Below are 71,313 nucleotides of genomic sequence, written 5' to 3'. Positions count from 1 at the left end.
TTTATTCACAATAATATTTTGGAGTTGAAGTTGATCTCATGACCTCCTTGATCATAGAAAAATGTACCTACCAACTCTAATGACTAAGAGTACCTAGATTTCGTTGGTTTTGCCAAAGTTCTTTGAATAGCCTTCGAGGAGCTTAGCATAATGAAATAATTATTTTATAAAAAGAGAATGAAATAACGAAGCAAAAGATACCGTAAAACAATCGGTTGTCATAATTTTTATTTTTATTCATTCAACTAACGTATCTATAGTTGAAAATATGCTATTTCATTATTGCACCTAGTATGAACAAATACTTATCCTTAAGGGATACATCTACAAATATTTTCAATACTAGTATAGAGAACATCTTGGAACAATCCAATGACCTAACGGGAAAGTGCAATCCTAGTAAACTTGATAGCAAAGACATTGTATTCTAGAGATATGTTAAAGAGTTTATCTTCACTTTAAGTATAGAAAAAAAAAATCACTATCTTAAAAGAAGCTACACATATCTTCTAATATAATTTTTTTTAATTCCTCTCTACTTTACATTTTTCCCCAACAATATGTGCTAAATACCCTCAGGCAATTTCCACACTTTGAACCCACGGACTGAGAAAAAAGGGAGTGAATTTGTGAGTATGAATGAAAGTAAGATGATTATATTACAATAAGGCTATAATCCAAATGACATATAAAGCATCCTTTTAATTCTTGAACTATTCTCCCCTCTCTAATGGGAAGCAAAGTACTTTGGTTCAAATGTAATGAATACATAGAAATGTTACATATATATATATATATATATATATATATATATATATATATATATATATGCACATAGAAAAACATACCCTAATAGATCAAGATTCATAGTTAGTTTCCAAACAACTTCTGCTGCACTATTCACTTGCATGCATACTAATTCTACTTGTCTTAAACTCCCTTTGACTAAACACAAGTTGCACATTGCAAATACCTCTACCTAGGTTTTCTTTTCTTTTCTTTTCTTCTCTTTTGTACCCTCTTGATGAGGTTAGGGTTTGGTTCCGGATAAGGATCCTAGTTGGGTCAAAGTCTTCTTGCTAGAAGATATTATGAAATTAGCGCGTGATGTTACTTTGATTTGTTTTTAAGATTTAAGCTCACTTCGAGCTTCGAGTGAGGTAGAAAATAGCTGATTTAAACTCAGCTCGCTCTGATACCAAGTCAACTCAACGATTAACTTAGAAGACCAGTTCAAAATAATCAAGGCATAATTTTATTGTTGTTATTAGAAAGCGATCTTCAATCCATTAATTTGTTGACCTTTTGGAATGGATAATTCAAAGTGCTATTAGTTGGTGAGTAAATGTGAAACACACACTGCTCTTAACTTAACTGATACGTTGATTTAGACTCAAATGCGACGTGCTATCTACGTTAGAAGTAAGACAAAGACGAAATAATGAGTCAATAATCATACGAATAATATGCACGACTGGGCTCTTCTGAGGAGAAATTTGCAATTTACGCCCTATATTTTCTATATCTTCGTAAATTTACGATTCACACCCTATCTTTTTCAAGTATATAACAACCTTCAGTGGAACGGAGTGTTTGAATCACATACCTTAACGTCGAGAGCGAGAGAGGAGAGTTCGCTGCGAAATCTCTGGGGCATTTCGGGAACCCTTTCTTTCTCTTGGCTTCGACAAGTGTTAGGGTTTCGAATTCGAATGGGAGGCGAAGACGACCTCTCGAGGGCGATCGACGAGCTCTGCGCCGCGCTCCTCTCCCTCCTCCGAAGCCCTAACCTCGCGATCCCGCGCGATGGCTCCTCTCTCAGAAGAAGTAAGCAGCGGCGGCGGCCGTCGCCGGCGGCGGTGACGTGGATGCTCCTCGGGGCTTCGCTGACGCTGGCAATTGGGGGGTCGGTGTTGCTTCTGATTGGGATCGCATTTGCGCCATTGGTGCTAGGGATGCTGATAGCTATCTATTTGATTGGGATTGTTTCGAATTTATTCGATTTGGGGAAGGCTTTCTTTTTCCCGGCTTACAAGGTGAGATTTGGAATTAATTCACCTCTAAATGTTCAATTCTCTCATGCAATTTTGCATTTATACCTTATATTTTGAGAAAATTATATTTTACACCTTGCATTTAAAAAAATTTAGGATTAATTACACGTACGTCCTCACAACTATACTCAATTTTCCCGAATTACTTCTAAATTATTTTTAATTACAATGTTCTCCCTAATTAAGGATTTAAGTAAAATACCCCTATTATTAACTTTTGAGGAAGAATATAATTTTTCCGTTCTATTTTATATTGTGTTTAGGCTTCCTTAGCTTAGAAATTTTATAATTTTTTTTATTATTTACATAAACTCTTAAACTAATATATATATATCGACTAAAAAAAGTAATTATATGAACTCGTTTAGTTAAGAATTTTATTAAGTCAAAAAATTTATCTGTGATAAAAAAAAAATTAGGAGTTATACTTGGAAAACGATAATAGTCCAAAATATGATTAACCCATTATAGATTCAATTACTGTTTTATTATAAATTAATTATAGGTACTTTCCTACTAAGTGGCAACTGGAATAAATCTCATGTACTTATTCTTCTTACAGGGCAATTCTGATCCAAATTTCCAACATAAATCCACAGCAAAGCTAGCAACTTAGAGGCGAATATAAATGTTCCCCTGGTATGAAAAGAGGCTTAACCAGAGTTGATGGCTTTTATATCAAAGAACTCTCTTAGCTTTTCCTTTTATATCTTTTCTATTTTACTTGTTATACTAATAAATATTACACTGATCATAGATTAGAAGTAAGAGCTAATTTTTCTAGATGCATATGTAGTAATCCTCTAAGAAAACAAGTCACAAATAGATTAAACTAGAAACCTGCATGCATGTAAACTTACAAGATATTCTCACCAAATCTAAGTTAACTTTTTAAGACATAGACCCCTGAATTAAAGTTCGAAGTGTTTATTATTAATAAAGGCCACAGGAGCATATAATGAGAAAATTTCTTATAAATATGTATGATATATAACATGAAATATAAAGCTCCAAGGATGTGGACTATATGAACTATTTTGATTTTGAGGGAGTACATGCAACTGGCAAAATGGTGGTATTATACAAAGAGCAATGATTTGATACTATCCAATTGGTTATTAAAAATAATTTTTATCTATTGATAAATTAAAGGATATATAAGATATTTTACGTATATGACTAGATTAATTGATAAAAAATTAAAATTTAAATATTTTTTATTGTCCATTCTTATAACAGTTTTCTTAATAATAAGAGGGTCAATTCTTAACAATTTATTATTTTTATTTTTACTTTTTATAAAAAATAAATAATTAAAAAAGATAAATAAAATATAACTAATTTATCTTTATAATTTAGAAAAGTGACCGATCATTGATCTCAATCGTTTTATTAGGAGAGAAAAATTAATAGTTCTTATTAAATTATTCACCTAATATTAAAATAATTAAAACAAAGGAAAAGGAAAAGGAAACCACAAAGAAGAAAATAAAAATAAAAATAAAACATCCGGCCCTCAAAATAAAATACTCGCTCACAAATTCGCAACCACCATGGTCCATGAGCCATCTTAGCCAGTATTGATGTGAACTCCGATAGCAACGAGGAAGACGGTGATGAGGGCAAAGTAGAGAATGGCGTGAACGAGTATGGAGATCCAGTTCGTCTCCATGCTGCCAAACTCCACTATCCTCGACCTCCCCGGAATCTGGAATAGTAATCCCGGCGTCAGCAACAAGAATAGCACCACCGCTATCACCACCGGCCCCCAATCCGCCATCTCTCTCTCTCTCTCTCTAGAATAAAATGCCGGATGGATAGTGGAGTGGAAACCAAAGAATGTGGAGTTAAATTGGGAGAAAGAAGAAGGTGACAGAGGAGATCCGCCTCAAAGGAGGACGCAGGAATTTGATACGTTGCAATATTTGGCAACTGACGATTGGATAACAGATACGATTGCTGGAAATTGGTGGAGTGGGGTGGCAGAAGCAGAGGAGTCCACTGACATCTGCATTGTGGAAGGAAGATTCCAGAAGGATGTTCGCTTGCACAGCAGGCGTGGTGCGACGTCGCGAGTTGCTGAAACGTGGCGGCCGGAGAGGGGATAGTGAGCTTGGGATTCGGATCTTATCTTTGGAGGTGAAAATTTTCGAGAGAATTGGGTTTTGGTCAAACTTACCAAAATCTCACTAGATTAATATATTTATAACAAGCTGAGTTATGAAATTGATTAGATGTAAAAATAGATAAAATAATATTTAGTTATTGAACTAGATTAGGAGTTTTTGAACTCAAAGCAAATGATAGTCTACCTCTATGTGTTTAGGCTCGGCATAAAACACAGGATTTAGATGCGGTGGAGATAATGGTGGTAAATGAAGCTCACATAAAAGCATTTGAAGCCAATATAACTCTGCCACCACCATAGCTAATGCACCATACTCTGTTATAACTATTTGTTTCTTAGCACACTAAGATATTAGGCAAGGATCAAGAAACACACTATATCTAGTTATAGAACACCTATCATTACAATCACTGATCAAATTCAAGTTGAAATAGATTTGTAGATTAAGAGAACCATGAGAGAAGTAACGACCACGATTGAGCGTAGAATACGTTTAGCTGATTGCAGGTGATATGATGTTGGAGAATGAAGATGTTGACAAAGTTAATTGATCACTAAGTATGCAATCTCTGGATGAGTAAGAGTGCAGTATTAAATAGCTCCAACAAGTTGTCTATACTCAGTTACATCATGCAATGGTGTACCATATCAGTTACAACACATGGAGCTGGATATGGCTTAACACTAATCATGCTTGCACGATGAAGAATATCAATAATATACTGTCTCAAATGAAGGTTATGTTCATCTCGAGTAACTTCAATGTTAAGAAAGTAACTAAGCATGCCGAGATCCTTTAGTGCAAATTCTAAGCCTAGATGAACGATGAGGAACAAAATGGCATTAGGGTCTGATCTAATAATGAGTAAGTCATCCACGTAAATAAGAATAAAAGTGTGAAAACCATCTCTGTGAAAAGTAAAGAGTTAAGTGTCTACTTTGGACCCTTAACCAAGATCAATTAAGCCGGTAGAAAGGCGAAGGAACCAAGCCCTAAGTGCTTGTTTTCGGCCATATAAAGTTTCCTTATGGCAGCTATATAATGGATCAAAGAAGCTCTACCTCGACGGTTGCTTGATATAAACCTCCTCAAATAGCCAAATAGCGTCCCGTGTAGGAAGCATTGGAGATGTTAGGTTGTTTAGTAGTCTAGCCAATTGAAGAATTCTATATCAAGCACCACCCAAATAGTAGCCGGTTTAATCACCAAACTAAATATCTCCAAGAAGTCTAATCCACTCACTTGCTCGTATCCTTTTGCTACAAGTCTTGCTTTAAAGCAATCAATATTGCCATTTGACTTTTGTTTAATCTTAAACACACGAATCTTGATAACATTGTGATCAATATGTCTAGAAACTCTTACTACCTTGTTGTAAACCTTGAAGTTGTCTCTGAAGTTGATTGATACACAAAGATGTTAGGGAAGCAAATTGATTAGCAAGAGCTCGCTAAACTTGTTAAGACTTATAAAGTTCATAAACAATTGACAGAACTTTTTCATGAAGGGTAGAATTAAGCCGACTCAAAAAGAATTGGTCCTTTTGCTAGAGGCAAAACACAAAATTCACTTTAGTGATTGACTTTCGCTTTGAAGTTGACAAATATGTTAGTTTTTATTTTTAAAAACATTAACATAAAAATATTTATGCATAGAATAAATCTACTTTTGTATTTTGAAAAAATGAATAAATATTATTTAATATAAATAATAATAAAAAATTTAGAAACTCTAGCATATTACGCACACCAAAGCGTAGCTGCCCTAAAGAAAAGTGGCGTTCTCTATGCAGGATTACCCGTCTCTCTTTCCTCTAAGTTACAATTGCATCGTTGGATAACATAATTCTTCAAGGCTTCTCTGTGAGAACCTCACTCCTCTAATTGAATAAATAATATATATAAAAAATTGAAAGATCTTCAAGGCTTTTTTGTGAGAACCGCACTCCTCCAATTCGAATAAATAATATATATAAAAAATTGAAAGATCTTCAAGGCTTTTTTGTGAGAACCGCACTCCTCCAATTCGAATAAATAATATATAAAAGAAAAATTGAAAGATAAAAGTAGCCAAAATTTTCTATTTAACTTGAAGTTTATGTTGTTATTTTATGAACTTGTAACCTCCAAATAAATTCAACCCATCAATCAATTTAAAATCACCATTATGAGCCAAAATGATCTAAATAGCCAAAATAATCTGGATCAATTTGATGTGAGACAGTTTGATGTAAGAAACTGATAGATTGCTTATCATCTAGAGTTGCAACAGAACCTGATTAGGAGATAAGTTTAGTTAACAAGAGGGAGGCAATTCAAAAAGGCGGGACTTTTTCTCTTAACATCCAAATATATATATATACACATAGCATCTCTAGATATAAAAGTTTTTAAACCTCATTAAACTTTAGTCGACATACGAAACTATCAAATCTAAACTTTAAGCCTTTATGCATTGTCGAGCTATTACTCCAACGTTCTACTGAGCTGCCATTGATCCAAGCCATCAAACTATTAAATAATAATATTAAATTCAACCCTACAACACGTATAAGAGATATCTACAAATTTTACCAAAGTTGGTTGATAGGTCTCACACGTGAATTTATTTTATCATTCAATAGCTTGAACGCTAAAACATGGGTTAGATAAAGGTCGACCCTCTCTTGATATAAAGATATTTAAACTCTACTAAATTTTTAGCCAATATATAAAATCATTCAATCTAAACTCTAAGCGTTGTGTCGCCGAGCCATTGCTCTAAACTTACCGCACCACTGAGTCATTAAACTTAACCAAAGTTAAAGCCTCCAAATCAAGCTAACCAATAACAACTAATTTTTTTTTATCCACAATAAATTTCCTTGGAGTTGAAAGTCACAATTTTAAATCCAGCTCATAATTCTCTCATGCGATTTTTAATTATTGAAAATGGCCTGTTGGGTCGTTTGGGTTTCGGACCTTTAAAATTATAGTGAATTTTTCACTATTTTCAATTTGCTCCTAATACTTTTTACACTTCTAATTCATTTTGGAACTTCTATAGCTGCATTCTGAAATCAAATCACTGTTCTCGTTCAGCGATTTACAATATGAAGTATCTTGATTCGAAACTGACGATATGATGGTATTATACCAAAAGAAGTACACTATTATACTAAAACAAGTAGAAATAAAGGAAACCACAAAGAAGAGTAAAATAAAATAAGATGAAGAACAAACCCAAAATAAATACTCGCCCACAAATTAGCAACCATCGTGAGCCAATCTCAGCCAGTATAGATGTGAACTCCGATGGCGACGAGGAAGATGGTGATGAGGCCAAAGTAGAGAACGGCATGAACGAGTATGGAGATCCCGCTTGTCTGCATGCTGCCAAACTCCACTATCCTCGACCTCCCCGGAAGCTGGAATAGTAATCCCGGCGTCAACAATACGAACAGCACCACCGCTATCACCACCGGTCCCCAATCCGCCATCTCTCCTCCTCCTCTCTCTCTCTCTCTCGCTCTCTCTCTCTAGAATAAAAGGCCGGATGGATAGTGGAGTGCGAACCAAGATTGGGAATAAAATTAGAGGAAGAAGGCTGTGAGGGTGACGGAGGAGATCTGCTTCAAAGGAGGGTGCGGGAATTTAATACAGTGGAGTATTTGGCACTTGATGATTGGATGAAAGACGTGGTTGTTGGAAATTGCTGGATTTGGGGATGTAGAAAGGTTCGCTATGGCATCTGCATAGCCGAAGGACGGTTCGGGAAAGATGCTCGCTTGCACCGCAAACGCAGCGCAACGTGGCGAGGTCGTGCCACGTGGCGGGCGGAGAGGGAAGTGGGGTCGGGATTTGGACTCCTAGGCAATTCAAAAAAGGGCGGTCTCTCTCACGTGGATAGTGCTTTTTTTAATATGCTTCACGTGATAGTGCTCGTCTTTTATTGGTGCGTTTGAATTGATGTTTTCAAGGTCACGATCGCCTGGAATAACGAATGTGTGGAATTAATACATATGGTTGCTTGGATGGTTTTGATTGGTTCGTAAAAGTCCTGTTCAAGAAATGTGAGAATTCCGGGATGCCTTGGGTAGCTTGACTGTTTTAGTTTACTGTGATCTAATTGTACACAGTACACATCAACCAACTCAATATGATACCTTAAACAATTATTGTAAAAAAATATATTTGGTGGTTTAGTGTCTTGTTGGCTTAGATCAACGGCTTTACTCGGTTGATGGCTTGACGGTACGGTTGGCTTGGAGGTCTTAGCGGTGTTTAGTTCGAAAAAATTGTTCGACAACACATATGACTTGAAGCCTAGATTAGACAATTTACTATATTGGCTAAAAAAAGTGATCTAATTTGTACGCCAACAAACTCTATGTATCATTTCCAATGAGCAAAGAGATTGTGGTATCTATTCCAACCCGAAATAATTATTGTGAAAGAATTATTTTTTTGGCTTAGAGAAGCAGCTCGACAGCGCGACGGTTTGGAGTAGTTCTCTACGGCGTTTAGTTCAGAGTAATGATTTGACGACGCATATGGCTTAAAGCTTAGACTCAGTAGCTTACTATATTGGCTAAAACTTAGTGAGGGCTAAGTGTCTCTGTATCTAGAGAGGGTTTAACTCTTTGTCCTGCCCATATCTAGCCTTCGGGCTCTTGAATAATAAAAATGAAGTGATCTAATTTGTACCATCAACTAACTCTTGTAAAGTTGGTAATACCTCCCCCTATGACCAAGCAGGTTGTACGACTGATTTTAATCTTAAATAATTATTGTGAAGAAAATTGTTTGATGATTTGGTGGCTTGACTCAATAGCTTGCCTCAGTTTGTTTAGCAGCTCAATAATGCGGTGGCTTGGAGGAGCAGTTTAGCAGCGCAATGACTTAGAGCGATATCTCAACGGCGTTTAATTCGGAGCAATAGCTTAATAATGCACACAATTTGAAGCCTAGACTATGTGACTTAGTATGTTGGCTAAAGCTTAATGGGGTTTAAGTGCCTTTGTATCTAAGAAAGATTAGCTGTTTTGTCCAACTCGTATCTAGCCTCCAAGCTCTTAAATAATAAAAAAAATGATCTAACTTGTACCTAGGTCAATATTTAAATATATGATTTTCTTTACATAATTACTACTACAAATGTTTAAAATATTATAACTAGGGAAAAATTACATTACCTATGGTTAGGCCTAAATTCACTTCATCCCCTAAAGTTTTATTTGTGTCACTTTACCTCCTATAGTTTTATTCAAATTGAAACTTATTTTCTTCATTATATGATCAATCTACAAGTCAAATTTAAAGATACTCTTTATAGACAAAATTATAAATAATTAGATAAACTTTCTAATGCATCTAAAATAATATTAATTAGATTTCAGATGAACGACCTCATGATGCTACAGACTAAGAGAACCTATTTTCAATGCAATGAAACGCCTAATGTCATTTCCCAACTCGACTTAGGTTAATTTAATGGTTTTGTTTAGTTTTGCATTAGCTTCTATATATATGTGGAGAACAATCTAATTTAAGGTATCAAAGATTATTAGATTTGCATCTTCTCTTCTTCTCTCTATCTCTCTCAAACCATCCCTCCCTCTCAATCTCTTAAACCCTAGCCGTCGAGCCCACCAAGTTGGCCGCCCTCTCCTATTGTTGTAACTCTAGTCCTATAGGGCTGGTCATTTTCTCCCTCTTCTTCCATTCTAAAATCTTACCTATCCTTCATCACCATCTGCACCCTCACCGTTATCAACAATTTCACCATCCTTCCACATTATAACCCTACCTTAACTAGAGGTATGTCATAAATGCATTTTATTCTCTTCTAGTTTGGACAAAAATTAATTCTTCTAAGCATCATGACTAAATTGTAAAAATTATGATAGCTTAGTGATATAAATTGGTCTAATTTTAAGATAAAAATACACAAATATTGTTAACTTTGGATGAAAATTTAAAGGTCGCAACATAGTTAAGATGTAGGAAAGCATAGTGATAAAAAAAGCATAGTGATAAAAAACAAAGCTCATGAAGATAAAGTAATTTTGTCTAAAGCATAAGAGATAACATATATATTTGACGTTTAGTATTACAAGAACATTACATATATAATAAACACACACGTATAAATTTATATATATTTGGCTCCTCTCGTTTCTTGAAGTTTTTCTCCACCGGCGATGGCCTTTCTCGTCTCCCCTCTTACTTACAATGAGTAAGTGAAGGGAGGGAAGGTGCTTCTCTCTTCATTCGTGAGGCATTTTCTTCTCTTCCTACTCTATCGCCCTCCTCTTCCCCTCTCCATGCCATCCATACCAGCTACCCTCTATTCTTGTGCTTAGGTAGATCGCCTTATATCATATTTCCTTTGTGTATCAAGTTGTAACCGAATATTGATAATTATTGTAATTATCAATCTATAAACTTGCCCTCTAAAAAAAAATTATCTGTCACCGTTTTAGCCTAGTGATTGTGTTCTATCGACTCATACGAGAGTTCATAAATTCAATTCCTTACATATGCATTTAAAATGATATTAATAGATTTTTTATTGAAATATTGTGTGCATATAGTTTGATTCTTCTTAACCTATTTCTCGGGAGGATTGACCCATGATCTACCAAAAAGAAACAAATCGAAATAAAATCTTAGGCCTATGACAAACATATAAGAACATTAGTTCAATCAAAGAAAAGAAAGAAGGAATAATTAAATCTTTTAGCACTTTGACAAAAAAGCTAATCTTGCTTTTTTAACATTCTTCAAGAGATTAATTGGTCTAATATAACTTTTGTAAAGTTCCATATGATCCAACTCTCTAACAGAAAGGAAAAGAAAAAAGAATATTGTGTGGTTAGTGACAAAGTGGATTTATGTAAAAGCATAGGTACTCCCCATTAACTCAAAAGCTATTTCCCCCACTTCCCTCTTGGCACTTTTCCTTTCCACTCCTTTCTTGCTCATTAAGGATGACCTCCTTTGCTTAAATAGAGGATATGGATTCCTATAAACTACTTTGTAAGAATTTCTTACATTTAAGGCCTTGCATATTTTCATCATTTGTAGTCAATTAGGGATCCTCTATTCTACTATTGTAAGTAAACATAGAAAATTAATGTGAACAATGGATAATTACTCTTAGACTTTTCGAACTATCACTGTTTTTCTGTAATTAGAATTAGAGGGGTATTTTAATCTTTTTACTTTACTCGTTTATGGCGTCGAATGAATGAGATATTTTTAATAGTTCAGGAGAATAAAAAATAAAGAATATATGCCATTGACGTGTGTGTACTCAAATAGCAGGAATTTCCTCAAACCTAGTGGATCCTACAACTTTGATAGAATAACACACCATGTTTCCTATCTATATAGAGTAGCAGTGGAACATATGCAACTTCTCCACCTCCTAGAGCTAAGTAAGATTTAAAGAGATCCAGAGATGTCTACTGACTGGGGGCCGGTGATCATCGCCGTCGTCCTCTTCATCCTTCTCTCGCCCGGCCTCTTGTTCCAGCTACCGGCGAGGGCGAGGGTTATCGAGTTTGGCAACATGTTCACCAGTGGAATATCAATCCTAGTTCATAGTATCATCTTCTTTGCAATCCTAACCATCCTTGTGGTTGCGATCGGCGTGCATATTCGTGCTGGATGATCAAAAGTTAGGATGGTCATCATCTCATCTCAAGTGCTATATTTTTAAAATTGTAAGAAGATGCATTCATTTTGAATTCTGGGCTCATGAAAGTTGCATACTAGCCTATGTTTTATATATCTTTGTGGATGATGAATATGGAAGTAATGTTATATATATGTCTCCAGTTCATATGTGCATGAAACTGAGTATATAGGTTTAACTTGAAATTATATTAATTCTTCTTTGCTCATTCATATATTAGGTTTCTTTTCTTCTTTTCTTTTCAATGCTAGCTAAAAGAAAAGGAGAAATTTATGGGGCATCACAAATAATAATCCTAACTTGGATTGCAAAAGGTTGGATTCCTCTGTAATGGATTTAAATCGAATATTAGGGAAAAATATTCCTACAAAGAAATGGATTTAGAAAAAAAAAAAATTTCTTCCTCTCTTTAGCATCTCTCATCTTATTTTTTTCTCCTACCAATACAACTTTTAGGTATCAAAGATCTCGCCGGAGAGTACCACCACCAAGTGGCCAATGATAAACACCCTCAACTCCACCTCATATTCTTCTCCGGCGAAGTCCCCGCTCTCTAGCGAGATTTTCCGGTAAAGTTATTATTACTTACAAGTTGATGTGTGAGGTGAGGAGATAATAGATGGAAAAATAAAGCGGTAAGGTAGGAAAGGAATGAGGAAAAGAGATTAGGCAGTGTTGAGAAAGAAGACGATGAGATGAAGTATAAGAAATAATGTGGCATTTGACTTGACTTACACTAATTACTTAATTAGAGGTAAAAATATTATTTTGCACCTGTAGTTAAGTTAACTAAGCGTATATAATTACTTTAGCTAAAGAATATTTGAGGAATTGAACCTAAAAGATAGGATCAAATGATAAATTGCTGTAATGCATAGTGTATATTTTTGATAATTTTCCCATTAAATCATTTTGAGATATTTACAAATTTTCCATAAAGTTCTCAACAAGGAGAGCAATGTCTTTCCAGACCACCAGCATTGCCCTCCCATTAGCACTATATCTTCAAAAATGTTAGATTCCTATATTTTCAAAAATGTTAGCTTACCCAAAATTTTCCTATTTGGGAGTTGATCATATATATATATATATATATATATATATATATATATATAATAGTATTTTAATCTTGTAATAATTAGTAAAAAAAATATGGTACAATAGATACACCATCTAATTTCTAAGATGATAGATCTTTATAATAATCATTAATTTGAAAGCATGTATGGCATACTATGGCAATATGATTAATATAATATGTGAGATGATATTATATATATATATAGACTAAAATAAACGTATAAATATTATATAGCATAGTTAGTTAAAGAAGCTTCAATCCTATCCTACACTATTTATTTGCTATTTTTTCTGCAAAGACTTTTAGGCTATATTCACTTTAAGAGTGAAATAGATGTAACAATTCTAATTTTTAATACTAGAAAAAGAGAGCTAATACTAGTATAAGCTATTTTAGTATTTAGTTCAGTATTAATATAACGAGTAATAATTATATTTGATGTGACATAAAATTGATATGAAAGTATCAGAAATTAATGATAGTTTAAACCAAACGACGAAAATACTCTTAAGTCGGTGGGAAACAATATTTCAAAATTTTCTCCGCATTATGCGGGTATGCGAGGTTATAACCCCACACTGTACGGGTATACACGAGGTTATAACCCTACACTTAGGTGTGCGGAGTAATACCCTGCACTACTGGGGTGTACGAGTATGCGGGGCTGCATTTGGAGAGGAGAGAGAGAATATAGCGACTGTAACTGATATGACTAGTAATTATGTACTGTCTAATAATAATCTTTGGTTGTTAATAAATAATTTTTAGAAAGTTATATAGAATAAGATAAGAGATAATATAAAATTAATATACTATAATAAGGTAAGATGTTGTTTAGTTACTGCACTATAATAAGAAGACTTATTCTAGAATAAGAACGGATATGTAATTCCCTTGTTTTTATTTTTAGGTGTATCTATCAAGTGAATATAAATAGATACTTGAAGAGCACAATTATGGAAAGAATGAATAAAAAAACTGAACATGAGATGTATAATATGTCCTATGATATTTAATTTGAATAAAATTATGTAAGTTTTCTTGTACGAGTGGTTATGTCTTTTTCTATAATTGAGGCAAAGAGATTTTTTATGATCGCAATTGCTTGTAATAGAATCTTTGGTGGCATAAGCTATTGATAGATGTTTGATGAGCTACTACATCTTTGTCAATTGATCCTCATCTCCAATGTCTTAGCCAGAGAGGTTCGATCTTTGTCGTGAAGAACAATATGGTTATTACTCCTCATCAAATTGAGCTGCTTATGGAGGTTCGATTTGACTCTTAGTCTCACAAGTTAGAGTTGAGTCGAAACATGTTGAGTCTGTATTAAACTAAGAGCAACTCGTTCTCTAACGAAGTGGTAGTCAATTTCATTATGCTTACTCTGCGGTGTAAAACGAGGTTGCAAGACAGATGTAACACAATTAGGTTATCACATAGGAACTTTTATGCAATTGAACTATAAGATCACATAGTAGAGATGCAAGCCGTGTGAGTTCAACTGTAGTATATGTAAGACTTCGATATTCTCCTTCCATACTTAGGCTTTGAGATTGTAGATTGCTTCTTTGAACACCATGAAGTATAATTTCTTTGCAGGAATGTGCAAAAGCCTGTTTGCACATCTCCTGGTGTCAAGGCAGCCCTACCCAAATAGGCATTAGATAAAGAGAGGATGAGGAATAGAGTTAGATGCCAAGTTTTCTTTGCATCATTGAAAGTAATCGTTGTTGTAGATCTCTTTGCTTTACGAGTCATTGGAGAATGGCAAGCTTGTAATGTTCGATGAACTAGAACATCTTTGTCGAACGATCAATCATTGCCCCCAATGTCTTTGGTAGAGATTCGTGAAGAATAATATAGTTATTACTGACATCTATATTGTTTGATAATTGGAAAAATGCTAGCCCTCAAGATCAGATACAACGAGCTTAAACTATATGTATATAACAACATAAATTAAAAATCTATTAAATATCAACTTCAATATTTGTCGATTAATGTGGTGTTAGTAGTACTTAAAAGAATAGTTTTTTTTTCATTTCTTTAAATAACTAAGAGTAGTATTTAAATAATTAAATGGGCTCATGTTATATGAGTATTCCAAGTTTCAAAATTCAGTGACACTGGTCTAATTAATTAATTGAGATAGCATTAAATTCCCCAGGAACTGTGTAGAAATTATGTTATCTAGTCTTCTCAACTAAAAATCTAATTTTTTTAATCCATTATTTGTATTTTTTGATTATCTTCAAATTTATTAACTTCTTTATTTTATGCACAGATAAATAATTATTAGAATTTTAGTTATCTCATTTACTCACCTCTTTGGATCCTTTTTAGCAACATGAGAGCCCTGGAACACCTACTAGAGATTAGAATTGCATTGGATTAATGGTTTTTATTAGAATTTTTGCATTTTTACTTCATATTCACATTATAAGCAAATAATCGAATCACGTAAATTTTATCTCTCTTTTTTCTTCTTATCTTTTGCTTAACTTCTCGATTCTGTCGATAATATCAATTTATTATTATTATTATTATTATTTGTCTCTGTAGCGTGACATATTGATTTTATCAACGGCATTTAGAACTAAAATTTTAAAAAAATATTAGCAAAGAGAGGAATATTTTATTATAAATAAACTTGATTTTCTAAAATTATCATATCATATATTAGATATAGGAAAGAATACTTTCGAAAAATCTAATGAAATTATTCTACAGTTGAGAGGTTTTTCCATATAATAAAGCCTAGGAAAATTTGCATTTAACACCCTGCTGTTTAACATATTTCCATTTTACACCCTTTATTTTTAATATTTGCAAATGAAGCCCTATATTTTATCAAATATATATAGAAAATACCTTATTGTTATATTTGTAACTAAACTTAATTAAAAACCCTAGATTAAGTCAATTCTTATCCTACTCCAAGCTATACTTAACCTTATCCAAGCTAATTTGCTCTCTTTATCTTATTTTTAAGGAAAATAATGATAATCTCGTGCCCTAAAATAAAAACAACTTTCTCCAACATAGGAAGTTTTCAGTATGTATATGATAAAAGTAGGGTTTAATTTGTAAATATTAGATGGAGTAAACTGCAAATAAAATAAAAGGCGGGTGTTAAATGCAAATTTTTGTAAAAAAAAACTCCTCCCAAGAATAAAAAAAAACCATCACCACACACACATAGAACGAGATAATTCATAATAAAATCACATAGTAATTACAAAGGGAACAAACAAATTAAAAAGAAAATAAAAGAAATCTTTTGCATATCACCACCAAAATTTCTCTTTATTTATATATATATATATATATTTGTATCTCATCTTTAGATATATATTCAAAAGAAACCTTCTCCTTTCGACTTATAAAGAATATCAAAACATGCAACCAAAAAAGAAAAGGAGAGAAGAATGAGATATTAGTACATTAACTGCAGGTTCTTTCTGCAAATATACCTGAAAGAGAAGAAGTCAATTATAGATACGTAAAAAGGAGAAGGTCAACTGCAACAATGTTCAAATCTAGACAGTGACATGCAAAAGATTTTAAAAAAAAAAAAGAAGCTAAAATGAAATTAAACTAAAGCATAACAATGAAGTAAAGAAAGACACCCAAGTTGGGAAATTTAATACTTGAGCTTGCAGATCGATCAGGATCCCAGATACATGTGAACTCCAATAGCTATGAGGAAGATGGCAATGACAGCAAAGAAGATTACTGCATGCAATAGTATGGATATGGCACTAGTCTGGAAGTTGCCAAACTCCACAAGCCTACACTTCCCTGGGATTTGGAATAGTAATCCAGGAGAAAGAAGGATAAAGAGAACCACTGATATGAACACTGGAGCCCAATCTGACATCCTTGACAACTTCTTCTTCTTCTTCTTCTTCTTCTTCTTCTTCTTCTTCTTGGTGCTTTCTTTCTCTCTAACTCTTCCTCAACTCTTCTATCTATAGAAGTAGAACTATCTGCAGCTCTAGGTGTTACTTAGAGGAGAGGAGAGGAGAGGAGAGGATGCTCTGCAGTCCTGAATGCAGGAATGTTGTCTTGCAGTTGGGTACTTGGCGATTCATGATTAGCTGCCATGCCAGTTAAAGATTCTTCTGGATTTTACCTTCCATGGGTCAGGGTTGTAGAAAGAAGAAGGGGAACATTGGAAGTGATATTTAGGTAGCATAGATGTGATTATGAGATGGAAAGAGAAATTATTAACGTGGAAAAGTTGTCACATCGTTCTGTTTGTAAATGGTTGGCAGAAAGATTCAGGCAATTCCTCTGAAAGGATAAAAAGTGTCATTATCAATTACTTATTGAAATTGGAAGGATTATTCCAACTAAAATAATAGTTTTTATTTTTTGGTCTTTTAATAACAATTTGGGAGAGGTGAGATCCAAAAGCCAGTCTTCATTTCCATGTCTCTTGCATTAAGCATTCACAGTCACAACCTTTTATTTCCTTATCCTACTCCTCTCCTATTGTCCTCTAAACAGAAGAGGACACAAGGAGAGAAAGTTGAGAGAGATGGTTGGTAGGAGTTGGGTCCATTGTCAATTGAGCAGTGATTGATTTCCTAATATGTTACTCTTTTTTTTCTTTTTCTTTTTGGTGTAATAGCATCATGGGTCACATCTATCATCCACCACATGATTAAAGATGAGTCATGAAGTCATTATATGATATGACCTCTCCATTACATGCATGGATGAACAGTGGTTGATGATGTTGCTACTTTTAATTGTTATGACTTTCTACCTTCCAATGTTCCCATGCTTAAATTATTATTGTCTTTTAAATTTGGTTAGATTCTATAGATTACGAAGCTAGTTCTCTCTAATTGTTAGACACTTGTGAGCTATTATTCTATATACATCTTGCACTTTGCGAGTTTTTATTACAATAAGATTCATAGCAGAGGTTTCAAAACTCTCACCTTTTGTCATCGATAATGGATTACTGTCTCGATTATATTAGATCCTTTGATTGAAAATGAAATTTTTATACCAGAATTGGTGGTAATGATAGGAGATGGATACAGGACTTCAATAATCTGATAGATGGAGAGCTAACTTTAAACTCATTACCTAGTCATATAATATTGTTTGAGGTTGCTTAATTTGTGGATGACAACCTCCTTTCCTTTTCCTCTTTTCCTCTTTTCCTCTTTGCATTGTGCAATTGTTCCTTTTCTTTTTCCTTTTGTCCTTTATTCTAGGAAGGAATCAAACATGGGTCAATTGATTTTTATTTTGTTTTTAAATTTTACAATGTCATTCATTAATTGTTTCACTTTGCAGGACTACCAAACTGTTTTTATTGTTTTGGAAATCTATAGTCTGTAGATAGTAAAGAAGGAATTCATACATACAATCATAATAATCCAATGCATGCATATTAATGTTGCTTTACTCATGTAGTATGGGAAGGTATTTCTACAGCTAGCATAATCCAACAAAGATAGACAATTAGGTATTACCAACAGCATGACATTGATGGTTTCATGATAACATTTGTGCTGATGTTGTTTTCTTCTTTACACTTCCACTAGTAATGATAATGGAAAGGTTTGCAATGTGTGGTTGGCCAAAATATTAATCTCTATACAGAATTAGGATGATCTACCTTAAGGGTCACCTTTTATTATGAGCAATGGACCTTTACAACTGCAAGAGATGTTTTAAACCATTAGAAAGAAAAAGAATCCTCCAGATCTAATATGGAACTGTAACACACTTCCATCTCTTCCTGTCTTGTAATCTTGTAAGAGGATTGTTAACAAGTTGGTTGTTGTTTTGTTTTTTTTTTTATAAAACAAGTTGATTACTGTTAGGTATAAACTTTTGTTGTATTCTGACAATATATTTTAAGAGGCATGGTATCAGACAAACAGTTGTAATCTGCCATTAATTGCACATGCAGAGTTAAGAGTGATGAACAGATATTTTAGGGGAAAGCAGTGGATGATAGAATTCAACAGTCCACAGCTTGATTCTTTGGATTATTATTGTATTTTTTTTTTCCTTCTTTGTGAGAATGTTGATTCATTGGGGGTAATTCTGCCTGATATTATGAATTAATGACTTATGTTACTATTTAAACCTTAAATTCCATCTTTATTTCAACTTGAGGTCGCTCTAAGAAATATAACAGGAATCTTGTATTCCCTTCAACTCGTCGAATGTTGGAAGAGGAAAGAATCTACTGGCAAAAATAGCTCGACTTTAGAAATAAAATCACTGGACTGCTAGCATACTACTTTTGGAGGTTTCTTTTTCCTGGACCACCATATGCCAGGGGCTTTCACATGCTGGAGATTTATGACTCTAGCTTCAGCTAATAAGACACAGTTTGGTGAGCCATCTCAATTGCCTCGTAGATTCTTATCCAAGGCCCTGTATCATTTCATCATGCCAATTGAGTCGCTGGATTACAACTCCATAGTCTAAAACCTAATTGATAGGGTAACATGTTGACGATCCCAGCAGTACGATTTATAGGCCTGCACTGTTAGAACAGTTGCAATGCTGTAGACATATCCTGTCAAGTGGTACAAGAGTTGCATCCCTTGAAAATTTTGAAATAGGAAGCAGATTGCTTTACCAAAACATCAAATGCCAATCAATGCAAACAAAACCCATAGACTGCAGATATCTGGTTAAGAGGTTATAACTCTACAGTCTAGTTGACATCAAAGAGCTTGTGCAGTCGAGTGAAATCGATCCACAGGCTTGATGTCTCCTTTCTGCCGAAATCAATTCAAGATTTACTGAAATCAATCACTTGGAATAAAGCAGAGCATTACACCTCCACAAAACATCGAGAGGATATATATTAGAAACAATCTGGGTTCCAACTCCCACGGGTCTCTAACAGAGGATTTACTGTGCTTTAGCAACCATTCCGGTCAACCAATACAGATATAGGACAACCAAAAAACGAAATAGCAACCATCAATCCATTATGAATCCCGACAGAGAAATAGTCCATCAACTGCCGTTATGATCATTACCTTCAAGCTGGCTTGACAGGCTCCTCAAGCATAATTAAGACGGAATATGTCGTTCAGCACGTAAAAGCTTCCCTGAGGTGTTGGCATCAAATGGAACATCTATGGCAAAACAATAAAAATGACTCATTTAGCAGTCATCATCATGTAAGTTCACAGATGACAAAAGAAAATACATCAATACATACCAAAAGCAATATGTTGTGTGTGTGTGTGTATTATATAAAGCAGCACAGTAACAAATTGTACTCCTTCATTTTCAACATGAGTACAAAGAAAGAGAACAGAAAAACGAGAATTGAAAGAGTAAAACCATCATTAGTCACTAACCGGTCGAGAGATAAAAATGTAACAATATTAAAGCCTTGTTGCCTCAAATGTTGATTTATCGATTGTTTAACAAGTGTATAGACATTGGTGGAAGTTATTGGAGGTCATGGTTCAATTAATACAAGGGAAACTTTTCTACAATCACAAAAGGCAAGGATCATATACATTAGCCAATGGCATACAGAAATGAAATAGGACAAAGAAAATCATGGCGCCGATTGTAATGGAAAGAAAGGAAAAAGGGAAGTGAAGAATAATTCTCTTTTGCTGAAAAATCAACCAAGAATTTTAACTCAAAATCAAACAGTTATAGACAAGAAAACAGACTATAATGGGTAAATATTACTAGCAAAGATAGGCCTCTCCTAGGGGGTGTTTGGTTAGGGAGAATGCTACTCAATAAATATTATGGGAGAAGTACAATTATGAGGGCGAAGGTTGTTGGAGAAATAGTTTGATATATTTTTCATATCCACTCTTCCAAATTAGAATAAATTGTAGACTAATACCTGAAAGTCCATTCTCTCCAAGCCTCTCCTAGGGGGTGTTTGGTTAGGGAGAATGCTACTCCATAAATATTATGGGAGAAGTACAATTATGAGAGCGAAGGTGGTTGGAGAAATAGTTTGATCTATTTTTCATATCCACTCTTCCAAATTAGAATAAATTGTAGACTAATACCTGAAAGTCCATTCTGTCCAAGCAAACACACACACACACACCCACCCCTACCTATTTTCAACTACAGGCAAAATGATAGCTTGAAGGAAGTACTACCATCATATAAACTAGTACTAAGATAAAAATCTTTAGTCATTAGTCAACAAGAAAAATCATAGATATCAAACAACAGAGGCATGTCCTATATCCCGGAGGAATCAAAAGAAAAAGATTTCAGAGGTCCATAATCCTTCAACATCCATCTCAAATTATCATTCTCTTCTGTCTAGGATAACAACAGTATGACTGCTGTAACATCTAAGAGTGATACTACTAAGTAAAGAAATCGATAGCAAGTATGTCAGGTGCACTTTAATTTGGATAACTTGTCTGTGATTTATGTACTGAGGCTTTGGTTAACTGCAGCGAAAGCAAAAATAATCCCTAAAGCAAACATGTAAAAATGTAAGTATTCATTCAGGCAAAGAAAACAAATATTACTAAAAAAAGGAAAATTGTGGTGAACGCAGTAGCAGAGGATGATATCAGCAAAAGAGAAGTTTCTGCATTTCATTGAAGATAAAGACTTGGTAGGTTGGAAGAAGTTGCAGATGATAAAGATAAACTTCAATATTGAGGAATAAAAGATGATTGAGGAAAAAAGAAAAGGAATTAAAACTGTGCAGAACACATGTACAGTCAAATAAAAAAGTGTGGAGTTGGGAGAATCAGTTAACAAACATATACTGACTTCATGTACTAGGCAAGGAACACCAGGGCACAAGGAAATATTGAGGAATAAAAGACGATTGAGGAAAAAAGAAAAGGAAATGAAACTGTGCAAAACAACACATGTAAAGTCAAATAAAAAAGTGCAGAGTTGGGAGAATCAAAGTAAACATACACACATATACTGACTTCATGTACTAGGCAAGGATCACCAGGGCACAAGGAAATATACACATATACTGATATTCAACAGAGAGCTAAGAAGAGAAAGACTAAGAGTGTTTGGTTATTGGGAAGTGAAAAAAAAAGTGACAACTCTCTGAGAGTCAAACAATTTATGATGTTAGGACGAAGAAAGTGGAGTGACAAGCAAGTTTTTCAATTTTCCTAAAATCACATAATTTCCTTCATTTTCACTCATTCCACCTCCCCTTCTAAAGGGAAAAATTACAAGCACTTCATCTTTTTATATATTGCATGCATCATTAATTACTATAATTACCCACTTTGACCAAACACTTATAATTTTTATCAAACACTAATAAGTCATAATTAGTTCTTATTAGAAGCGACTTTACTAGAAATTTGTACTATTTTTTCCCCTACTTTTTATCAACCAAATATCCTACTTGAGAGGGAGAACAATACATTTGGTGCCTAGAAAGGCTATGTAGCAATCACCATGTTGCTACACAGTCTCATTAGTTGTCACTCAAACTTTCCTAAAAATAATTTTGAGACAACATGAGGTTGAGATATTGCAGTTAACATCAGCCTATGAAGCACGGACACAGACACGACATGAACAAGGCAATACGACAAATCTTAAAAAAAAAGATACAAACACAACTAGGATACGCCAATAAATAAATAAATAAATAATATATATATATATATATACATATAAAATCAACCTATAATTAAAAATACATAAATTGCACTATATCATGGCCATCACTAACTTACAGTATTTAAATCAAATAAAACAAAAATATAAATTTTAAATTGGTGTCACTGCTCACTGCTGTATAAATTATTAAAAAAAGAACCCACCTACCTACTAATCAAAATAAAAACCCACCAACCCACTCCTCCTCTTTCCTCAACTCAACCAGAGAGAGACCTCGGTGGGAGTAAGAAGCATCGACATTGGGAGAGGAGCTTGTCGTCAAGGGAGGAGCTCGTCGTCGAGAAAGGAGAAGCTTGTTGGGAGCGTCGTTGAGGGAGGAGGAGATTTGAGCTAGGTTGCAATTTGGAATCTTTTTTTTGTTTTTAGGGTTTGCGTTTTGTGAGCGTGTCCATTTTTTAATTATCAAATACTTGGCGGCGTGTCGACGAAGTGTTCGTGTCCCCAGCGTGTCAAACACAACAATGGCACCCATTTTGCCATGTCCATGCTTTGGAGACATCACAGCTCTCACAATGTCCTATCTAGGTAGGTGACTAGACTTGACATAAAGCCACTCAAATATTAACCATTTCAAGTGGTTGTCACTACATGTTTGGACAAACAAATAATGTAAATGTAGATGCAAGGTTGTCAACTATTATTAGTATTAAAGAATTTACATATTAAGATTCAGAATGCAATGAGAGTAAAGCTTGCTCCTAGCATCCAAGAGGTCATGAGCTCATGTTTTAGAAACAGTCCCCTCACGGATGAGGGTTAGCCTGCATAAATTTTCCCTTAGTAGACCCTATGTGGATGGGAGCATCATGAACACACCCAATTTTTCAAATTTTAGAATGGCAAATAGATTAATTTTCACATGGTTGAGGAAATGAACAAATTTTAGATTATATACATCAGCTTATTGGCATACAAGCATAAAAAGGGTGTTTCAATGCATGAGGCTTCCGACTGTGCAAGGTATAGAGGGGAGAGACATACAAAACTGCTCTTATTTCTAACGAAATTGTTTACAAGACTTGGACCGATGTCCCCTTTGGATCTAAGGTGCAAACCTAAACATCTAAATAGCAAAGTAATAGCTGCTTAAGAAATTAATCAAATAATTAGCAATAGATTCTACAATTTTGCTTCAAGCGGTCAAGGCAACTGAAAACTACTAAAATTTAGGGCAAGACCAACACAAAATTTGAGCTGCATATCTAGAGGACCTATTATCTCCTATGAAGCACGGACACCTCTCCTAGTGGGAGGTGTCCGTGTCGGACATGGACACGCGTGGGACACGTGTCCGACACGAGTCTGAAGTATCCTTAATTAAAAAAACATAAAAAAAAGTATTGGACACGGCGGGACATGGGAGGGACACGACGGGGACATGGGGGGGGACACGGCGGGACTGATATCAATGTTAATAGGTCAAGTTTGGGTCCTTTTTATTAATCCAAATCCAAACTCAAAATTAATTTCCCCAAACCCCCACCCCTTGGAGGAAATCTCTCACTCTATCAACCCTAAATCCTCACCTCGACGAGCGAGCGGTTGCAATAAACTTTTTCTTTAGATGTATCAATAATTATACACATTTTATTTATTTATTTATTTCGCCGTGTCGGTGTCCTATTTTTTCAAAATTTGCCGTGTCACCGTATCCGTATTGTGCCATATCCATGTCCCGTGTCTGTGTCCGTGCTTCATTGATTATCTCATATTTCATTAAAAATGTCGCTTCAAAATTTTGAGATTTATGTTCTCCATATATAGATATCCTATATTAGCTATAACATCAGATTCACCCACCCTTTTATGAATTATGACAATAGGTGAAACCAAATTTTGCATTTTATCACAACTAAGTGTGACTTCGAGTTCCTTACATTGATGTGGACCACCTAGGAATGCTAATTTAGGTAGTGAGCATCGAGTTTCTGTCCATGACTTTCATTAACATAAATAAGAAATGCAAATAGAATTTTCTTTTCCTAGGAACTTCAAAGTTTTTGTCATTTTCTTAGCTAATGTTCTATTTTTTCCTCTACAGATCTGATTCCTCACCAACATATTTTGTTCATTAAATATGTGTATATCACTAGTCCAAATCTCAGACCCAACAGGCTTATTTTGGTGAACAAAGGCTAGGACACATTAGGAAATGTGTCGCACATTCTCACTAGTCATGGAGAACCAAAACACATGACAGTTAATGATCTTATTAAGGCATCAAATTATAGGCCCATTTCAAAATTGTTATCTCATATCCTTCCTATCTTCTCATGAGTAGGATGTAGTGTTTTAAACTAGGAAGGAGCCATCATAGGAAAGGTGTGTCCTCAAGTCCTCCTAACAGACTATATAGGTTACACGTCACAGGATTCAACTGCTAGTGAAAATGGATAGGTGGTAAGTTTCGTATCCCAAAACACACTATTACTTGTGTACAACCTTAGTTAATTATGTACATGTCCAGAGCACATTCTAAGTAGATTATATGAGTCAAGTTGAAAGTCCTCTAAAAACAATTCAGCAGGTTTCTCAGAGAGTGGTTGACTGGACTATAGCAGTCAATTGAGACACCCAAAACTCACATAAACAATTTCCAAGTTGAGACAGCCCTTAAACTAGTAACACTATGCATGCAAATTTATTTCAAAGACAAGAGGAGCACCAACATGAAGCAACAAACAGTTCAAACCACAAAAGCAAGCATAAAAAGAAATTTAAGAAAAGGGCAAGATAGGAAATATATAATAGTGCTAAGCCACCAAAAAAAAATCTTACAATCTGCTTTCCATGGAAAAAAATAGATGTGATGTGCATCTAACTTATTTTTCTCCAACTCAATGGCCAAAAGTTCTTCCATACACATTTAAATGGCAACCATACAAGTGTTATATTGTCCCATCATATTTTATGTCACATAAGGCCACAGGGGGCTCTTAACCTATTTTATAGTAGGTAATTGTTTTCACAATTTTTCTTTCCTCAGCATATATAATCACCAAGTCTTTAGCCTCAAATATTTGAGGTCCTTGCCAGATTCTTAGCAAGTTAGGAAGAAAACTTCCAGTCGTTTTACAAAATGCAAATAAAAATACAGACATAATCTGTATTCCGACCTACTTATTTAACACTGTTGAACAATAACTTCAAATTCTCTCATGTCCCTAAACTGCAGTACAGTGAAGGAAAAAAACACCGTTAACAAAAAATATTACCAACTAACAGAACTAGCTAAATTGATAGATAACACAACGTTAACAAACACATCACAGAATTAATTTAATCCAAATATGATATTTGATTATATGTATTTATATTTCGTAGACCCTATTGCATTTTATCCCAATTAGTTCACAAGTAAACTACATAAATAAATCCTGTATTGTGCACGTTCAAGATAGCCTAACGCCCGCCAGCATAGATTGTCAAGGAAAGAATTTACAGTAAAACCATGAAAGCAGACCAAATGGATACTACATCATCCCTTACTTTCCTAGTGAGGGACCAAAACATCAGCTGTAAAGTAAGTCAACGATTCGAAAGAAAGGGTTATTAAACCAAAAAGTAGCAAATAAATTAATGAGTCGATCATACAATAAGTCACAGATTGGAAAGAAAGAAAATACACGAGAGAAAAATTGATTCAAACCACACGATCTTCCTCGAAAAATCACATCTTACAATGGGAAAACCCTAGATCAACCGGTCGATCAACAGCACAAGAAAGTACTCAATCTAGACTTACTTGTCTACCAAAGAAAGGAGCAACAAAAAGAATACTAGATCCACCATCCGATCAAGACGGAGATGAGACGGATCGTCCAAGAAAGTCAAAATATTCCAATCAGATCTTTAATTAGGTCAAAACCCAGATAACTTTAGTAAGAGATAGTTAATTCAACCACACAAAACCCTAGATCGACCAACGGATCAAGAGAGATCAGAAGAGGGAGTGGGATCGGGATCCGACCTGGCTAAACTTGAGGGGGTGGTGCTCCCCGGCGAGCGCGAGCGATCCACTGACGAAGACGAGCATGCCGCCCTGGGGACCGGAGGGCTGGCAATCGACGGTGGAAATGGAATGGAGGCACTGATCGAAGGGGAGTGAGGTCAACTTCCCCACGATCGCCTGCGGACCTTGAAGCTTCTGGCCCTCGAAGGTCAGCATCGATCCGTCCTGGTAGAGACCTGCGAGGCCGGCGCGGTTGGCGTCGAATGTGCGGTAGTAATGCTCGACGAACGCCTTCGCCACCGCGTCCGGATCCATTGCTCAAGGATCGAGTCGATCTATCTGGCGGTAATGGATCGGTGAAGAGGAGGAGAGAGAGGAGAGGAGAGCAGGAGAGAGGGGTATATATTGGAAAGGTAGTATAATACAACGAAGATCTGCGGCAGATGTTTGGGAACGTGGCTGGTGAACGGCGTGCACGCCACTCTATTTAGAATAATTCTGCGGAAATTATATTTGACACCCTAACTTTTCATGAATTTACGGTGCACTTCCTATCTCTCTTTTTTTTTATTAATTTTTTTTTTTTAGGAACTTCGAACAATCCTATAATTTAGCAAATATTAACAGTACAAATAGAGAAATATATTATATCATGTCCAAAGGGTGCAAAAAGATAGAGTATAAAAAATATAGCCCGAATGGTTATACAACCATTATGAACCTAAGTATGTTGATAGTTAGTGACCTAATAGATAATTTAAGTAATATTATAACAGTTTAATAGACAAAAAAGAGAAGACAAATCATAGCTAGTTTGATCGACTTAAGAGATAAGAGAAAAAGGAAAAATATTTTTTTTTTATTCTTTGCTCAAAATAACATATTACATCTCCTTCTATGCTAAATTCTAATCAAGCCAATTACTCAAAATAAATTGAACCAACAAAAAACTCAATAGTTTAATCTATATCGTCTAATCTAACTTCTCTAATCGTTCTTAGAGTTTGATAATTGTTCAAATGCATGATAGTATGATACGATTCGATCCATATTGGCTCCACACGTGATATTGGATTCATTGGGATGAGTCTATTTATCTAGTTGAGTTTGTTAAAAGCAATAAAACCACTTATGCCGAGGCGCATTCGAACGCAGGGACCGCGTTCGAATGAAGGGTGCAAACGCATGCATCATGTTCGCAAAAACAAAGAACGCAAATGGGGTTGTTCGAACGCGGCTATTTGAACGCCTGCACAACATTTGCATTGACAGAGAACGAAAAATCTGCGTTCAAACACATCGCGGCGAAAGTGTGGATTTTATTAGGATTTGTTAGGGTTGTTTGGAGTTGTTTAATTTAGTTGGGAAGTTCTTAGGATAAGTCTCTATACATATGTGGAGGAAACCCTAATAGGGTGATGATATTGGAATTGGTTTTGGCATTTATCTCCTCTTCTACTTGTCTCTAGCTATTGGCGCTCTCTCCCATCTCCCTTCTTCCTCTACCCAAGTCTTTGGTCGACCTCTTCCAACTTCTAACCACCATTTTCTATAATAACTTCTCCCTCTTCATACCAAGAACTAAACCTAGCATCTATCTAGCCATTGATGGGCTATCAAGCTACGATCTAATTGACCTTCGATCGTTGTTTGGTCTATATCTTGAGATCTAACTGTCTGAATTATGTGATCTTAGATTCATTGGAAAGCTCTCTCAAAAAACAACAACATATCCAAAATTCAGGAGGATCCATTGGTTAAATTGTTCGCATATCACTTTGGAATGTGCTTTATCGAGTCCAGAACCGTTGCGAATTAAATTAGGTTGATTCGTAACATAGTCCACTCGAACAAGATGATGAATTGAATGTCCCAACCATTTGAATAAGAGAAAACATATTTGAAAGTGAACATGTTGTGTATTCAAACACAGAGGCTAAACTCCGTGATGATGTATGTATTGCCCCCTTCCATTAGTTGCTAGGTGAACTTAAATGGAGTGACTATACCTCTATTCCTACCACTCCCCTCCCTTTAAAATTAAACTTTGAAATTAAACTTTGTCCTCAAAGTTCAAATATAGAAACCGCAACTTCAATTCATCAAAATTCTCCAACATAGTATCATCCAATGGCAATCATTCCTAATAGATCATTGCCTCCTGCTTCTTAAGTTAAAGCACATGAAACACCAGATGAATGTATGACCTCTCTTAAATATGTAGACAGTATGCCATCAGTCTCATCTCTACATTTGTCGGCTACACTCTACAGTGTTCAAATTGCCCAACGTGGATCCCATATGTTTGGTGCAGCTGTTAGGGATTCAATTGGAGTCATTTTTGCCGTCGTAGCCAAACATCCATTGCATATCCTGAAGGCACATCCCTAGATCTCTTTACAACCGGTGCTTCCTCTCTATCGTCTCATTAGTAATCAAATTTGACCACTCCCAAACTAGTAGCCGCTGCACCTCCAAGATAATATTAGAGTTTTTGTAATCCCAAAGATACATATCAACAAGAAAGCAATAATCTTGCAATGGGATCTTCCTGTCCCGATAAATCTCAATTCACTCCAGCTTATTTCTGTTAGCCACCAATATGAGTAGCAAGCTCTATTTGCGGTCATTCAAATGCTTATTAAAACTCACTGCTCCGGAAAAAACATTTGAGGCTGTCTGAACACTTGTTAAAGCCATTGCTCTCAAACTTTTGCATTCGAATGCCTCCACGTTCGGACATCAATTCAGTGCTACTCTCAGGTTTTTCTATTCGAATACCTCCAAAAACCATTCAAACGCCGATAATACTTTTGCTCTCTCTCAGCCAGGAGCACTCTAATGTCCCCAAAGACCGTTCAAACGCCAGAATGTCAGAACACTGAGATGCTACTAAAACAGACTTTAAACTTTCATTGCATTATTTAAGCACTTAAAACAATATTCCACTTTAATAGTTTTCAAAATTTGTTTTCTTTTCAGATAATCCTATTGCGAATTACTGTGTGAGACAACAATTTTTCATGACATTGAGTTAGCAAAAATTATAGATGTTTTGGAGTAAATTTAATGAGTAGTAGTTTGGTAAATATTATTTCCTGTAGCAGCAGTTTAGTCAAAAACTCAAAAGATACTCTGTCCATGGACATTTTATGTAAACATGACAGCATCACAAACTATTTTATCACTCAGGAGTAATAATATGCTTACGAGTTACAAACACTTCTACAAATTATTTGCAAGCTAAATTATGTGACAACTTATCAACATTTGATTGTTTGTCTCTTCATCTCACAACCATCTCCATCCACGCAATATGATGATAGTGAAGAGCTCGTAGGTAAACTACAACTCCAAACATAACTATAAATTGAGATGCCGAAAACTCATACAAATATAAACCTTGAGAAAAGACAGCGCAATGTAACCTCAGCAGGATCCAAACTCTAGCCAGTTTGCTTCATACTGAAAACTGTGCTCCATGGAGAAGGATGCACGAACCTCATGGAGATATCTACAATGGAAATATCAGCTCAAAATGCAGTTTAAGGAGCAAAATACTAAATCAGTCCTTGTGTTTGGTTTGTGATACTAGAATTAACCCCAGCAGTTTTGCTCATCATAAGATCCCTACAAACAGTTTGCGGAGAATGACACTTGTTGTAATTATGATTTCAAATCTGGAAACATAAAGGAGTAGACCTAAAAGTATTAGACCACAATGACTAATACAATATGTAGCAGTAAAATGGATTGCTATCATAAGAATGAAACCATAGGGAATAGTTTTCAAAATTGCAAACCATCTCTGTGACTTAAATGAAACCACAGTTGCGATTCTGAAAAAAAATTAATAACCATAGGGCAGAACTGACTATTGCTTTTCCTAATTTAAGTGGTTTGATAATTTGATGGGATAAAGACAGCATGCTGGTTAAGGACTCCAAAAACTTTTTGCCTAACACATTTGGCAGAATGCCAACCACAATTTCTAATACAAACAGTAGAAAGGTACAAGGGTGATCCTCATAAGATTTAGCTATATGTGAAGTTTGAGATTTCATTATAAGATTCTGAAAGAGTGTACAGACTGATTTAAATAAGGCAAAACTTGTGATTTCATAAGGAACAGGGGCTCTGCCACATTGATATGTCAGTGATCAGATTGCGGAGTTGATCAATAAGAAGTTTGACATGCCCGTTCTTGCTTGCAAGTTCCTGCCATCAAATTCCAAGGTCAGTTATCACACTATCAACTAACTGATATGAGTTGGCATGTACATTGCTCAATCATGTGCCCTCAACATGCTTACTGATCTATCTCAAAGACCGCAGCTCAAATAATTATTCAATATAAAACACAATAATATTTCATAAAGCAACAGTACCACCAGAAGTAAGAGATACAATTGCATGTCTCAAGCAAACGCAAAAAAAAAAAACACTAGGAGGAACTGCTAACTTTGTTAATATGATATCCAGAAACCTAATAATCATAATCACATATATAAAGGAACTCAGGGTACTCTAAGCCAAATAAGACATCATATATTCATATGAAGTCACTGGAAATATCAAATTGGTCATCTTTCAGTACACACAATTCAAAGATAACCTCCTGGACATGGTTTTGTGGAAGCTCCTCTAATTTCAGTTGCTCATCATTCATATACAGTTATAAACGTTACTGTGGCTACTAAGTTGTTCAGGAAGATTTATACATTCATCAATATTTGGCGATCAACTTATCATGAAGGTCACATTCAGTAAGTCAAGATAATGATTCCAAGATCACATTATATTTACTCTACTTGACAGGCTTATTTTCAGATAACTTCATTTTAATAGAAAGATACCATAATAACCACAAACATCAAACCTTGTAGAATGGTATTGACATCACATTGTAGGGGCTTATTCAAGCACATTATTAGAAATCATAACACTTAAGAAACGACTAAGAAACATCAAGCTTACACATACCTTTCTTAGAGAAGATGCATGTTCTTCCAATCTCTCAATTTCAGCTTGATCTGCTTTCTGTTCCAATGTGCTCCCATCCTATAACATCCAAAACATCAGACAATTTCAATTACAATCTAACCTTAAAAAAACCTAAAACAGATCCATCATAGATTCCATTATCATCAAAATGCAACTATGAGACAAACCTAATGTTCAAGTAAAAACGATCAGGGACCACTCCACCATGCATAGATAAATACAAGTAAGAACCATGCCAATTACTACTCACTGTATAGCAAATCATTAATTGTTTGCGAGAAAAACAAATTATGCTTCTAATTTAACACTTTGAAGAATCTCAGATTTTCTTTTTCAACCTTTTGATCTTAATCTTCTTATAGGGCCATCAGTTCAATGCTAAGTGGAAGCATATTCAGGATAAGCCCCCACTTACTAATAAATAGCAACTAAATGCTCCTCACTATCTCATAACAATAACAATAAGTCCCCATAAAAGGGGATTTATCATATAGGTGAAAACCCTAAACCCTATCAAAGAACACCTCTCAGAAGAGAATCTGCGTTTGAGTCTATCCATCAATAGTTAACACTTTGAATCTTATTCAAATGACATGACTATCAAGGCGCCCATAACGCGTGCCGCTGCCAGATCAAGAGAGGTGTTAGACCTAAGGAGGACCTTGGAAGACAACGATAAGATCATAAGAATCCCTACACAAGAGGGTGTCAGTTGTCTTTAAACGATTGAGTGCCACATTTCACATGCCATATCTCTCTAACTTCTATTTACTCTTAATTATTATTTAGATTACAATACTTGAATCATTTTCTCATCTAGAAGATTCGGATGCAATTGGTTTGGTTTACGATTATGTTAGTATATACACTACTTTATTTCTGATTTACTTACTCTATCGATTTTACCAACATTCGTCAATTCATGTGGTTGATATCACCAACAATTATCACCACCACTTGCCCGACATTCGTAAGCAAATGAGCTAGTAGTGAATACCAAATGAATACTCACAAGCCACAATTGCATGACAAGGCCTTCCTTTTCCATTATGGTTGTTTTTCTTGACCGTTTAGCAAAAAAGAACTTACAAATCTTTTGCAATAAACAAAGCCACACTAACTCACCCGAATAGAAAGATAACAAATTTACTAATTATTTCCCCCCATAACACTCATTACCAGCAAAATATCTAAACAAATAAGACCACGAATTCTTCCTCTCAGTAAACTAAACCAAAAAAAAGGAAAAATTGCGTTAAATTGTCCATCTTTACCTGGTTAGAGGCGGAAATGGCGGCGATGGAAGCACGCAGCGCGGCGACGGCGGACTTGTAGCGGTGGCGCGCCTCATCAAGAGCTCCGCCACTACCAATACCTCCAGCGCCGGCGCCCGCGCCGCCATCGGAGGGGTGAGATGAGGAATCCGAGGACGCGTCGCCACCGCCGGACGACAGGTGGACGGGGGCGCCGGCGGCGGTGGACCAGAGGGCGGGGTTGCAGAGCTCGTCGTTCATAGAGGATAGAATCTGAAACGCCGCATTGATCGTCTCCTCCAAGTGCCTCTGCCCTTCTACAGCTAGCTCCTGCCTGCTCTTCCCCGCCATCGGAGAACCCGAACCCTAATCTTAATTCTTATCTTTGCCCTCTAAAATAAGGGGACTTATCCCTGCATAAGGTGATAAAAGGGTCTCTAACAGGAGAATTATCGGACCCTGATAAGGAATAATCGAACAAGGGATCAGATAACTTTATGCTACTGGCATTTATGTAATTAAGACGAAAACTCAGCATCTTTCCCTGTCGTTGTTTATTCTAAAATTTGAAGTTATCTAATTGCCTTACAACGTCTTCACCTGCCTCTTCCTTCTCCACAACCCCATTTAGAATCCCACAATAACGCAAAGATTAATTGTCTTTTTTCCTCAAATCCGAGTGTTATTCGCACAATAAGGTAGAAATCTCCTGTGTTTTTCTAATAAAAATCTCCGAATTGATCCATTCCAGCCCTTTCGACCCTTAATTTTGGGGGCAAATGTTGTATTGCCTTGAGGCAGGGAAATCTCGTGAGTTTCTATGATTTCTATAGCTTTTTTACCGTTCTGAGGTAAGTAGGAAGGAAGGTTTGGGCTTCTTTGGTAGCCTCCTGTCTGTTGGATTCCTCGCCGGCAGCGATTTGTTCTCGTCTTTGATAGCATTTTGGTGGTGTGGGAGGAGTATGCTATGACTTCTGATGATTATCTAATGAGAGAGGCCTTCTCTTAAGTCGCCTTTAATTATTATTTTTTGGTTACTGTGATCTTGAAGCCAAATTTATCTAATGGCTTATTTGTGTTCTTGTAGAAGGCAGTAGTTTGCTCGTGAATTTACGAGTTTTTCAATTTGTTTCTTTAATTCCTGAATTTGTATTATTATGTAAATTTGCTTCTGGTACGTTTATGCTTTGTTGAAGAATTTGAACGACTTGATTGAGGAGCCGGTCGTTATTTTTCTTCTGGAAAAAAATGCTTGTTGGGTTGACTTCACTGGTAATAGATTTGATGCAAAATTTTCCTTCCATTGTTTAGTTTGAGCTTATAGAAGGTTATCGCTTCGCGCATTAATATCATTAACAGAACTATCTTTATTGTGTACTTATAATAGAGCATGTGGTTTCCAATTTCTTCTGTCCTCTTCGGAGGTTGTAATGTGAATGAATCATTCATTCTGAACACATCTTTACATGGAAGTTTCTGTTACTTCTGTATTTGATATAGTTAGTGTGCCGGAACCAAATCACAACCATACTAGGAGACATATTTCCACTGAGCTAAATTTCTATGACATCACACTTTGTCACGAGTTCTTAAGATTTAGCTTTCAGTTTGGCCTGCTTTCAAGCTTGATTTTTCTTTTGTTATATCTTACAAGGCTCATGAAGATCTTCTTTGGGAATTCTTGGTTTAAACAAAATTCTGCCTCTCCATTGTCAGTCCCTTTCTGCTGCTAGAGGTTGTCATGTGCAATTGTCCTAAACAGTACTTACTCAATAACAAATGCTCCTTTTTATGGTACATATAGGTGTAGACAAGCAAAAAAAGAGCGTGAATTATAGAAACTTCATCTTAGTGCATTACACTTCCATTCACAACCTCATATTATTTTATCTCCTATGAAATGCCTGAATTATTTAAACAAGGTACTCAATCTTAGTGTATTACAGTTTCATCTACATATCAACATTAGTTTTATATCTCCTTTACTTATCTCTGCTATCAAATGTGAAATTTTTGAAACTTTTAACAGTTTTATTTTATTGATCATGTGAGCTATCTAATCCTTGTTCGGCATTTGACTCTGGTCTTTGTGACCACAGTTTCTGCTCTAGAAATTTTTTTTTTCCCTATCCAATAATTGTTTTGAACTTTAACAAGGATTAAATGATGATATCCACTGTAGATTTTTTTTTTCAATTTTGTATACACCTTTCATTCGCCAATAAGTTGTTTATGTTATGACTGAAAAGTTACTTGTTACCCGTGTAGCATCAATGATGCGCTTTAGGATGCTACTGCTGCTCTGAAATGATATGACATATAGGTACTCATTCTGCCTTCTACTTTGTGCATTCTTCAGCAGAGCTGCACTTGTTATATGTGAACAGAATTTCCCCAACAGCAGGGGCTCTGTTCTGAAATTCTTAAAGGGCTTGCTGATCTAGGTAGTGCAATTTCAACTCTGGAGATATGCAATGATTCAGCAGAGCTTCACTTTTGGCTGCTTAGTGCTTACTTAATGAATGTCCGGCTTGGAGAAGACTCGGTTGACTTGAGTCATACCAATACCAGAATGGTACTACTAATCTTTTTTTTAAGAGATTTCTCCTTGTCATTCCTACACTGATGACTTTTCATTTTGATACTGTATCACAGTAATGAGTATTTCCTTCCAAGGTTTAAAACGATTAGATAAATAAATCAAGAGAAACAAAAACTGGAGGTCATTTTAAATGCGTTAGAAGATCATAAGTTAACAAACTTGACTTGCTGCCAGATAGGAGAGGCAAAAGCGAGTTGCATAGTTGCAGGTAAAATTATTATAGTCTGGAGTTAAGAGTGCCGTGAGAGTTAAGAAGGTAGGACCACATAGGGGAGAAGGCTTCCTTGATGCAGGCATTGATCAGAGTATTTTTCTCTTTCATTGGGATCATAGCTAGTCTTTGGATGAAACACAATTTTTGCATCCATGATTGGCAATTGGAACTTTCTTGACCAAAGTTCCTAGTTTAGCTGATCCCAATCCTAGAAAAGGAGTGAGTGGGAGAGGGAGAGGGGTGTGAGTTGGAGAGGGAGGGGGTTCTGAGTGAGGAACTTTTTTTTGTGAAGTGAGAGTGAGAGGAGATAGGAGAGAGAGTTAGTGGGCAAGAGGGGGAGAGTGAGTGAATGGGAGAAAGGGGGACAGACAGAGATTAAGAAAATAATACATTTTCTAATTTTTAGACTTTACATGTAAGGAATTTATATTTTAAATCTTATTTTTTAATTCATAGATTTTTAAGTTTACAGTAATTTTTAAAATACAAGCTGATACAAGTAGCCGATAAGGCTGATACATATCATTCTTTCAAGCAGCCGATCCTAATACTCGGAACCTTGTAGTAGCTTTTTCTCTGAAATAAATGTGAGGTACGGTATTATGGTCTATATTTCAGAGTCTAGATTGCATGCGCTTCCTGCTTTTCAAAAGAAAAATGTTATCGGCTTTAATAATCAAAAGCTTCTCTTTCATCAGAACTTAATGTCCATGCATGTACTCTATATGGATATATCATAAGAACTCATTTAAGTTTGAAATGTTGTATATCATGTATGCTCTTTTCTATCCTTTTATTAAAAAAAAAAATTGCCTCTTCAACTTTGGTGGAACTAAAGAAATGAGTTTCAGAAAACTTAGAGATCTTTGAAATTTCTGATCTTTATTATATGTTTAACTCCAATAACTAAATGACAATGATAGATTGGAACTCACTGGTCTGTAATGAAATTGTTCTGGGGATGTGATAGGACACAGAGAGGATAAGAATCAAAGGGGGAAAAATGTAATTTGAGTGCCTTGTTCATTATCAAAATGGAGAAGTTGGTAATTTGTAGAGATATGTGATTATGTTGGTCAAATATTGAGTAAATATGTGATTCTGTATATGTAGTCCTTCAATTTAGCTGTTTGAGTTGAGGTGGACTTATTTGCAGTTTAAAATATTTTTGGAATGGAAAAGCTGGCATATCATAATGTATCAATTGGTGATTTATTATCCAAGGAGAAAAGAAAAAAGAATCTAAAGGAATGAAGCTCCTCTTGAACTTATGTTACTTGTGAAGAAAATGGTGGACTTTAAGATTTAAGAGGAATGGAAAGTTGTACGTGAGTCTAGAATGATTTATTATCTATTTACTGTTAACATTGTACTTTAATCTATTCATGCACTTCTATCCAGGACAGGCTAGGAAGGATAAACTGAATTGTCTATTTTGATCAAGGGATAAAGCATATAAGTACCCTTAAGCAGCCTTAATATGCAGGAAAGTAGATTGTACAAGGAAGTGGTACCAATATAGCAGAAGCTGCTGAAAGATAAAGATATATCTTCTTACATAAATTGGCATGCTATTTAATTTCTTATGCTTCAATTGCCACTTGTTAATATTTTCACAATAGCTTTGACTGCGACCTTTTTATATCTTCTACCACTTATCTGACTCATGTCATTTACAGAATACTATGAATAATATTGCAAAAGAATTCATTTCTGCATATTAATTGAGTTTATTGAGCTCGCATCATTTTTCATGCCCAGTTTTTTTTTTTCTTTTTGTTTTACAGGAACTACCCAATACCATCGGTCATTTCCTCTTTGCTGTAGCTTGTCTCGGAAAAATATACAACATAAGGACATTGCTGATTGGACTTGGATATGGAGCTCAATGGGCTATTGTGCCACCTGCCTATTTGGCTTGAGCTCTCTATAATTTTCTTACAGCGGCCTATCCTGCAGGTTCATTAATCTTCTTTTGTCTTGTTGCTACTTGATAGTAGTATATAGGAGTACAAAGCAGTTAAACAAGCACATGTCCACCACAATCCAGGATTATTGGGGTTGCACATCATGCTACGAGTTTTCTCATGGAATAACCACTAAAACTAAGATGGCGTTTTTTTTCCTTACAATCAATTTTTGTCAAGAGTATTCGATGTGAGTTCTTGGCAGGTTAAACTTGCAGACAGGTTTTCCTTTGTGTGCGCAGTGTTTGGAGTTTTTACTGAAAAAGTATGTCAAACAAATATTCTGCTGACAAGAAAATTCATCGGAAGATAATTTCAAGTACTACAAACAGGAGGAAAAGGAAAAAGATTGAACATGAAAGCAAAGCTCCAAAATAGTGAAAAGGTGCAACCTACGTATGCACTCTAATAAAGTTGCTTATAGAAGAAGAATTACCCTCCATTGGTCTCTGCTGAGCCCTTGAGCATCTTTTGCACAATGACTTGGAAATATTTTATTCCTAACTTTATGGCTTTTCAGATTCTGTTTAAATCTAGCTTGGTACTATGGGGTTAATTAGTCAGTTTTGCTGAGTGGTGAACCACATTCCTGATTCAGCTGTGATGCTTTTGATTGTACAGCAATTGTTGGTGCAAAATCCATCTGGTGGCCTAGTAAATGTTATTTTCTTACCAACTTTTTTTTTGGCGCTTGAGATTCTGATCCAATGCAAATTTCTTTTTTCGGTCACAATTTTACATTAGGGTTGAAAACTTGAAATGAATATATTCTGTTCTCCTGGTATGCTTTTATGGTGACAAACTTTATTGATTGAGACTTCGTTTGTTGTGGGACCAAAGCCTATTACAACTTGTGTGTTTGTTGTTCAAGTTGCTTTTTGTAGTTCCTTTTCAGGACTAAGGATATGTTCTGAAAGGAGTTCAAAATTGAGATTGGTGAATGTGATACAGTACAGTACTTACCTTGGTACATTGCAGTTTCTGTAACTAACTAACAAACGCAAGGGTGTAATGATGAATAAGCTTCACCTTAAAGCTTGGACCATTATGTTCCTTCATCTCTCTTCCATTTGTTGCAATGCAGGAAATTCTTTCCTGCACCTTGGAAGCATCTGAGTGTTTGGCTTGTTCTCAATGGAGGCTCCAGCAGCGTTCGATAACAAAAGTTTAATTGCATGGAAGGAGTCAGAATATTCTTAAAGAGCTGCAGATACCATTTGATGATGCAACAAACACTAAGAAGACCGAAGCAGATCTGTGGCTGTCAGTAAGATTCAGTTTTCAGATGAAGAAAGCATTTGCTCACATAGCTTTGTTTCAGAACTGAGTGATGTCCTAGTCAATAACTGGCTTCAGGCTTTCTTCTTGAATGTTATCTTCTAATGTCAAAGTAGTTTGTAATGTTGTACAATATGTTATAGTCTCAGCAAACACTGGTTGTATTATTGATCTTGCGGTATGAATCATGCCCTCTATGACATTTTGTGGCTTTTATTTTCACCAATGAAGCAACTCTTGTTGCAGAATACTTGCTCTAGATGAAATGGTATCATCTGTATGACTGTATACTAATTCTTTGATGCCATATGCAAGAACTTCTCTTTCTCTCACAAGTTATTTTGAAATTTACACAGTTAAAGCAGTATCAATTACATATGACCAGCTTTTGCATTACTCTGTGACATCATAACAGCATGGAAGAAGATTAATGTCAGTGTAGTATTTTAGTAAAGAAATCCATATCATAATGTGAGAAATAAATTATTTAAAAATTATCATTAGAACAAGGAAAATGATGTACAGGGCTCTAAAAGCATACAAAGAGGTTGGCCCTACTTTAGGAAAAGTACACACAGGGGCATCTCTCAGTATTAAGGGTTAGGAGTTAGGAGCCTTTTGAGTGGTGGTTGTAATTTCCCTTTGGTTGAAATATATGCAAACCAATTTATTCTCACCAGAGGTAAGGTACTCTTAACCCTTCACCCTGGTTAATCTAACCACCACTTGGTAAACCTTAACCCAAGGTCCTGCAAGGGTAAAAAGGTCACAAAATCTCATCACCTTCCCTTAATTTTATGTGGGACCCACAATTTTTTATTAAAAAAAACTAATAAGTAGCTTGAAAAAGGCCTCACATGTGCCTGCCTCTATTATTTACATATATAAATTATATAAATAAAGTTAAAAAATAAATGCATTAGCATTACTTTATTTTATCAGCAACAAAATAATATTAATTTTATGTTAGTAAATAGTAGTCTATTGAGAACTTTCCTTTAATCTAATATAATAATTTGCTGTAATTAACCCAATTGACAAACCTCTCCTTGGTTTAGAAATTAACCCTAGTTAGAGTTTTCCCAAATATGAAATAAAGGTAAGGTTTAGGGTTAAGAAAATACTAAAAAAAATATACAATAGTGTGATCTCTTTTTCATCTCTTTTCCTCCACAGGCATTTTGGTATATGGAATTTTTTTTAGGTCCAAGGTAGTTTGACTAAAGTTTTGCAATTTCCCCCTTTTTTTTCCTAAAGATTTTTTGGGGAAAAAAATTTGGAGCTCGAGATCTTCTCATGGCGGGGTCGCATCTACGTTGATTTCTTCCAATTGGGTACTCTCTCCTTCCCTAAATACTCGCGCGCTCTTTCTCTTGTGTACTATTTTGTCACTGGCCGTGGTCTGACGGCGGAGATCGGGAAATTAGGGTTCTAGATTTGAAACCCTAAAAATTGGGAATTTTTGGGGAAACATGTGTGAATTGATAGTTTCAACCCTAAACTTCGTAGATCGGTTGATTCGTCCTGTTTCAAGCTCTCTTTGGCTTGATCTCACTAAGTTCTTAGCTAGGCTTCCAGTTTTCTGTCATCCTGGTGCTGGGGGTAGTTGAGGGGTTGGAGAATTGTGGTATTTTGAAATTTGAGCTGGTTTGGTGTAGTTGCTTCTTCTGATGGTGGCTCTTGAGTTGTAAAGTTAGGTTTTTTAGCTCTGATGTGCTGGTTTTGTGCAATTTTGAAGTGTTGATTTGGTTCACTGATGCTTGATCACTAGTTACTTGCAGGTGTGATATTATGAATTCTTTAACCTTTTTGTTATGGAAATTTATGCTGTTTTGTAAATTGGAAAGTTAGATTTTTTTTTTAGCTTTGATTTGTTGTTCCATGTGAGTTTGATGTGCTGATTTGATTAATAAGACAATAATGCTTGATCACTAGTTACTTGCTGTGTGTATTTGTAATCTGCCACCCTTTTTATTTGGAATTTCTTCCCTACTTACAAATATAATGCTTGCTGAGTGAGCAAAGGATGGAATTGTCATTTTTATACTTCTTTTGATGGAGATCGACTTTTATAACTTTGGTTGTTTCAGATTTTGTTTTTATCTTTATTTTTTTGATGAACCATTGCTCAGATTTGTTTTGGATTTTTGTTGCATTGCAATTTAGGATGCGCGAGGGTTTAGCATCATTTTCTTGAAGTGTAGAAGAATGTTCAGTTTCAATTACTGAAACTCTAGCTGAGTTTTTATTGGCCTTGCTTTTGTTGAAAACCAACTGCATAGAAAGAGGTTATATCATGGACTGCAATATGGATGAGGCCATTAGGGCAAGAGAAATGGCTGAAAGGAAGTTCAGTGCAAAAGACATCAAAGGTGCTAAGAAGTTTGCTCTGAAGGCCCAAAACCTCTTTCCATCACTTGAGGGTATTGCTCAGATGATAGCAACTCTAGATGTTTATCTCGCTGCAGAAGGGAAAATTAATGGGGAGAGTGATTGGTATGGAGTTTTGTGTCTCAATGCTTCAGCAGATGAAGAAACAGTGAAGAAGCAGTACAGGAAGCTAGCTCTCCAGCTTCACCCTGACAAAAACAAATCCATAGGTGCCGAGGGTGCTTTTAAGCTCATTTCTGAGGCATGGAGTGTGTTGTCTGATAAGAGCAGAAAGACATTGTATGATCAAAAGAGAACTGTCAAAGGGTGCAATGATGTTGGTTCTCAACAAAACAGTGATCATGCTGTTTCAAGTGCTGCTAATGGCTTTTATACTCCTTCTAACAAGAGAACATCCAACACCAGAGCTCGGAAGAGCAACAGCAGGGCTGCTCAGTCTGCTTCTGCCCCATCATCTCAACATTCAAGACTCGACACGTTCTGGACATCATGCAACAGATGCAGGATGCAGTACGAGTACCTAAGAGTATACCTAAATCACAATCTTTTATGTCCCAACTGCCACCAGGCATTTTTGGCTGTAGAGATAGGATTTCCAAGTAATGGAACTAATTCGTCTTTCTCATGGTCAAGCAAGCAGCACAACCAGAATGTTAACCATAGTTCCACAAAACATCATTCTTATGGTTCTGGAAGTCGGACATCCTCTATTCCTGGAACAGGACATGCAGGGTACCAAGCTGAAGGGAATTTTGATTCCTACAACAATTCGAACTATCAATGGGGACAGTACTCAAAAGCAACTGGTGCTACCTGCACAAATGCTTGTGCTTCTCAGACTGCCAATGTAGTTCACCACACATCCGAGAAAAGAAGAAGGAAGCATGAGGCACAGACAACAACATTTGAGACCAACAACCATGTACCCAGTTATAATTCAAGTGTCAATCCATATGGACAGGAAAGACCTACTTCTAGAGTTGGCAGGCCTGCAAAAAGAAATAAGAGGAACATTAATGGCGATACCTATGCAGGTTACGGTGGAGATGATATGGAGAAATGGGCTGCAGGCACAGGAAAAGCTGTTGGTCTTGAGACACAAAGAAGTAATGGCTCAGAGGATAATACTAAGGCTAGAGTGACTGCCAGACAGAACACCTTTAAGGAATATTCCCAAGTTGACATGCGGAATATGCTTATAGAGAAGGCTAAAATGGCAATTCATAAGAAATTAGAAGAATGGAATGTTGCTGCAGCTGCTGGCTCAGCGGATAAGGAAAAACTGAAGCAGAGAAGAAATCAGAAAGATACTTATAATGAAAGAGTAGGCAGTGGACTTGGTCGGGCTCCTGTAAAACAAAACCAGCTAAATGACTCAAGAATTAACAACAATCAAGCTTCTGTTGTCAAAGATCCTGCTAATGACAGCAAAGTCAAGGAACCTGTATCAATTGATGTTCCTGATCCAGATTTCCATGACTTTGACAAATATCGTACAGAAAGAGCTTTTGAAAGTGACCAGGTGTGGGCTTCGTATGATAATGAAGATGGTATGCCTCGTTTATATGCTATGGTTCAGAAAGTTATTTCACTGAAGCCTTTTAAGATCCGCATGAGTTTCCTCAGTTCAAAGTCCAATAGTGAATTTGGGCCACTAAATTGGGTCAACTCTGGCTTCTCCAAGACATGTGGTGATTTCAGGGTGAGCAGATATGAAATTACTGATACAATAAATATATTTTCTCACAGAGTTAGATGGGAGAAAGGTCCTCGTGGAGTTATCAAAATTGTCCCTAAGAAAGGTGATACCTGGGCCCTCTACCGGAACTGGTCTTCTGATTGGAATGAGCTTACACCTGATGATGTGATACACAAATATGAAATGGTGGAAGTACTTGATGATTATGATGATGAACATGGTCTTACCGTGGCCCCATTACTGAAAGTTGCTGGTTTCAAAACAGTTTTTCATAGACACATGGATCCTAAGGAGGTCAAGAGGATCCCTAGAGAAGAGATGTTTCGTTTTTCACATCAGGTTCCATCTCATTTGCTTACAGGAGAAGAAGCCCATAATGCTCCAAGAGGTTGCCATGAATTGGATCCTGCAGCAACCCCAGTGGAATTTCTTCAGGTAATTACTGAGGTTAAGGAAGATTCGATGATGGAAGCTGCTGAATAGCAGGCAGCTAATTTATGGATTCTCTAGCCACAGTGGTAGACTTAATTCTCTTGTGACAGATGTGCTGGAGGATCCCAACATTCAACATTCATTGGGCTTCTAGGTTCGTCATCTCATTTTTTTTCGCTGATGACTTGGATTACAATGCCAGGATAAACAGCTGGTTCACAAAAATCTGACACTTATTCTTGGGCAATCTCTAACCTTAATTGCTTAGACTTGATGGTCATTGCAACTTCATCTTTGGAGACTAAGCAATTGATGCTAGAGCCTCATTATTTCCACAAGGAGGGTACTTTCTATGATCTTTTGTATCGCTGTATTAACTACAAGTTCAGCTTCTTTCGGTGTGTGCTTATTTTACTTGCTCTGTTGTATTTCTTGGAGGCAATAGCATCTCTTCTCTCTATTTTTTTTTTTTTCACTTCATGCTTCTAATGAAAAGCTGAAAGCACGGCTAGAATTTTAACAATTTTAATGTACTAGCTTGTCATTATTCCTGTGGTATTGATTACTAGTTAACATGTAGATTAATTTGCAGAAAATCCTGCTCTTTTAGTTGCAAATGTAGTTTCTTATGTCTCCATTTGTATTATTTGATCTGCTAGATGTTTGCTATTTAACCGCCATTGCTATCATATTTCATTAGGCGCGACTAATGACAACTTACCTCGTACATTTTCTGTTTACATTCCATTAGATGTGCTTCCATTAGAATTTTCCCATCTTCAGCACCTCTTCAGGCTCTATTTACAATATTATGCTTTCTACTGTTGCGGCGCCCAATCAAAGAGCTGCATTCCTCACATTCAGAGCATCAGAGGAATTAAGTATAACCGCCATATTATTGTTACTCTGATCATTATGCTAATCTCTTTTAGTTGCAGTTATGGTACTTCAAAGAGAAGGTGGTGCCTTAAGGTTGTCCAGTTCGACCTTTTCCGATAATTAGCAAATCTTGTGGCCAACTCATTTAGTGACAGGATATCTTCTGTATATCTTATCCACATTTTTGGGATTAAAATGTGTATATCATAATTTATACCTGATGTACATCTGTTGAGTGGACTTTATTTTCTTGTAGTTTGATTCAAGTTTGGGGAAATTATGCATTGAATTGACTTGGGATTTGATCCATTTAAATCATATGGTTGGTCATTAAACAGGGTAAAGTTGGAAGGGCAAAACTATCTGTCTTTGCTTTACATTGCGGGTTAATTAAACTTTTCTCCTTTACAGAGGCCTTCTGAACTAATAAAAATGTCTCTAATATTCTTTTCGTTATCTTTTTCTTCTATAAGTTATCACATGCTAAGTCACGAGAATATTTTTTTTAAAATATTCTTAGTTTCTACGGTGTCACAGGGTGAAATATTTTTAATAATTTAGAGGGTTCACATATCAAAAAATATAATACGAAAACGAGTGATAATTCAAAGGATCTATAATTATTTCTAATAATTATAAGACTTAATTATAGTTTACTCTAAATTTTGATTCAGAAAGTGCACAATTTGCTTAGGGAACTATGAAACTGTATAATTTGTGTCCTTATAAAGACGTACTAAGTATTAAGCTTCAGATATTATAAAGAGTAATTTGTACGCATTCATATTAAAACAATGTGTAATATATATAATCTCCAACCATGGTGTCTATTCCATATATTATTAAAACGACAACTAGGTTTTTTAACTTTGGTCCCCTTTTAATGGTCAGTTGCATGAACCTTTCCCTTTCCCTTGGTCTCTATCGTTCTTATACGTCAAATCATACGTTATTATACCTTATTTAAGTACTTCCGTCCATTTCAACAGCTACTACTTGTCCCCCTTCTCCTCCTCCTGGGACACCTAAGTACATTTCTTCTTATTGAATCAGACTTTAAATCTTGTTCTCCATTTCTTTTTTGTCTGTATATTTCCTTAGAACCTTCATTTCTAGGAAGTTATAATGATAGCCAAAGAACTACCGGTTTATTCTTGTCATGCTATTTGCATGTCATGAAGTTACTGGTATCAGAAACCACCACCATAAATTTATGCTCCAGTCCTGATGAACTTTTTTTTGGTTGAGAATCCAATCATCAGGACATTTCTATGCTTAATATTTAATAATCATCAAATGATTCCTTAAAAAAATAATGCATTTTTATCAATAAATAAGAAGAAAGATTCCTAAAAGTAATGCAGGAGACAGTTGCAGAACAATCCAACCATTGAAATTAGAAAATCCTAATGATCCAGTGGAGAAAATTCAATTTTGACAGGTAAATGTCTGACAGTATTAGACAGGTCCAAGATACATTATTAGACTGGCCTTCTGATCTCTATCAACTTGTATAGCCAAGAGTCCAAGTTGAACTAATTACTTCTATCATCCAACAAGATACCAGATAAAAACTAAAAGACAGCAGTAATGACCTACCAGATAAATTTCACATAAAAACTTTCCTCTACACAGAGTCAAGTAAATGCAGTTATTATATCACCAATGAGCACGTACAAAGTTCCAAAGACTTGAAGCTTTAAACACCACGATGCTGATCAATGATCTGCGGTGCTCGTTTTCTCTAACAAACCAACCACAAAAGGGGTGAACTAAATTCCACTAGGATCAATCATATCATCCAAATGGACCAAGTAACCGAGTCAAGATTTCTTATGCACCTTCTGCAAGAGTCCTCTTTGAGGTACTGATGTATAGAACTGCAGCAATATGAAACTAGGAATCATAATATAAAAATGGAGACATCAAAAGCACCAATTAAATAGAGGATTGACAGGATTACCGTTATTTCCTCTAATGAAAGCATCCCCATATTTATTCTTCAGCTGGCCGTTGACGTACTCCTCGGTTTGCTCCATTGCAATATTCATATACCCATCCAAACAAGCTAGAATACCTGCATACAGTGATTGACCGTAAGTTACTGTGGCTAGGTCAACCAGTTGGCAATAGTTGGAGCACAAAGGCAGGAAGAAAACTTTTCCTTTGTTTTTCTCATTGACAGAAAGTGCAAAAGGAATATTTTACAATAAAACTTTCCTTTCTTTTTCTCATTGACAGAAAGTGCAAAAGGAATATTTTACATAAGGTAAAAAGAGCTTTTGACCAAACTACACCCATTTTATATTTTTTTTATTGGAATAGACTGACACTCAAATTTATTATTAAATAGGGTCTAATTTACTGTAGCGTAATAAAAACATTAATCAGTTTAACGTTTTTATCGTCAGATATTTTTTTTTAACTACTGAAAGACTAGGTTAAAAAAATTTCTATACATAAAATATTGATTAGTTCAGTATTTTTACTAGTGCTATAATGAATTAGACCCATTTGATAACCAATTTTAAGGGGATCGTCCATTAAATAATTTGGAATAGGACTAGTTTGGTCAGAAACTCACAAATAATTGAATAAATAGTAACATAATTTTTTTTAAATAACAAGTACGAAAAAAGTCAAAAGTGTTTAACTACTGGAGTCATGCGCAGTAGCTCCACAAGAGTGAATATAAGAAGATAAACATGAGATGTCCAACAAATAGTGTGATCACGAAAGCATATCCAGCAAGAACAAACTCGATCACAAAATTTGACTCCAATATGCTGACAGTGAGGAAGTTGGGAATAGATGTCAATATGTACTAATGTAGATTATGTCCTAGCAAATCCCACCTAGAAATTTTCCAAAGACACTTTATTCTCTTCTTTTCCTTTTACAGCCAAGCAGTAGACAAGAATTGACAATGGAATATAGTTTAGTAAAACCTCTAGCAAAAATCATTCCAAAATTTGGCAGAAAATATGGACTGAAAGGGATGTATGTATGCAATTAGTAACAAACTAAGAATGCCAACTCATGATAAAGCAAAACTAGGATTGTAAGTTTCCATTATAGATAGGAACCCCACTTGCAGGCTTGCAGCAAGAGATCATCACTGCTGTTATTATGCAATGGCCAAGACAATGCTGAAATTTCATGAAGATAAACTTATCAACAGAGGATAGTTTATTTACAACAATATCATGCAAGAAAAATACAATTTGGGAGAGATTATTAAGAATGTTTAAAACAATACTTGTTATCTGTCAACTTCCATGTTAAAACAAAGCAACTTAGTTTTTCAATTCACCAATTGCAATCCAAATATGAGATTTTGTGAAATTATTTTTTTGTAAGAGTTTGAAAAGCTGTGAAGGGCTTTTCTAATTATACAGTTGGAAGTCAAAGAACGAAGTCCTCCATTTAACAATCCTAAGAGGCGGTCCTTCATTACTTTTAACCTTCAAGGAACACATGCACCTGCATCCTTTTTTGGATTCGTCTAGCTTTTTTTGCACATAAGACATTCTCATTGTCATATTTCCCATCACAAACTATAGAGCAGACGTACTCAACCCCTTAAACTATATACAAGAGATGTAGTTTAGAGGAATCTTATGGCATCGGAGTTCCAAGATCTGTAGTACCCCTAGTTACTTGATGATAAAGGTGAATCTGCGATCCTCGGCCATAACCACCACGCAAGCAACGGCAAACAGACGAGCTACTGCCGAGACATCGACAGATGGAGAACCTCTGACCACCACCAACATCGCCGCCCCGATAGCGGCCGAAGCCTTCTCGAGTGCGTCGAGCATGTTCCTGGCGGGAGGAGTGCCACAACAAGAACCCCTTGCAACCATCTTCTCCAACGGCTACTCGATCTCCAAGAGCAATCGCAAGAGGAGATGAAGGACTTGAGGGTCAATCTGTGATCCTTGGTGCTCAGCGGTTAGCTACAAGAATCACCTCAGTCATCCAAACCGCCACAGCCACCTGCATCGGCTTGGGTGATTCCTTCACCCGTCGATCCCCTCCCACACCCACCTAGCACGAGTGGCACATTCTACCCAACTGGTCAAGAGTTGGAGGTAGAGTCTAGCAAGGGAGCCGACAGGCCGCCGGGCCTACAGCCACCACCGCTTAATCCAAAGGGCTTCTCGTCGAAGTTGATGCCAACATGGGCAGCCGCCGACTATGGCAAACCCCAGCTATCGCAGCCCCCCAATGCGAGGCTCTTTCACGACCTCTTCGATCAAGGAAGGCACCGAGCCGACCCACGGTCCCCCTCGCGAGCGATCATACACTAGTCTACCACCTCAAGCCGGTTTTCCTTGGACTGCTACCATGAGGCCGAAAGGGCCCCCACCACCTCAACCGGATCCTAGGACTCAAGCTAATTATGGACCAGATGGAGGAATGGGTTACAAATGCAACTGTAATCGAGAAAGAGAAAACATCACGGTGGCAACCCCTTGGTTGAACCAAGAGGACTTGGGGCCACATTATGCTAAGGACGATCGGAGGCGGTGTAATCCAAAGGTGTAGATCCTTCACCCACCTATGATCAGGCCTGAGATGGCGTATGACTCCAAGCTAATTATGGTTTTCCTTGGACTGCTACCATGAGGCCGAAAGGGCCCCCACCACCTTAACTGGATCCTAGGACTCAAGCTAATTATGGATCGGATGGAGGAATGGGTTACAAATGCAACTGTAATTGAGAAAGAGAAAACATCACAGTGGCAACCCCTTGGTTGAACCAAGAGGACTTGGGGCCACATTATGCTAAGGACGATCGGAGGCGGTGTAATCCAAAGGTGTAGATCCTTCACCCACCTATGATCAGGCCTGAGATGGCGTATGACTCCAACCGCAATAACAGCATCTGCGAACGCATTCCACAGCTCGATTTTTTAAAGTTCTAAAGAGGTAACCCGTTGGATTGGGTTTTTCGAGCTGAGCAATTTTTTGAGTACCAAGACACAAAGGAGGACGTCAAGGTGCTATTGGCGAGCTTCCCTTTAAAAAGGGCTGCCTTACATTGGTACCAGTCGGTAAACGCCCACCAGTTGTTCGAGTTGCGGACTGAGTTCATCGAGGGGCACTCAAGGTGGTTTAAGACCTTTGGCTTCGAGGACTTTCATGCTATACTCTGCAAATTGATTCAGCGAACATTTATAACCGCATATCAAAAGAAGTTTGAGCGGATGAGTAGCCGGTGCCAACTTCTTTGGCCGCGGCAGCTGTTGATCAACACAATTATCTTCGAGCTGTGTGAGGAGGTCAAGGTCGAAGACCTTTCCTTACTGCCTCGAACCTTGAGCGAGGCCTTCAAGGATGCCACGTGGATAGAGTAGAAGCACATAGCTTTGAGGAGTGCCTTGAGTTGTGCCCTGAGGACTTTATGGACCAGCATGGACACCAAGATTATCCCATGTGCACTAGGTGTGAGGGGTAGGCCAATAGCTACTCTGAGGGCTACTTCTTCCCCCCTTAGCATGAGGACAACATCGAGATTAGCTGCGGGACCCAGAGGAGGAGGGGCACGACTCGTAATCCACACTCTCACACCCGCACAAGTGGAGCGACAAGCTAAGGAATTGTGTTTTCAGTGCAACGAGATGTTCACCCCGAGCCACCACTATGCCAGAGCCACCGGGATTGTGATGCTGATCGACAGTCATGATAATACAGGCAAGGAGGTGATGGAGAATGACATGGCTGTCTAGGATATGGTAGAGGCTATGAACGACGACCTCGATGAGGATGTTCCTGTCGAGATCTCCATGTATGCTTACTCGAGGACAAGCACCCCAAAGACCCTACTGGCGGACAAGGTAATTAATAAGCACAGCGTACACATACTCATCGACACTGACAGTACACATAACTTCTTAGATGAGCAAGTCATGCAAAGGATTGGATTGAAGGTCGAGCCTACCATTGACTTTGAGGTGACCATCGAGGACGGCACGAAGCTTCGAGCGAAGGGCATATGCCGTGGGGTCTCCTTAAGGGTGCAGGGCTACCCCTTGGCACTCCGTGAGGGTAGACATGGTCTTGGGCACCTAATGGCTCCAGAGTCTTAGCCCGGTTACATTCAACTTCTCACACATCCGACTCACCTTTTCGGAGGGCAGACAAGTGTTGAGATTAGATGGAGTCCGAACGTAGCCGCACCCCATGTTGCAGCCACTAATTGGTGTGCCAGGCGCTGGGGAGCTTTCCCATATCCTATGGTTGAGACTGTACCTAAGCCCACTCCAAGCTCGGGTAAACCTACTGATTTAGTTTAGTTACCGACTTTTTTGGACTATTTGAGGCCCCGAAGGGGCTACCCCTCCCTACCAAGCGTGTCGACCACAGGATTGAGATTGTGCCAAGGTCTGAGCCAACCAATGAATGGCCCTATCGGTACCCACATATGCCGAAAGAGATGATCTCAAGGCTAGCTACCGAGATGTTGGAGCAAGGCATCATCCAACCAAGCCGGAGTGCTTATTCTTTGCTAGTCTTACTAGTGAGGAAGAAGGACAAGAGTTAGCATTTCTGCGTGGACTACCTTGCGTTGAATGCCATCACCGTTAAGGACCGGTACCCCATACAGGTTATTGAGGAGCTGCTAGATGAGCTGACGGGGGGGGCATCCTACTTCAACAAATTCAATCTCCTCGCAAGATACCATTAGATCCTAGTTCAGGCGGAGAATGTGCATAAGACAACATTTCAGACTCATGACGGGCACCACAAGTTCAGAGTCATGCCATTCAGGTTAACGAACGCATCGACGACATTACAAGGCCTGACGAACAACATATTCTGACCACTCTTCTGACAATATGTGTTGGTGTTCTTTGATGACATTCTTGTGTACAGCAAAGACCTAATCGATCACATGGACCACTTACGAGCCATGGTGAACCTGTTAGCCAAACATTCCATGAAGGTGAAGCAGAGCAAGTGCCTATAGGGGAAAGTGCTCAGTGGAGTACTTTGACCATATCATTTTAGCCGAAAGGGTGGCAACTGACCCAGGCAAGGTTGCTTGCATGGTCGGCCACCGGTTACGACCAAGGACAATCCGAGAGTTATGCTGCTTTCTTGGCCTGACGGGCTACTACCACCAATTCGTGGCAAGATATGGCAAGATAGCAACCCCACTCACATCATTGTTGAGGAAGGACGCCTTCGAGTGAACTGACAAGGCGACTCAGGCCTTTGAGGAGCTGAAAGCCGCCATGACCACTGCCTATATACTAGCATTACCAAATTTCACACAGCAATTCATAATTGAGTGTGACGCCTACAGGGTGGGAATCACCATCGTACTTATGCAAAAGGGAAGGCCTATAGCTTATCTCAGCAACCTTGTCCGAGAAGTCATAGCAGCTGTCGACATATGAGTGCGAGATGCTCGCTATTCTGCATGTGGTAATCAAATGGCAACCCTATCTAATTGGACGGCAGTTTGTGATTCGAATAGATCAGTGGAGCCTTCCCTATTTGATGGACAACGTATACATACTCCAGTACAACAGAGATGAGTTACCAAACTATTAGGGTATGATTACAAACTGCAATACAAGAAAGGGGCAGAGAACAAGACAGCGAATGCACTATTCTGGCAACCCGCACTGACAAAGTTGGCAGCCATATCGATGTTGAGTTTTACATTCCTCGAGGATCTCCGAGAAGCAAGTACAACTGACCCGGAGATATTAAGGTTGATGCAGGAGCTGATGAATAACCTAGTGAGCCACCCTAAGCTCGAGAGTTGTGATGGACTACTTTGGACAGAGGGCGCATCCAAGTGACCGTGGATGATGGGTTGTGCACTCAACTTGTGAACTACTTCCATTCCACTCCAGAGGTCAGGTATGAGAGCACACTGAGGACCTACAAACGGCTTTCGCAAAGTTGTACATGGGCCGAGATGAAGAACGCGATGACAGAGTACGTGTGGGCGTTTGAGGTGTGCTAGCAGGCAAAGGCTAACTCCCTCAGGCCGACATGATTATTACAGCCCTTACTAATTCTAGAACGGGTTTGGGAGGACATCTCCATAGATTTCATCGAGTGCTACCAGTAATACCGGGATACTTTGTCATATTTGTGGTGGTAGACAAGCTGAGCAAGTATGCCTATTTCTCAGCTCTGGCGCACCCATTTTTAGTGAAGATCGTAACGGAGGTGTTTGTACGCGACGTTAATAAGCTCCATGGCATGCCACGTCACATAGTAAAATTGGGTCTTCATCAGTGACTTTTATACGGAGCACTTCACGCTACAAGGGACTTGATTACATATCGGTTCAGCCTACCACCTACACATTGATGGCCAAACCGAGGTGATGAACTAGCGCATCAATCAATATCTTCACTGCTTTGTGGGAGAGCACTCTAGAAGGTGGCTCGATTATCTATTTTAGGTAGAATGGTCCTATAATACTTTCCCACTAGCATCCAAATAACCCCTTTTGAGGCAATGTATGATAGGCCACTATCGAACCTATGATCCCATAGCATCTACAGCACAGACAACGACAGACCTAGAGCTGATGGATAGAGATGCCACTTGAGGAGGTTGATGACCTATATGGCGGAGGCACAGAACTACATGAAGTAGATCTACGATCACAAGCATCGAAGCAGGAGTTCGCGATCGATGATCTAGTGTTCGTGTGTGTTCAGTTGTATCGACAGGTGACTCTAAGACAGGTGCGCAACCAAAAATTAGCACACCAATACTTTGGGCCGTTAGGAGTGCTCAAGCGACTAGGTCTAGTAGCATACAGATTGGCGTTGCCAAAGGGATCTTGCATCCACCTGATGTTTCATATTTCATTCATGAAGGCTCGAATCGGGGGGGACCAAATCGGGGGGGACCAAATCGTGGACGTGGGCATACCTGACTTGGTGGAGGAGACACACCCAGTGGGGTCGGTGAGGATTCTAGCTAGAGGCAGTGACGTAGAGACGAAAGACTACAAATGGATATTCTAGTGGAGTAGTTGGATTGACACTCCGATGAAGCTACGTGGGAGCTTAAGTCTGAGATAGCTAAGCACTTCCATGACTTCACATCTTGAGAACAAGGTGACGGAAGCGCGGTAGGTTGTTGTGAACCAGCTCAGAGCTGGTTAGTCTAATCAAGTAATGTATTCACTTAGTGGGTTGGTCTAGTTGAGTTGAGTAGTCACATAAAATGAGGTAGCTACTATAAATGAAGTGTGGTGAGCACCCTAAGGAATGAAGGAACATTTACCCTAATTTTCCTCTCTCTCTCTTAGTCTATTCAACCGGTGGCGCTTATGCCGAGACCACCACCAATTGAACACTAGCCTTAGTCTCCTTCCCCACTCTATCAGCTCTTTTTCTTCAACTACAACTTCCCCTCACTCCACCAGAGCTACAGGCCATCACACGCTCCCATCAGCTCACAACCTCCATCGCAACAACCGAATCCCTCATCCCTTTGGCTGCAGCTCCCACTAGCCCTTCATCCTTCACCGAGCCGAGCCCACCGTTCTAGTCCCCACCACCGCTCACATCAATGGGTACACAAACTAAAACTAAGTATAAATATGTAATTCCAAATAAATCCTCATCACACAGAGTGGACTGACCAAACAAAAAGTATTGCTATTTAATACCACTAGATGGCATCAGTTAATAAAAATCCTATCCTAAACACGACTGTTTAGTTTAATAAAAATCCTATCCTAAACACGACTGTTTAGTTTAGCATTTGAACAACATCCGACGAGATCCCATATAAGCAATAATAAAAGTAATGGCAAGAATTTATGTACCGGCGACACATGCGCCACCAGCTGACCAGCATGCTTTATTTTGACCAATAAATGTTGTGTTTGTCAAGAAGGGAGGATGACAAGAAAGGGGGAATTGAACAAAGCGTGAGGCAAAGATGGGGCTAAAGAGCGAGATAGACATATCGCACATAGGGACAATGGAGGCAACTATGCTAGCATGGAAGTCGAGAGAGGAGACACTTGCATTGCAGCAACTAGAAAGCAGCAGATATAAATGACACTAAACACTGACATTCAAATGGCACATCTTTTAAGTGATTGTTTCAAGTCTCGGGCTTGAATTGAGCTCCAAGTAATAAAGGTTATGAGCCAACAATTAAAAGACAATAATACAACAAAACCCTAATGTGTTGACAAAACTCACAAATGAGAGGAAGACAATATGCTAACTAGCAGATGTTAGATAATTGACAAGATGACAATGCACAAGCAACAGAGAGAGGACCTTGTGATACACCCCTCCCTCCCCTCTTCTTTCTGTACCAAAAGGGGTTTCCCATGCCAGCAAGCTGCCACTGCGAGATATGATGCTCAACATACAATGTCGTAACTAAGATTCCAAAACTCGGTATTAGGATCAGGATCCCAACCATCCAAAAAATCAATACATATCGGCTATATCAGCGGCCGCCCGTATCATATTGGATTATATTTTAATTATGTAAAATTTTAAATATCATTTAAAAATGCATAAGTTTTTTAAAAATTTAGAAAAATGATGAAAAAATAAGAAATAATAATTATTCACATATGAAACCTAAAAATTCAAAAATGCATTAATTTATTTAAAATTTTGATGAATACCAAGTTAACTCTCCCTTCTCTTTTTCTCTCTTTTCTTCTCTCTTTGTTACTACCAGTGGAAAAAAAAAACTTTCTTCTCTCTTATCTCTCTCTTTTTTTTTCCACAAGGCAAATTTTATTTTCTAGTTTTTTTTTCATTTCTTCTTCTCCCTCCTCTTTCTCTCTCTCTTGCTCCCTCTCTCTTACTAGCAATTTTTTGCTCTAATTTTTTTTCATTTTCCTCTTTCTCCCATTCTCTATATCTTCCTCCCTCTTTCACTCTCCATTCTCTCTCATCTCTCCATCTAAATCTGCTACAGTAACAGAGATTAAAAGAGAAAGAGAGAAAGATTGGAGGAAAAAAGAGTACGAAAGAGGCTAGAGAGAGAGAGAGAGAGTAGAGAGAAATGAAAGAGATGGGGCAACAGAAAGAGAAGAATTTAAAAAAAGTGAGAAGACGGAGGGAGTGAGAGAAGATGGGGGGGGGAGAGAGAAGATAGAGTGAGAGAAAGGAGAAATGGAGAGCCTGTAACGGGTGGGATTGGGCGATACAGTCAATCCCAACCCGATAAGAATCAGGTATCGGCCAATCTAGCTGATACCTGGCCGAAACTAGTCTAACTGATCCCACTCGAGATCCCAATTCATTCAAAACTTTGTTTGGATGGCTGATCCCACTTAGGATTGGCTGAAACTTGGAACAATGGTCTTAACTGACAATTAATCCTTGAGCAGTGCTACTTCATAGTTTTACTTGAAAGCCATTTTACAAATCATATATCATAATTCTTACATGTATTGAATGAATTAAATGACCTCCGAACAAAGTAGGCTTTTGGGAAAAAATGCCTCTCCATCAAATAGAACGAAACCCTATGTCTCCTGGATCAAAGGAGGCCCTAGGTGATCCCATCTCAAATTTTTAGGACTATGTACAAATGCAGAAGGTAATGCATCAAGCATAAAGACTGAGTGATTCTTGGGTTTCTCCAACTCTCCTTCTGACAATGTGTAAAGTGTGAAAATCCAAACAAATTAATTTATTAGAACACTATAACTGTCACTAATTTGATTGGACATCTTTGAAGCATTTAACCCATCATCTCTTCCATCTTGTTAAACTTCAGGTATGTCCTAATCTGCTTTCAATTGCAAAATTCAAAACTAATGAATTTTTCATATTAGAGTTTCTCCTTTTAATCCATAATACATCAAATTACCATCAATCCTATGCCGAAGCATTTAAAAGTTTAAAACTAAAGAAACAACAAAAAGGCTGTAGCCGAAACGCCCAAAAATCCAAGAAAAGGCATACGAAGTACTCCTAAGGTTAAGCCATTACAGGGTTTTCATGAACCATAACACATGAGCAAGAAGAATGACAAATTAAGACCTGCGAACATAATCAAGATGCTGAAACCGAACAAAATAGTTATCTTTCTACTGAAGTCAGAATAAGAAAGAGAAATTCTAGAAGTCGGCAAAGGACGAAGAGGAGGAAAAGAAGGATTCTCACACTATTAGCTCATTGCCAAAAAATTATTTTTTTTTATCAACAAGCAATATCCAAGAAGAAACTTATAAAATTACTCTTAGGATTTTAAACCATCAAAGGAATTTCCATGGACATTGACATCAGAATCTGCAAAACAATAGTTAGATGTGCTGAAGGGTGGACCAGAAAAGTTGTCTTTACACTGGAAAGAGAAACCCTAGAAGGAGAAAGAGGAGGGTACTACAGAAAGTCGCTCCTTTTTTATCCATAATACATCTACTTAACTGCAAAGTACCATCAACCCTATTCCCAAGCAATTCCCAGCAAAGAAATGAACGACAAAAAAAAAAACTCCATGAAAAGAACATATAGAGAAATTTTAGGGTTTAAGCCATAACAGGAATTCTTGCCGACCTTGACGTCACAAGCTGGAAACAGATAAAAGACACCGAATAGTAGAAGAAAAGAGTACTCTTTCATTCTTTCTACTGGAATAAGAATAAAAAAGAGAAACCCGAGGAGGACACTCACCCCTGTAATCGACTCCGGAGTTGAGCTTAACGACCACGGGGCGGCCTCGGATCGACTTGAGGAAGTCCGCCGGCGTCTTCACCGCTCCGCCGCCACCCCCGCCGCTTCCCTTCTCTCCTCCGCCGCTGCTCATCTCTCTCTCTCTCTCTCTCTCTCTCTCTCTCTCTCCCCCCTTCTCTTGTTTTCTTGGAAACGATGAGCCCACTAATTCAAAATGAGTTGGACCGGATAATTGTAAGCCCGACTCAAAGGTTTGGGTTTGGGTTTGGGTTTGGGTTTGGGCTTGCCTTTGGATTAGGATTTGGATTTGGATTTGGATTTGGATTTGGATTTGGATTAAATCAATACCTAATTTTAGAGACCATTTTATATTCCTAACATGTCATAATTTCCCTTGAAATCATTAGGCTCTCCCAAAGGCCGGAACTATCATTGCAGCAACACTTAATTGAGGTGAAAAGACCATTTTACCCTTCATATTTTTTTCCCAAATGGATTATAAACTATTTAATGCTACTTAATATGATACCATAATTGAAGAGGAATTATCTCAGGATCCAAATATCTCATGCTTTATGTAAATTCACAACACATATTTAACACTCTGAAAGGTATTTTAGACATTTCGATCATCCATTGGTTTTTTTTGTATAGTGAATCATATTTTCTATGGCAAGTGTGTTTTGTTGGCTGACTGCCTCTTAGTAGCCAATATAAACAACTCTGTGCTCATTTTTTATTAATGGACCATCTAACATACCCATTCTTTAGAAAACAAAAAGCCACATATGGATTTAAAATAGTTTGAATCAAATTGGTTGATAACTTTTTTTTTTCATTGTAAAGTTGTAAAAGTTGTAATTTCGAATTTTTTTTTTCAAAAGTTCACAGACTGATAATTCGTTAAGCTTTAAATAACGGTTACAACTTGATACACAAATAAAAATAAAGGATATAGATTGATAATCCTAGAACAAGTCCCACACTTGGTTGAGAGTAGATTAACCAACAATAAAGCATGAGGTATTATTATGTAACCATACAAGTGCTTAAGTAAAAGAAATAAACGGAGGGACAAACCTCTTATTTTGTCTACAGAGACAGCTCATATGCAAGAGACTTGATCCCGGAGCACATTTCATAAAGAGTCAAAGTCTTATGTCTATTTTTGTCTAAACTAAACCCTACACACACAGAGACCGAGTCAATTCAGCAAAACAACTCAATAAAAACCATAGAAATTAGGACAAATCGCATCGAGAAAATTGGCCAACTCCTTCGTTGCTATTATTGACCCTTGCAACAGATCCACCAACAATAAGAGGCAACTCCACGGCCGGGCAGCTGGCCGAGTGTAACAACCAATTTTTAAAAAAATAAAAATTAATCTTTGCATGGGCACGACGTGGCTGGCCACAATGTAGCCGGCCTCGTGCCCATTAGGGGCATAAACGAGCTAAGCCTGAGCGAGCCGGCTGCTGCTCAGGCTCGGCTCGCCTCAGCTCGAGCTGAGCCTAAGCCGAGCATGATCGAGCCTGAGCCGAGCTCGAGCCTGAAACGAGCCTATTATCAAGCCTCACTTGGAGCCGAGCTAGCTCGAACTGGACCGAGCCCAAGCCGAGCCACAACATATTTAAAGTGAAAAAAAGCTAAAATTGAATAACAAATTTTATCTGTAAATAAAATAAAAGTCAACTAAATTGACTATAAAATTTAAAATTAATCAGTGATTAGCAACCACACCCATTTCAAAATTTATACTAGTAAATATAATAAAAGCCAACCAAATGAACTTAACTTAAATTATACAAAATCTTACTAAAGCCAACCAAATTATCATACCAATTGTAAAATATTAACATAGTACCATTCATCAAAATTTGTCTCAAAGCAATCACACCAATTTTAAAAATTTTACTAGTAAATATAACAAAGCCAACCAAATGAATTTAACTTAAATTATACAAAACTTTACTGAAGCCAACCAAATTATTACACCAATTGCAAAATATTAACATACGGTAATTCATCAAAATTTGGCTCAAAACAAATCCAAATTTTGACATGACATCCAAATCATAAGTCTATTACTTGCTAAATATTACAATATAAAGTACTTAACTTATATCTTGCCAAATATTACAATAAGATCTGATAACATACCAAATATTACAACTAAATTTATTTGGCACTCTCAAGTCTTAACACCAAAAAGAAGCTTCATCCTATAACTGCAAAAAAAAAATAATAAGTTAATTGCAGCTTAAACATCATTGCAACCAATATAAACAAACAATGATAGGAAAATTCAGAAAATTCAGTTTTTAATTGGTATGCCATGATCACTGAACATATAAAAAGAAAATATCTTAGTTTGGCCTAATGGTTGGCACATATACTTACAATCATTATTTCAGGCACAAGAAACTAAGAAATATGTATAGGCTAATGAAAAACAAGTATAGGCTAATGAAAAACAATTGTAGAATTTGAATTGAGTGATAAGATAATTAATCCCACTGCGAGAAAACTAAGTAAATGGTACAAATATGTGATCCTTATTCTACAAAGTAAACTGATTTTCATAACCTTGACACTATCACATATTAATTATTCAACATTCAATAATATTCACAATAGAGACAAGTGCCAACTATAGAAACCAATAAACTTTCTCTTGCCTAATTTGAACTGATAACTGTAACATATGGTAAGTAAAATACGAAACCAAGATAAATAATAAGTTATAATCTGTTCATCATGAATGAACAAAATATACATACCTCTAAAACACAACAGCAACATGAGCAAAAGAAAAAATGAGAAAACATTTGACATGTGTAAGAAATTACATCAAAAATTTCATCAACATAGAATATCATCTTCATACCCATTTCCATCCCTGGAAAGATCAACAGGTAGGCTATAATCTAAACGCATTAAGAACGACAGGAATAAGTGCTAGAACTGCCTGCAAGAAGAGCAATAAAAGTTACTTGTTTATATTACCAAAAGACATACAATATATAATACCTAAAGATCTATACAAATAAAAATGCTATACAAATGGAAAAGACATACAATATATGATACCTAAAGATCAAACTACATTTAGAATCTTCAGAAACACATTATCCATCGTCGATACCTAAAGAAAATAAGATTATAAAAAATAAGTTAGCAATAGTTTATAAAAGCATAAAATGAGAAAATTTTATTATGAGAAGTATAGTACACATACCCTAGAGGAGCTGATTTATTTTTTGGATGATTCTCTAATCCAATTTCCTCTACATATCAAAGCCTCCACTGTCTCGGAAGACAAAGAGCTTAGAAAATCATTTAGAACTCTACTAGTCTCCACCATTCTAGAGCATCAAACTTGTCAATCAAACTTGTAATCTGCTCCTCTAAGTATATTTCTAATTCAGATTTCAGAGGTTCAACTGCATTTGTTGATTCCAAAAAAATTTTAAACTCTGCTTGACCTTCTGATCCTTTAGCACCAATCAAGTCATCACTCTTATTAAGTTGAGATCTATCATTCATTCCATTATTTTCACCTGATGCATTCTCAAGTTCATATGATTCAAAAATAGTATACAACGCTCTGTGGACCCTTTGCATGTTTATTTGAGCTTCTGTAAAATAATATATTTTTGGAAAACAAAAGTTAATAAGTTTCATTTTGTATCGGGGATCTAATACTGCTGCCACTGCCAATAACATATCACATTCTCATCAATACTTATCAAATTTCTTTCTCATTTCTATAGCCATATCCTTCAAAAAGTAGAATTCACTTTCAGATCCTTTATTTAAAGCTTCTTTCACTTTCCATAAATTAATCAAAAATAGATTTGCAGTAGGATATGAACTTCCCGATATAATTTGAGTAACATCATAAAAAAATTTCAAAAATTCATAGACTTTTGCAGCTTTAAACCAATCATCTTCTGAAGTTAGCCATTTGTAATTTGCATCTCTCATTGCATATTGTTTAAAAACTTTTTGGTACACAAAAGCATGCTCTAACATAACATATGTAGAATTCCAACGAGTTGCAACATCCAAAGCTAAACCCTTAGAAGTAGGAACAGAGAGTTGTCTTGCAATTTCACCAAACTTATACATACGCGAAGGACTCTTTTTTAAGTAAGTAACACTGCATCTGATATTTTCAATGACATCTTGAATGGCATGGATCTCATCTTGAACAACTAGATTTAAAATATGAGCACAACATTTAACATGAAAAATAAGCCCTTGAAGCACAATTTATCTCTAACTTGAAAGTTATTCATAATAGTCTTACCAGCAACATCATTGGCAGAGGCATTGTCTAAGGTAATAGTTGATACTTTATCCTCTATTCCCTAAGCAATTAAACAATCAATAATAGCATCTGAAATAACAACTCCAGTGTGTGGAGGTTCCAATTGACAAAAGTTGATAATTCTTGTTTGTAAAGTCCAATCAAAATCAACAAAATGAGCAGTCAAAGACATATACCCAATATTTTGATTTGAGGTCCACAAATCTGAAGTCAAACTAATTCTAATCAACAAAATGAGCAGTCAAAGACATATACCCAATATTTTGATTTGAGGTCCACAAATCTGAAGTCAAACTAATTCTATTAGTTCTTTTCAAAAGCAATTTCACTTCTTCTTTTGCAAATTCATATACTTTCATGACATCACTTCTCATTGTGTTTCTAGAAATCCGTTCATAATGTGGGTTAAAAACTTTCAGAAGAATATTGAACCATGTATGCTCAACCATATTAAAATGATACTCATGTACCATCATCATTTTTGCCATTATTTCTCTCACCACATTTTGGTTGTATCCTGATGAAATAGTTTTGAGATAATTTTCTTCTATAGTTGAAGTCCCAGAAACACTAGATGCAGAAGCAAAAAGAATTTTTTTTTGTCCTTTGCCTACCAAACCAGTGCAAAATTTCACATGTCTTTTTATGTGTGAAGTGGTGCCTTGCTTAGGAACATTAAATAATGGCGGGCAATTATTACATCGATACCTCTTCTTCATTTTCTTTCACCTTAACCCGCTTGACATACAACCATATATCAGAAGTTCTTTTTCTCCCTTTCTTTTGACTATTACTTTCTTTTTCCTTGTTAGTTTCATTATCCTCTTCACCAATATCAATTTCAATAGGTTCATTTTCACTAACAGCATCAGAAAGATTCTTAGTTACTGACTCTGACATCTAAATAAAAAAACAAAAAACAAAAATAGAAGTACTGCTTAAATTTTTATAATATTTAATTAGTACAAAACAAAAATAGATATGACAGATACAGTTAATCGCCAAGGGAAACAGCATATCAGATCATCTACAAGGACAACTTGTTATGGTGCAACAACCTAATGCAGGCTAGAAATAAGAAAAAACAATGTAAATAAGGTGTACTCATTCAGGGACAGATTGGTTTATCTGTGCAATTGTATTCTGAACTTAACGAACCATCACTGCTTTTGAGAAAGGAAACATCCAAAAGTGGCAAAAAAATTACAAAGTGTTAAGTTATCTTGTCAATCAACTCAGTACATGGAGGCAAACTAATATTCATTGCATGTTTAGGATGCTTGCTTATATAGTTAATGCAACAAACTGGCATATTAAATTTTTGGTGGCACCAAGCAAAATGGGAATTGTCTATGGCTCTAAGACTTTGGGCAACAAATTAATATGATATCTGCATTTAAAGGAAATAAGCAAAGCAATTTAATACCACCAGAAATAGGAAAAAATACTCTAAAGAAAAAAAAATACTCTAAGAAAAAATTACTCTGATGGAGGAGGACGATAGAGGATACCTTTTGCCGGTCGATGGAGGAGGATGACGCGGCGGCGACGACTTGGAGAAGGAAGGTGAGGCGGAGCTTAGAGGAGACTACTGCCGCGAGAGGAGGACGACGCGACGACAATGGCTTGGAGAAGGAAGGTGAGGCGGAGCTTAGAAGAGACCACTGCCGCGGGAGGAGGACGATACGGCGGCGACAGCTTGGAGAAAGAAGGTGAAGCGGAGCTTAGAGGAGACGATTGCCGCGGGAGGAGGACGACGCGGCGGCGGCGGCTTGGAGAAGGAAGGTGAGAACTTAGATTTGGGGATTAGGGTTTTATAATTTACTTTTATACCAAGCCGATCGAGCCGAGCCTGAGCAAGCCGGCTTCAGCTCAGGCTCGGCTCGATATTGATTTCGAGCCTCTTTCAGCAGCTCAGGCTTGGCTTAGCTCTGACCGAGCCAAGTCGGACTCGAGCTCCAGTCGAGCCCGAGCTGCTCGACAAGCTTGACACCCTTAGTGCCCATGTAATGGGGCTCAGCATGGGGGGGTGCCACGCACCCCCTCGCGTCATCGCAGCCAACTAGCTACGGCGGGCTGCCCGCCGCACCCCACCGCCTCTCTCTCTATCTTTTTATTCTTCTCTCTCTCCCCCACTGCCGACTCGTCGCCGCTGTCGTCGTGCTGCCGCAGGTGAGCCTCCTCCTTCTTCCTCTTCTTTCTTCTCTCTCTCTCTCTCTCTATCACTATCTCTCTCTTTATCTTTTTCTTGCTTTCGGCTCGGGCCCGTCGGAGCCGAGCCGCCGGCGAGAGGCCGGCAGCTGGCTGGCCACTAGCTGCCGGTGCCCTCCCCGCCGGCCCGGGTCCGCACCTCCCTTCTTCTTCTTCTTCTTCTTCTTCTTCTCCTTCTTCTTCTTTTTCTTCTTTCTTTATTTTTCTTCTCCTTCCTCGGCTGATGGCAGTTTTTTTAATTAATTAATTATTTATTTATTTATTTTAATGATGTTATTTATTTAGGTTTTTCCTTCTTAATTAATGCAAATAGATTATTTAGACATTAATTATTTTAATAATAATATATATTCTTCTATGATTAGTATTAATTATAATTTGTATAATCAATGATTAATTAGTATAAATAATACTCATATTTATTTATTTATATCTCTATTAGATTAATATATAGATTTGTAAATTATAATTATCAAATTTATATACTAATATTTTTATGAGATACATTTTAAATAATTCTAATAATTTATTATACATTATTATTTTGTAACAAATAAAATAATCGGCTTATGTATTTATTTATTATTTTATAAAGTAATGACTACATAGTCCCTAATTAATAAAGATATAATTTAATTATAATTAGGTTTTATCTATATTTTTATTTTTATTTATAATTAAAAATCTAGCCAGTTATAAAAATAAGTAGGAATTCTAAAATCTAATAAATCATTATATTTTACTCGAACGGATTATAATGGGATAAACAACTAACTTTATGTTACTTGAACATTTTCATTTTCCGAACCCCTTATTTAAGACCCCGTGGACCTTGCTAGCGATGAGTGTCACTTGGTTGATTGGCAAATGTAAGAGATACATGGTTTGCGTCTTCTGATAAGTGTGAGTAGTCTTATTCCATAGACGCATTTCTCAAATTATGTTATATTATATATTATGTACATGCATATTTTGGCCTCCAGCATGATTATATGATTCTATCTAGAGATGATTACAGTCGAGCATATTTTATCATGCATTTGATTATGCTGATCTAGGATATGAGTACATTGGTGATATATATAGAGATGATTGGAGATGATTCTACTGTTATGATTGTATACCGAATTGATCTATAACATGAGTATGCATGTAATAGATTAGCATGAGTATGCATGTGTTGACGATACAGTTGGAGACTACATTGCATCATTTTCTCTTGATTCCTATTCCATATAAATTCCGGTTATGCATTGACTTATTATCGTACTGGATATATACATATGATCTGTCATTTAGAAGGAAAACATGAAATGTGATTGATAGGATAGTTGATAGAAAGCGTGAGAATACCCGAGTGGGCGCAAGGGTTTGGACACGCTTGGTGGATGATTGATCGCTCGACATAGTCGCGATCATATTGGCATTACGTCCGAGGTCGTTAGTCTGTGTGCACAGCAGACATTCAGACACATGCCGTTCGCTAGGGCATATGTGGCAAGTTATCCTCACGAGATTTCTATCAGCTAGGAATGGTGCCCGGTTTGGATAGATGTTGATATCCTAGCGGGTGGTGGGGTATAGTTATATTTGAGATACTCTTGCGGGTGGCGGAGTATGCTTTGAGCCTTCAGATATGATGTTGAAATCGGGTACTAGGTGTTAACTGTGCAGAGTGGTCTAGTATGATGATATTATATCGAGATGTCGGTGATGATTGTGATATTGAGAAATGCATATGATTTCATTATCATTTGGTTACCTGATTATCGAGTGATCAATATGCATCATATATAGTTGTATTTGATATCATAGCATGGTCATGGTCGCCATGCATCATGTGTCATATTTGAGAGAGAGTTGTGATGATAATATAACGTGGAAATCTATTTACTCATTGTTGATGATTATATACTTTTATCAGTTATGACATATTATCTACTTTTCATTTATATATTATTGAGGATACATTCATATACTTATTCATGACATGATGCTCTTGCTGATTCATATTATCTAGTACATGATTTATTCTTTATTTGGCATCACTGATTCGGAGTAAGGTCTATTCACTGAGCCTTTTGCTCATGACTCTCTTTATTTTTTTCTTTTTAACCCCCATAGATATTATGGTACGTGATACCGCCTTGAGATATCCTGATGAGATATTTTAGAGCAAAGATAAGGTAAGCTATATGTAACGCCCCCGCCTGGCACGGCACGTGCATGCCCACGCGCCCACACGGCACGCGCGGCGCACGCGACAGGTCGGGCGGGGCCCGTCACGCACAGATACTCTCCTGTGCACATATAATCATGACATAATCAAATAAAACCTATGAACCTATCCATGATCACATAATCCATCACCAAATACATCATACTATCGACCAAATAAACTTATTAGCATATAAATATCCAAGTCTATAATAATATACACTAGACCACTACATAATCTGGCAGGGCTCACACAGGCCACAACAAACCATCAAGATACAACTAAACAACTGATACACTAGTGCTATAAAATCTGACATATACTATACAAATCATCATCTGATACAATAAGGTACAAATATAACAAACAACGATACAACTCAATGTCTGGTTAAACTATCTTCTATACCGTCTCGCATCAATAGCTCACCTCATCATCACTCTAAAATATCTTCTCAAGATATCTCATGTTGCTATCACGTACCACAAATCTGAGGGGTTGGAAAAGAAATAAAGAGAGTCATGAGCAAAAGGTTCAGTGAATAGACCTTACCCCGAATCAGTGATGTCAAACAGAGAGTAAATCATATACTGGATAATATGAATCAGAAAGTAGCATGATGCCATGTATGAACATATATATATGTATCCTCAATGACATATATATGAATGAAATTAATCCTCATGAATGAGCATATTATATCCCCATCTAAAAATATATCACATGATGAAATTATCATATAACATCACCGAATATAACGACATATCATGTATAACAATAATGGAACTTGTCACATCAATGATGATGCATGATACATGCAAACCACTAGATAATCGTATATGTCAGAGCCAGATATAATCCACATATCTCTCACTATCACAATTAACCGTCTCAACTCTGAATATTATCCACCATGCTGGACTACGGTACCCGGCCCCAAACTCGATACACATCATGTCACAAACTCAGAGCATACCATGTCATACGCTAAGAGTATCTCTGTAGATAAATCATACCCTGCCATACGCTAAGGATATCTCTAAAGAAAGTAATCATACCCTGTCATACGCTAAAGGTATATCAATGATAGTTGTACCCTGTCATACGCTAAGAGTACAACCATCAGCCATCACCATACTCTACCATACGCTAAGATTATGTCCAGTACTAGTCCGAACCAGATACCGTTCCAGCCATCACATCATATCACATCACATCACATACATATGTACTTTTATGATTTCCTATACATGATAAATCATATGCATATATCTAGTACGACAACAGATCATGCAACTCAAGAATTTAGGTGGTAAAGAAGCCGAGAGAAAAATGATGCAATGCCGACTCTAACCATGTATACTTTTGCTAGGTTATCACATGCATACTCATGATAGAGATCATTCTGACATAAAAACCATAACAATATAATCATCTCTATATATCACCAATGTACTCATATCTCAGATCAGCCTAATTAAATGCATGATAAAATATGCTTGACTGAAATCATCTCTAGATAAAATCATATAATCATGCTGGAGGCCAAAACATGCGTGTACATAAGATATAATATATCATAATTTGAGAAAAGCGTCTAGGGGATAAGACTACTCACCGTCTGATTAAAAGATACAAACCACGCATCTCTCATGTCCGTCAAGTAACCGAGTGACACTCATCGCTATCAAGGTCCACGGGGTCTCAAATAAGGGGGTTCGAGATCTGAAATATTTAAGTAGTATGATGCTAGGCGTTTATCTAATTAGAATTAATTCAGTTAAAATATAAAAGTTTATTAGGTTTAGAATCACTTTTCTTTATTTTTGATTACATAACTAGGTCTATAATATAGATACGATTCAAATATTATAATTCTTTATTATTATAAAATATTAGTTATAACATAAGGAGAAGAGGCATGTTTCCTTTTATATAAGAGTATTTCTGAATATATAATTATAAAATAAAATAAATAAAATAAAAGGCTAAATAAGTATAGACAAGGTCTAATTTTAATTAATTTTATAATTCATACACTATCTTGATTAATTAGGGACAACGCAGTCTTTACTCGATAAAATAATAAATAAATAACTAAATAGACTTAGTATTTTATTTGTTGCAGAATAATCATAAAATTAATAGAAATACTTAAAATATATATATGATGGGGGTATTAGAATATAAATCTAATAATTATAATTTACAAATCTATCTATTAATCTAATAGATATGTAAATAAATAAATAAATATAAGTATTACCTATATTTATACCTAATTAATCATTAATTATAAAAATCATCATTAATAAAATTATATTGAAGGATATATAATATTATTAAAATAGTTAATGTCTAAATAATCTATTTGCATTAATTAAGAAGAAAAATACCTAAATAAATAACATAAATAAACTAATTAAATCTACCATTAGTGCTGGGCCGAGCCCAACACTGTGGAGAAAGAAAGAGAAGGAGCTGAGGAAGAAGGAGAAAAAGAAAGAAAGAAAGAAAGAAAGAAAGAAAGAAAGAAAGAAAGAAAGAAAGAAAGAAGAAGAAGAAGAAGAAGAGAAGAGGAAGAGAAGAAAGAGAGGAGGTGAGGGAGGAGGTTGCGGACCCGAGCCGGCGGGGAGGGCACTGGCCGCTGCTGGCCAGCCAGCCGCCAGCCTCTCGCCGGCGGCTCGGCTCCGACGAGCCCAACCTCGGGCAAAGAGAGAGAGAGAGAGAGAGAGAGGGGAGTGAGAGGTCTCACCGGCAGGGGCGGCGGCTCTAGGGAAGGTATCGGTATAGAGAGAGAGAGAGAGAGAGAGAGAGAGAGAGTAGAGTGAGAGGGTAGCCGAGAGAGAGAGAGAGATAGAGAGAGAGAGAGAGAGAGAGAGATTTAAAGAGAGAGAGAGAAGGCGGTAGAGGAGGAGTAGTGGCGGCACTGGGGCCCGCCGGGGCCCACCGCGGCTAGCTGGCCACAGCCGGTTGGCTACGGCAGCGGCCGCAATCGCGTCCTGCCCCACCAAGCTGCATGAGCAACTGGCATGGGCACGAGGCCGACCACAGTGTGGCCAGTCGCATCGTGCCCATAATTTTTTTTTTTTAGGGATTAGGTTGTTACACTATAGATGCGAGACGGTATAGATGATAGTTTATATAGAAATTGAATTGTATCAGTATTTGATATTTGTACTCTTTTGTATTAGACGATGATTTGTATGATACAGGTCGAATCATATCGTACTCTTGTATTAGTTGTTTTAGTTATATCTTAATGGTTTGTTGTGGCCTGTGTGGGTCCTACTAGATTATGTAGTGGTTTAATGTATATTATTGTGGACTAGGATATTCATATGTTAATATGTTTATTTGGTTAATAGTATGATTTATCTAGTGATGAATTATATAATCATGGATATGTTAGCATATTTTATTTGATGATGTCATGATTATATGTGCACAGGAGAGTATCTGTGCATGACAGGCCCCGCCCAACTTGTTGTGTGCGCCGTGCGTGCCGTATGGACGCGTGGGCGTGCACGTGCCCGTGTCGAGCGAGGACGTTACACCGAGTGCAAGAAAGACCATGGGGCATGGCTAAGCAGCGAGCAACATAAAAGGAGTTATCCCATGGTCACCAGTTGGAGCTCCGGACAGAGTAGAGGAGCAGGCATCCACCTCAGCCAGAGGAAGCGAGGGAGGTAGGGAGAGAGGCCGAGGGGGTTAGCGATGATAAAGATAGAGTCAGGTTGTAGTGTCTAGGGAGGAGGCCAACTAGGCTGGTGTCTAAAGGAGACGATATTCGACAAAGTTTTGCACCAAAGATCACAGAAAAAGCAAGATTTTAATTTTGATTATTTTATCAAAAGCAACCTAACATTAGTACTAATCACAATGTCAACAAAATCTTAGATTCACTTCAAGATGATTACGAGAAAACCATAAAAAGGTACTGAGTTGCATCTTAAAAATTCTGGCAGCATATAAACATTAGTAAATACCTAGGAGAGCATAATCCTTATGAATGGAGAGGTATATATTAGTAAATAGATAATTAAATATATTCCAAAAAAAAAACAGGATTATGCTATGGATCTTTAATTTCCTGTGTCCTAGATGTATAATTCTGTTGTAAACTCTAGAAAAGAAAAGAAAATAGAAGTTGCATATTATACAAAGGAGTAATACTATTAATGCTACAGTATGCAGCTCCACAATCACTTTTGAGAAAAAAAAAATAATAGGAAGGTAGCCCCAAATGTATCCAAGGTAGGCACATTCAATTGCTAACTATACTTTTAATCACAAATGAGCCAGCTTCTTGTCACTACTTTGGGCCAAGAAGAGGATATCTTTTAATAGCATTCAGGAGTCTTATAAAAGCTTAACTAGATCCTGTTCTTTTTCCTAGAAAATAGATAACTTTTCTTATGGGAATTGTCATTAGATATAGTTAAGTCCAAATGCTTAAGTAGCATAATCATTCAACTTAGTGTTAGGATCCTCTAACTAATAGCAGGTCTGAACACAAGTAAACACAGTGACTACAATAACATGGGTCAATAGTGTCCTCGGACTGATGACTACCTATTTGTCCTTGAAGAGGAATGTTTGAGAAGGTAAATGAAATTAGAGAAATTTGCATATAACACCCTATTTTTAATGAAATTATGATATATATTCTATATTTTTACTATTTATATAGTGAGCTTAGCAAATATGTATGGAACATCTCTAAGTTAAGTTAATTATACTAAGAAAATTATAAAAATATCTTCAACCAGATCATACTAAAGGTATTTTAATTATTTTAGAAATAAAATAGTTCTACTTAATAAAATATTCTCATGGTGTTAGTTTAAATATAACACAGAATATATTTTTTTGTTCATATTTACTAAATTATTAAGCTTAATTTATAAATAATAAAAATATAGAGTGTAAATTATAATTACAGTATTATATATTACTTCAGAGGGTCTAAGGATGTGTATGATATCACCGCATAGCTACAAATTGGACTAATACATCAAATAGAGATCGTCAGGGTGGTAAATGAAAAACTTTTGACTCATGACATCGAAACGTTGGAGTTTGGAAGTTATGAATCACCAGGCGGTGACCGCACCTCCAGATACTTTTTTTTTGGATCATTCATAAGCCCGAAGGCTAGATATGGGCTGGACAAAGGGCAAACCCTCCCTAGATACAGAGGCACTTTAGGCCCCACCGAACTCTTTAGCTATCTAGTCTAGGCTTCAAGCCATATGCGTCGCCGAACAATTGCTTCGAATCAAACGCCCCCGAAGGCTAGATATGGGCTGGACAAAGGGCAAACCCTCCCTAGATACAGAGGCACTTTAGGCCCCACCGAACTCTTTAGCTATCTAGTCTAGGCTTCAAGCCATATGCGTCGCCGAACAATTGCTTCGAATCAAACGCCGTCGAGACCTGCTCCAAGCCGTTGCGTTGTCAAGCTGTTCTTCCAAGCTAACCGCACTGCCAAGCCATCAACTGAATCGAGCCAAGCCACCAAACTACCAACCACCAAACAATTTCTCCACAATATTGCTTGGGGTTGGAGTTGAACTCATGACCTCCTTGGTCATGAGCAAGATACCTACCAACTCTTCTAGAGTTG

General features: G+C 36.8%; 8 protein-coding genes, 1 long non-coding RNA gene and 1 pseudogene across 21 annotated transcripts in view; 3 read left to right on the top strand and 7 right to left on the bottom strand.

Annotated features, from left to right (window-relative positions):
• LOC140798113 (uncharacterized) overlaps positions 1 to 12,672 on the top strand; it is a 22,269-nt gene extending 9,597 nt beyond the window's left edge. For 5 of the 7 annotated variants that reach the window (XR_012110785.1, XR_012110783.1, XR_012110784.1 and 2 more), the window contains 2 exons: positions 2,617 to 2,693; positions 11,491 to 12,051. Coding sequence is in view for 3 of the 7 variants with exons in the window: in XM_073151854.1 (XP_073007955.1) it covers positions 11,627 to 11,839 (213 nt within the window). In the remaining 4 variants the exon portion in view is untranslated. Of the gene's footprint in view, positions 1 to 2,616; positions 2,694 to 11,490; positions 12,052 to 12,319 lie in introns of those variants that run through there. The other 2 variants (XR_012110782.1, XM_073151853.1) reach the window with 2 other exon arrangements.
• On the bottom strand, positions 3,442 to 4,027 carry LOC140798115 (uncharacterized). The gene has a single exon (XM_073151856.1). It carries the CDS (start codon positions 3,832 to 3,834, stop codon positions 3,625 to 3,627), a length of 210 nt encoding a protein of 69 aa, XP_073007957.1. The 5' UTR covers positions 3,835 to 4,027; the 3' UTR covers positions 3,442 to 3,624.
• Positions 7,285 to 7,743, bottom strand: LOC140797280 (uncharacterized). The gene has a single exon (XM_073150607.1). The coding sequence runs from the start codon at positions 7,659 to 7,661 to the stop codon at positions 7,452 to 7,454; it is 210 nt and encodes a 69-aa protein (XP_073006708.1). The 5' UTR covers positions 7,662 to 7,743; the 3' UTR covers positions 7,285 to 7,451.
• A 3,553-nt stretch (positions 12,673 to 16,225) lies between the features above and the next one.
• LOC140797231 (uncharacterized) lies at positions 16,226 to 17,121 on the bottom strand. Its single transcript, XM_073150517.1, has one exon. It carries the CDS (start codon positions 16,825 to 16,827, stop codon positions 16,615 to 16,617), a length of 213 nt encoding a protein of 70 aa, XP_073006618.1. The 5' UTR covers positions 16,828 to 17,121; the 3' UTR covers positions 16,226 to 16,614.
• A 2,625-nt stretch (positions 17,122 to 19,746) lies between these two features.
• On the bottom strand, positions 19,747 to 27,048 carry LOC140798112 (nuclear transport factor 2B-like). The gene is made up of 2 exons (XM_073151851.1): positions 26,572 to 27,048; positions 19,747 to 20,074 (listed from the first exon to the last, which is right to left on the bottom strand). Exons 1-2 carry the CDS (start codon positions 26,866 to 26,868, stop codon positions 20,000 to 20,002), a joined length of 372 nt encoding a protein of 123 aa, XP_073007952.1. The 5' UTR covers positions 26,869 to 27,048; the 3' UTR covers positions 19,747 to 19,999.
• Positions 27,049 to 29,701: 2,653 nt separating this feature from the next.
• On the bottom strand, positions 29,702 to 33,262 carry LOC140797805 (mediator of RNA polymerase II transcription subunit 30). Of its 2 annotated transcripts, XR_012110711.1 has the most exons (5): positions 32,832 to 33,262; positions 31,537 to 31,614; positions 30,645 to 30,771; positions 29,982 to 30,067; positions 29,702 to 29,898 (listed from the first exon to the last, which is right to left on the bottom strand). XR_012110711.1 is itself a non-coding variant. In XM_073151470.1 (4 exons), exons 1-3 carry the CDS (start codon positions 33,159 to 33,161, stop codon positions 30,673 to 30,675), a joined length of 507 nt encoding a protein of 168 aa, XP_073007571.1. In that variant the 5' UTR covers positions 33,162 to 33,262; the 3' UTR covers positions 29,702 to 30,067; positions 30,645 to 30,672. The 2 variants fall into 2 exon arrangements, 1 of the variants encoding a protein (XP_073007571.1); XM_073151470.1 differs by having other exon boundaries at positions 29,702 to 30,067.
• A 94-nt stretch (positions 33,263 to 33,356) lies between these two features.
• On the top strand, positions 33,357 to 39,119 carry LOC140797806 (uncharacterized). Of its 5 annotated transcripts, none has more exons than XR_012110712.1 (5): positions 33,357 to 33,508; positions 35,079 to 35,133; positions 35,255 to 35,385; positions 37,414 to 37,585; positions 38,678 to 39,119. It is a non-coding gene; the product is annotated as an uncharacterized lncRNA (long non-coding RNA). The 5 variants fall into 5 exon arrangements; XR_012110713.1 differs by having other exon boundaries at positions 33,367 to 33,508; positions 35,215 to 35,385; XR_012110715.1 differs by having other exon boundaries at positions 33,367 to 33,508; positions 35,212 to 35,385.
• An 898-nt stretch (positions 39,120 to 40,017) lies between these two features.
• On the top strand, positions 40,018 to 44,010 carry LOC140797553 (uncharacterized). 2 transcript variants are annotated; one of them, XM_073151105.1, is made up of 3 exons: positions 40,018 to 40,205; positions 41,038 to 43,396; positions 43,504 to 44,010. In XM_073151105.1, the coding sequence occupies exons 2-3, from the start codon at positions 41,168 to 41,170 to the stop codon at positions 43,621 to 43,623; spliced, it is 2,349 nt and encodes a 782-aa protein (XP_073007206.1). In that variant the 5' UTR covers positions 40,018 to 40,205; positions 41,038 to 41,167; the 3' UTR covers positions 43,624 to 44,010. The 2 variants fall into 2 exon arrangements, with proteins under 2 accessions (XP_073007206.1, XP_073007207.1); XM_073151106.1 differs by lacking the exon at positions 40,018 to 40,205 and adding an exon at positions 40,282 to 40,652.
• A 1,633-nt stretch (positions 44,011 to 45,643) lies between these two features.
• On the bottom strand, positions 45,644 to 57,120 carry LOC140797152 (uncharacterized). Its single transcript, XM_073150422.1, has 3 exons — positions 56,920 to 57,120; positions 46,236 to 46,349; positions 45,644 to 46,152 (listed from the first exon to the last, which is right to left on the bottom strand). Exons 1-3 carry the CDS (start codon positions 57,050 to 57,052, stop codon positions 46,106 to 46,108), a joined length of 294 nt encoding a protein of 97 aa, XP_073006523.1. The 5' UTR covers positions 57,053 to 57,120; the 3' UTR covers positions 45,644 to 46,105.
• A 3,540-nt stretch (positions 57,121 to 60,660) lies between these two features.
• On the bottom strand, positions 60,661 to 64,873 carry LOC140797688 (zinc finger BED domain-containing protein RICESLEEPER 2-like; annotated as a pseudogene).
• Positions 64,874 to 71,313: the final 6,440 nt, after the last annotated feature.

The sequence above is a fragment of the Typha latifolia genome, chromosome 11, assembly GCF_019914945.1.
Source record: "Typha latifolia isolate L0001 chromosome 11, TyphaL0001v2, whole genome shotgun sequence".
In the NCBI taxonomy this organism is placed as follows: Eukaryota; Viridiplantae; Streptophyta; class Magnoliopsida; order Poales; family Typhaceae; genus Typha; species Typha latifolia.
Note: the sequence above shows the minus strand (reverse complement) of the source record. Positions and strands in the feature narration are given on the sequence as shown.

Coding starts and splice junctions, on each gene's coding strand:
- LOC140798115 (XM_073151856.1), bottom strand. CDS start 3,834: ATGGCGGATTGGGGGCCGGTGGTGATAGCGGTGGTGCTATTCTTGTTG.
- LOC140797553 (XM_073151105.1), top strand. CDS start 41,168: ATGGACTGCAATATGGATGAGGCCATTAGGGCAAGAGAAATGGCTGAA. Junction 43,397..43,503: donor CCCCAGTGGAATTTCTTCAG/GTAATTACTGAG, acceptor CTCTTGTGACAG/ATGTGCTGGAGGATCCCAAC.
- LOC140797152 (XM_073150422.1), bottom strand. CDS start 57,052: ATGAGCAGCGGCGGAGGAGAGAAGGGAAGCGGCGGGGGTGGCGGCGGA. Junction 46,350..56,919: donor CTCCGGAGTCGATTACAGGG/GTGAGTGTCCTC, acceptor CACTGTATGCAG/GTATTCTAGCTTGTTTGGAT. Junction 46,153..46,235: donor TTTCATTAGAGGAAATAACG/GTAATCCTGTCA, acceptor ATATTGCTGCAG/TTCTATACATCAGTACCTCA.
- LOC140797280 (XM_073150607.1), bottom strand. CDS start 7,661: ATGGCGGATTGGGGACCGGTGGTGATAGCGGTGGTGCTGTTCGTATTG.
- LOC140797231 (XM_073150517.1), bottom strand. CDS start 16,827: ATGTCAGATTGGGCTCCAGTGTTCATATCAGTGGTTCTCTTTATCCTT.
- LOC140798112 (XM_073151851.1), bottom strand. CDS start 26,868: ATGGATCCGGACGCGGTGGCGAAGGCGTTCGTCGAGCATTACTACCGC. Junction 20,075..26,571: donor ACCCCCTCAAGTTTAGCCAG/GTCGGATCCCGA, acceptor GTTTTGCCATAG/ATGTTCCATTTGATGCCAAC.
- LOC140797805 (XM_073151470.1), bottom strand. CDS start 33,161: ATGGCGGGGAAGAGCAGGCAGGAGCTAGCTGTAGAAGGGCAGAGGCAC. Junction 31,615..32,831: donor CCATTTCCGCCTCTAACCAG/GTAAAGATGGAC, acceptor TGGATGTTATAG/GATGGGAGCACATTGGAACA. Junction 30,772..31,536: donor ATGCATCTTCTCTAAGAAAG/GTATGTGTAAGC, acceptor ATTTGATGGCAG/GAACTTGCAAGCAAGAACGG.